This window comes from Carex rostrata, chromosome 16, assembly GCF_964058835.1.
Source record: "Carex rostrata chromosome 16, lpCarRost1.2, whole genome shotgun sequence".
Classification (NCBI taxonomy): Eukaryota; Viridiplantae; Streptophyta; class Magnoliopsida; order Poales; family Cyperaceae; genus Carex; species Carex rostrata.
In genome coordinates this window covers 5,432,098-5,504,186 of record NC_135933.1, presented here as the reverse complement: position 1 = coordinate 5,504,186, position 72,089 = coordinate 5,432,098, and the positions used below count along the sequence as shown (strand labels likewise).

General features: G+C 31.9%; 3 protein-coding genes across 4 annotated transcripts; 2 read left to right on the top strand and 1 right to left on the bottom strand.

Annotated features, from left to right (window-relative positions):
* Positions 1 to 15,233: 15,233 nt before the first annotated feature.
* LOC144567208 (polyadenylate-binding protein-interacting protein 11-like) lies at positions 15,234 to 23,677 on the bottom strand. 2 transcript variants are annotated; one of them, XM_078317288.1, is made up of 10 exons: positions 23,045 to 23,677; positions 22,553 to 22,660; positions 18,924 to 18,968; positions 18,764 to 18,836; positions 18,548 to 18,660; positions 18,301 to 18,360; positions 17,907 to 17,954; positions 17,741 to 17,809; positions 15,967 to 16,028; positions 15,234 to 15,606 (listed from the first exon to the last, which is right to left on the bottom strand). In XM_078317288.1, the coding sequence occupies exons 1-10, from the start codon at positions 23,333 to 23,335 to the stop codon at positions 15,558 to 15,560; spliced, it is 918 nt and encodes a 305-aa protein (XP_078173414.1). In that variant the 5' UTR covers positions 23,336 to 23,677; the 3' UTR covers positions 15,234 to 15,557. The 2 variants fall into 2 exon arrangements, with proteins under 2 accessions (XP_078173414.1, XP_078173415.1); XM_078317289.1 differs by having other exon boundaries at positions 22,553 to 22,657; positions 23,045 to 23,569.
* Positions 23,678 to 39,650: 15,973 nt separating this feature from the next.
* Positions 39,651 to 40,311, top strand: LOC144567389 (protein SMALL AUXIN UP-REGULATED RNA 12-like). Its single transcript, XM_078317515.1, has one exon. The coding sequence runs from the start codon at positions 39,740 to 39,742 to the stop codon at positions 40,064 to 40,066; it is 327 nt and encodes a 108-aa protein (XP_078173641.1). The 5' UTR covers positions 39,651 to 39,739; the 3' UTR covers positions 40,067 to 40,311.
* Positions 40,312 to 53,450: 13,139 nt separating this feature from the next.
* LOC144567552 (auxin-responsive protein SAUR50-like) lies at positions 53,451 to 54,258 on the top strand. Its single transcript, XM_078317717.1, has one exon. The coding sequence runs from the start codon at positions 53,529 to 53,531 to the stop codon at positions 53,844 to 53,846; it is 318 nt and encodes a 105-aa protein (XP_078173843.1). The 5' UTR covers positions 53,451 to 53,528; the 3' UTR covers positions 53,847 to 54,258.
* Positions 54,259 to 72,089: the final 17,831 nt, after the last annotated feature.

Sequence of the window (72,089 nt, the reverse complement as noted above, 5' to 3'; positions counted from 1 at the left end):
CGACGTGGTTAAGCAATTTTATCCTCGTGGATACTAACTGATTCTTGTAATACGGTAAGTACTGTGCATATAACATATTGCTCCGTGAGCCATACTATGAATCAATATATATCTTCATTTTCAAAGTCTAAACAATCAATCTGAACCATTTTGATCTAAAGATTCTAGACCATTCAAGAGTAGTGATTTTCTATCTATCTAAAATGATAGTTAAAAAAAGATTAATCTGAAAATACATTGTCATAATGAAAATCACATTGAATGGTTCAGATCGACTCTTTGGACTTTGAAAACAAAGATATAATCCGTAGTACGTATCAGTCCGCACTATGCATAGTACCATAGCCTTACTCATAATATAATATATAAACCAGCTGCAAATAGAATGAAAAAATGAAAACATCGGCGACTGTCTGTGAATCTCTTCTCTGCAATTAGTTTACTCCTCATCACTGCTGGTAAAACCCAAATATATAGCCATCAAAACGGTAAAAAAATGCTTTCGCATCAAATATATATTAATGATGATTTTGATTAGCATAACAATAATTCCACTACAGAGTAAAAGATGCTCCACTTTACCACCACGTATCTTTCTTTTGAAATTTTGGAGCCAAAGGAATCAGATCTCAGCTGATCCTCTCTACTAATAAACAAAAGCTATACTACATTGTGCTTTTCTCATGCTGTCACTTTTACCTTTCCTGAATAAAACCAAAAGCTATCTCAGGTGTCATTACCTTCTCATGCTCTTATTTCCTTCCCCGTGTACTTTAGGGTATAAAGCATACTCCTAAGAATATTAGATATGAGGTATTTGACAATCCAGACTTATCACTTGTAAAAGTACTCTATTCAAAATGTCAAATCAATTATATTAAATTAGGTCAACCATAGTGGTTCATAATGTTAAATTATGCTTTCTTGGTTGTATATAGTAGATGGAGCTCATGTTATTCAACACTTTTTGTTTGTGCAAATGATAAATATGAGGACTCTATGTGTACTAGATTTTTTTTAATAATTGATCCTAGATACAGTTACTGTCACCATTTTACTTCTTCTCTGCCTAATTTTAATATTTTAAAATAGTTGGCATGCTATATTATCATTAAGAAAAATTAAATAATTATATGAGTTTAGAAGTTATTTGAGAAAAAGGAAGGAAATAAGAGAGCACTACAATTTACAAATAGATAGCAAAACCTAATGTTTTTTTTAAAGGTTGGCGGTAAGTGCCGAAAACAATTGTAAAAACCTAATGTTATCTCCTTGTTTTTTTAAATGATAAACTAGTTATATGTACATTATTTTCATTTGTTGAAATTTAAAGCAGCAGATTAGACGACAAGACATGTACATAATATGGAGACAAGAAACAGTCTATCATATTAATTTTGCAACTTTACCTTCAGGTCCACTTAATGTCATGAAGTCATATATGGAAGGGGATGCATGCTTGCTAACAAATGGTCTAGAAAAAGTAAAAATTCCACTAGAACTAATTAGTATATATATGTATATCCATGTACTCACGTAAAGACTAAGATATGCATATTAAGTGGCTTCTATTTTTCCATGTATTGGTAGTCATGTCATGCTCATGATAAGCAATTGACATGCATGTTTATAGTGTTTGGAGTATAGTTCATTAATTTATTTATTACAAGGCATCGTAACTTGTCGGCAGAATCATTCCCCTATTCTCTTTCTCATATATCTCTTTGTTTTATTTTTTATTTTTTTATTTACTTTTTACTTTTCAACTTGAGATGATGGCGCACTAAGTGATCTATGTTTCAATTTACGCAAGTCACCATATTGTACTTACTCCCTCTCTTCCTGCAGCAATAACGGCTATATATGGTCATGCTTTGTTGTGGAATAAGAACGTGGTGGTCCTAGTGGAGTAAACTTTTTATCCCATACTTAAGTTGTGGAACGAATTATAAAATATGAGGACTAAAATGGAGTTAGAGAGCTAATTAGTATATAAGTTAAATCATTTCTTGATACGAATTAACTTCGCATTTGTTATAGACAGAATTGTTTTTCAATTTTTCTCTCCTCCAGGTATTAAATTATGATCAAACGAAGTGTAAAACAGAAGATGTAAGAGCACTGAAGAATTTACTTAATTGAAATAATTTTACCAGCATAAATTAAATTCTCCTTTTGTTTTTCAGCAGCAAAAGTAGGCCAATTTTTCTGTTCATTCCATTATTGAGATGTATATTTTTTAGATGTTTCATTTTTTTTTGTGTGGGATTTTGTTGTAGGAGCACTGAGTGCTACATGAGACCATATTGAGAAATTTAACCTTACACAGATCGAACCTGAGCATTCAAATTTGTATTTCTCACAGACGTTTCTCCTACCTTAAAAGTTGACTAAGTTCACAAATGAGATACATAACCAACCTCTTTTTGAAAATTTTGTTGAATTGTCCCCTGTAGATCCCATATGATGTGACAAAGAACCTTTCATACTAGGTATATATAGCACGAAATGATTTTATACAAATAAGAAGTGCTTAGAAACAAAACTAAACAGATATATATAAAATTGCAAAGTGATCTTGATATATATATATTTTTTTTTTGAAGAAGTAGTGATCTTGATATATATATAAAAAGCCAATTCGCCTTGTACGATGCATGCTTTCTCATGGTTAGTATTGTTTTACCATTTTTGAACTTCAATCATGGTAAGAAAAAGTCTAATAACGTGAGCTCCTTTTCTAGAAGTCAAATTGATAGATATATATCCACTTCACAATTGACGTGGGAATATTGGACCTTAATTTTATTTTCATACTATAATTGTAGCATGGAATGATTTATTACAATGAAACCAAATCAATAAAACAAAAGTGCTGATATTATTCAAAATTTAATGCTGCGTTGTTGCTCTCAATAAGTAGCTCCTTCACGGTATGCTATGCATTTCTTTCTCAGGTAATTAGTACTAGATTTCAAATTTGTAATCTCTCAAATGGAGAATACCACAATTAAGAAATAAAGAACTCTTGCTGTCAAGCTTTTTCAAAAAAAAAAAAAAAAATACAGCGTGTATTAACATGCACGGGAGAGGATCAATACCGATTCCTTTGCTGCTACCAATTTTAGCTTCTAAAATTGGTAACATAGTTGGAGGAAATCATTTGTTGTATTACAAGGATATTAAATAGTTTGGTATCTTGACCTCTGAACTTTACTTGAAAAAAAAAAAAAATGGTAATATAGTGGCTCCCATTTCAAAAGGATGAGTTATATATTTCATTTTATTATTTTTGTCTTCCTTCTAGCCAATATGATAGCAAAACTTTTAAAGTTTTAACTAAGATAAATGAACCGATTCAATTTAGCCTACTGAATTTCACAAATAGGCCCAATTGTTGTTCTTATTAAGTAAAAATTCAGGACCATCAAACTAAGCTCACTAAAGAAATTAAGCCCGTTGAAAAGTATACATTCTCCATGTACCACAGCCTAGGTTACATAACTTGAAAAGCCCATTCGTTAGGAGCAAATGAACAACCGTTATCCTTTAATCCGGATTGCAAGGCCCGCTAAAATAAAAATTCCTTAAATTGACCGGTCAATTATATTAAAGATGAATTTCATGTATACCCTTCAAAAACTTCGAAATTGCGTATTTTTACCTCTAAAATTCATAATATCATATTTACCCTTCTTGAGTTCCAAAAACTCACAAATGTATCGAATTGCTTTCCTTAATATTAAAACTCATTTTAAATTTATAAAGAGGTTATTTTACCCTTTATTAAAAAATATGTAGTATGTTTAAGAAAAATATTTGTCTTCTAATTAGCCAATTGTGAGTATAAATGATTCATTTTTTAACAAAGTAGAAAAATAATCATTTTAACTCTAAAATCGACAAATTAAATTAAATAGTGAATATTTTTCTTACACAGATTACTTATTTTTATTTTTCAACAAAGAGTACAATAAGACCTTAATAATTTAACATGAGAATTAATTGAAAAGGCAATAAATTGAGTAAATTTGTATTTCTTTTTTAAATTTAGAAGATAACTATGATATTACGAATAATTGAGGGGAAAATTCATAATTTCGATAATCTTTAGGAGTATATATACAGAACTACCGTTAATTTAGTTACAAACCGGTCAAATTGATTACTGCCCAATTCATAAATAATAATTTGCACCAATTTTTCTATTTTTTTTTTCTCATTTATTAGATTGTGCAATCTACCGAGCCCATTCCAGTGTTACTTTGCCTTGGGGTCACGGGTAAAGAGACGTCTGGTCAAGAAGTTGCTCTTTAGTAAACATTATTACCGCTAGAGGTGCACAAAAAATTTGAGATTTGTGATTCAATTCAAGTTCGATTCGAAAGTAATTCGGTTCGAAATTAATTCAAACCAGTTCGATTCGAAATTAATTCAATTCGAATTCGAACCAGGGCATGTTCGAATCGGTTCGGTTCAAAAAAATATTTGGTTCGAACTTTAACGCTCCTAATAAACAGAAATATTCTGTTATCTCAGAGATATGGACTCCTCACACGAGAGTTACAAGATAACATTTATTTATTTTCCTATCGATAAAGCCCAAAACGGAGGCCCAAAACCATTTCAAACCATTTATTTATTTATTTCCCTCACACGAGGGATACAGCTGTATACAGGGTGGGCATATTCCGGATCTCAAACCATTTCAAATGAAAATATCAATAACTCCGGTACATTACTTTTTAGTCCCACGCCTCCAAATCAAAAAAGGAACATCCCTTGTGAGCCTATAAAAGAAGTTGGGAACCCCAAATCAAGTTACTTGACCGGACTATAATCTGGATGAGGCTTACTAATTTCGAACTGGCTTGTTAGGTTTGAAATTTATTTCAATTTCAAACTGGGTTTGATTCGAAATAATTTCGAATTCAAACTAGGTCCAATTTGATTCGGTTTGGTTCGTTTGCAGCCCTAATTACCGTGTATAAATTTAAATACGATATTTGATATGACATGTATGCATTTGCGGATCTATATTTAAATTGAGGTAGGCAAGTGTCTATTTCTAAATTTTAATTTTTTAATTTGATCCAGTACTAATTGTTCAATGTATCTATTCCTGATTCGATATAGTGTCTATCCTTGATTCGAGTTAGTTCGATTCTTGAGCCGATTTTTTTTTAGTTTTGATCGATTATGTGTATTTTATTTTTTTCAGATATACGATACTCCATTTCGTAAATAAAATGAAAGAAAATATGAGAACAAGAAAGATTTGATGGTTGAATCTATTATTACAATTCTAAAAAATGGATTGGCCAAATTTTTTGTGCCTTTTATTTTTCAACATTTATATTTCAGTTAAATTTTTATCTAAACTTTGACTTCAATTTGCTAATTTGCTAAGAACAAACCCACTTTAAATTGTGCCAACGAATTTTTAATTAGCTTACTAAAAATATTTCAATACTGTGTCACTCGATTTTATAATTATAACAGATTTTATAATAAATATAATTATCGGTATGGAGTTGTAATTGTGTACCCGACAAGTTAATGAATTTGAACCCAATTACTTATTTGAATCCGATTAATGTCCTACTTTGATAGAAATTCTAGATCCACCCATGCATGTATGTTGTGTCTCCCTTTCTCATTGTAATGTTTTCACCTGTCAAAAAATCATCTGATGATAAGTATATATACTTCTTGGCTTGTATTATCTTTGATATGACACCTACCTTTCTTCTTGACTTGTACGATATTTGTGGTTATATCTCTGCTCCCCCAATATATATTTTGCAGTGTAATATTTCTCCTTTCCGACTTGGTATGTTTTAATTTATTCTATTGAATTTCTGGTGCTTACGATATATATCTGGATATTATATATTTTTACTCTCAATGACAATATGTAGTGCAATCTCAATAAACGATAGAGTTAGCAATGAATCTAGTCGGATTAAGTGCAAATATGAATCAAATGAACAATTAATCTGTCAGTTATCAAAATACGGGCAAGACACATATTCTTCCTAAAAAAAAAAAGTTAATCGGTCAGTTAAAACTATAGTTTGATCTGATCCAAAAATCAGGCGGGTCATGATTGACCCGATCGAAGCCGTATAATTTGATACGTTATTGCTTATTTTGTTTTTTCAGAAATTAAAAGGAACATACAAAATTGAATATATATGCTGACATGCATGCAATTAGAAGACTGTAGTTCAAAACTAATCAAATGAATTTATTTTCGTTTCCGATTTCCAAATATATATATATATATATATATATATATATATAGTTTTTCGTTTCCATTTCAACTCATATATATCCAAACATAATATTTTTTTCCTACTATAACAACCCTCAAAAAAATTAAGACAAAAAATTGGTTTCTAGCTTCCCGTCATATAACTCACAAATATCGATCGGATGCATTCGGTGCATACAAACATATCTACACAACAATATATTAAACTAATTAATTAATTCACTAAGCAAAATAATAAAAATTAATAACTAGTATTCGTTTATGACAAATCATTAATGTTTTTTTTTTTTGGAAATTCGCAAGTACAAAATTCAAATTTCACAATTTCCTAATAGGCCCTCTAATAGGAAATTCCATATTTTTTGTCCGTATATATGTAGAGTATGGCTAATATAACATCAGTGTCATTTTAGTGTATATAACACCAACTCCAAAATTTATCAAATCGAGTTCAAATGGTGAATCCAAACCGTTCAAACCGATCTACTTCATTAGTTGTGCATTACATGTAAAATTCCTAAGTCTTTGAGTTTACTTGGTATCAAGTCAAGTGGTCAAATGTTTGAGTTTTTAAGTTAATTTTAATATATTCATTTTTCAATTTTTTTGCCGCTTGATTTGATACTAAAATAATTCAAAAATATAAAAAAGTTTGCATGTAAACACATCACTCATAAAGTAAATTGGTTTGAATTCACCATTTGAACTCAATTTGATAGATTTTAGAGTTGATGTTATATAGACTGAAATGACACTGATGTTATATTAGCCATACTCTATAGTATTATAGTATAGTGTATATGCATGCATCCATCAACGCCATTCATGAAAATTTTGTTATTTTTTTGTAAAATAACATGAACCTGAAGATTAAAGTAATTAACTTCTCAAATTATATACTGAATTCAAACATACGTGACCTTGACTGCCAAAAAAAGCTATCTTAAACACTATGCGCTAAGTGTAGTTCTCATTAAGAAATTAAAATAGTAACTTGTTCAAAAATAATATTAAATATTTAACATAATCCTGTAGGGCCGGGTGTTGGATTTGATATCGACTGATAATATATATAACAAAGTCGTATTCGCTCTTAATCTTTTTAAACAAATAGTTTCAGGTACATGTGCAGATAGGGGTGCAAACGGATCGGATAGTGGTAAAACTATATCCGTATTCGTTTTTATTTTTTAGATACGGATACAGATCGGATATTAGACGGATACGGATACGAATCGGATATTAACCGAATACGGATACGGATATCCTTTTTTTATAATAGTGAATGACATAATTTTTTTCAAAATACATATTAAATTATATAATATATATCTACTATTCGGATACGGATAATTAAAATTCAAAACCATATCCGTATCCGTATCCGCACGGATATTCAAATATCGGATATCCGTATTAAATTTTTGGATATGGAATCGGATACAATCAAGTAATATCCAACCCGTTTGCACCCCTATGTGCAGATCAGTTAATCTTTTAAACAGATACGTAATATTGAATATTAAAATGAATACATATACAAATAGATGTGAAAACAAAATCATCATATATTTCACAAAAATAATGCATGATATATGTATGTTTACAATACTTTTTTTATAACAAATTTCTTAGTTAAAAAGTTATCCATTAGCTAACAAAAATTATTCATTAATTAATTATAGCGTATTATAAGTAAATTATACTAGGAAATATAATTCTAAAAAAATGAAATATAAGAAGATGCAGTTCACTTATTAGATCTAAAATTAATAAGGTTGGTAATAAATTATATATTAAACTTTAAAGGCCAAACTAAAGTAACATATGGACCTCCGAAGCGTATATATATACGAAAAATAAGAAAAAAAATCTGAAACCACAAAATTATCCATGTTTGTATTCACTAGAAGAAAAAAAAAATCCGTTTCACTATCTATATTCCTCAAATATATATATATATATATATATATATATATATATATATATATATATATATTTCCGTAAAATCTGGAACGAATCCGAGCACAAACTAATAAAATCCAATCCATTTACACCCACAAAATGTTATAAGCACGTACTAGACTTGTTAAAAAATATATAAACACCAACAAAATGTTATAAGCACGTACTAGACTTGTTAAAAAATATATAAACACTCACAAAATGTTAAATTGTATTGACATATAATTCAAATTAATGTACACAGAGATCTTGTTTCGTTTCATATTGAACCATTAACCATGAGGTTGCAAGTTTGAAAAAAAAAAAAAAAAAAAAAAACGAATGATATACATCTTAATGTACAATGAAAAATACACTGATTATATAAACATTATGATTACTAAAAACCTATAAAAAATATTAAAAAAAAAAAAAGTTAATAAAGCTATAAGAAATCAACAAGCCGTTACTCTTCTAGTATAGTCTGTAACCTGTTCAAAGCGCTTGCGCTTCTAAATTCCCACCTCCCTTGGATGCATCCTTCAAGGATAAGCTTTCCGACCTTGCCATCAGTTGCCTGGCTAAAGAGTTGCTCGAGCTCGGTCACTGTCATGCGTACCTTGATCAAAGCTTGCCTTGATGGAAGCTCTGGATGAATTGATGCAGTAGTCTTTCTGAAACAATTTCCCATGTTCTTTTGGAGGATTTTTTTTTTTGAGGAAAATATTCTGTTTTCTTTTCTTTTTTGTGGGGAGGGGGCATGGTACCGTTGGTTAAGGTAGTTATATAAGTAGAGAGACAGAGAAAGAGAGAGAAGCAATATAGAGATGGACTAGTGTTGTTAGACAAAGCGTCTAGGAATTGTCAAGGATAGAGACGCCAAGGAATTTATTACTATTGTACAAGGTTAATTGGAAATATGTGTATGTTTTATTATGCATGATATATATATATATATATATATATATATATATATATTGTATTATAGTAAGCTAGTGTGTTTTGCCTAGAGACACTATGCTAGTCTCTATAATGTTTTCTTTGTTTGTTATTCTATATATGTCAAATAAATTTGTTACTTTTTAGTGACTTTATAAATGTCCTGGTTTTGAATCATGTATTCTCAGTACCACGTGAATTTAAAAAGGAAAATTACTCTTTTTTTCTTTAATAAAAAAATTAACTTTTTTAGTACACCAAAAATAAATCTATCTAGAATATATTGAAAAAATGAATTATACAAAGGCATTTTGTCAATATCAAAATTACAAAAATTATATGTTAGTTCAAGTTGACCAGAAAATGGCATACAGTTGAGTCAAACAACAATACTAACAGTTGAGTTTTTTTTATGGAAATAAACTTCTCTAGAAAATGAATTTCGATGTATATTTAGGTTTAAAAAATGACTCTTAAATTTTTAAAATTCTAGAATTAAAAGCTTTCCTTTACCTGGGGGGGAACAGGTGGTGTGCAAGCAAACATCCAAAAATTAAAGAAAAGAAAACGAGAGACCCCATCAGTTGCTTTTGTGGATAACGTCACAAGGCCATTTCTCAGGACAACTTTCCTCCCAGGTACAGTAAAAGATTTCCCCGTTGATTTTATTCTCATCTGCTTTGAGATTCGTGCAAAGTTAAAAACCACGGTCCGGATTCACTAATTGTAAAATATTCTCTTTTCAGGCTGGGAGGATACGGATTCCGATTTGTCTTTTCCTTTTCTTTGGATAATTCCCACTCTGGGTTTATAGAGGAATTCATATTGTCTATACTAATTTAAATTTTAAGCTTATATAGAATAAATTCGGACCGTTTGGTCAGTATTGGCATGAATATTAAGGCATGTTCGATAACATAGGAATTTTATGAAAATGTGAATTTTAATTTGTCAAAATAATCAAAGTCATTTAAGTCATGGAAAATTTTAGAATATAGGTGTTCGGCAAATACATGGAAAATTTATTAAGATGCTGGTTTGTAAAGAACCTCTCTATTGTTAAGATTTTATGGTTGTAAAGAACCTCTCTATTGTTTTCATTAATGTTAAATTATTTACAAAATTAAACCGAATTCAAAAGATTAATGCAAGTTTGGTGCAAATTCACAAAATTAAAACAAATTTATAAAATTAAATCTAATCGGATACTAATTAACAAAACTAAACCTAATCGTGTGTGCTAATTTACAAAATTAAACTTAATCGGATGTAATTTCACAAAATTAAACCTGATTAGCCAGAGAATACATGCCTCTCTGGCCGTGATAGTCTATGAAGTCCAGAATTCTTTTTTCCCACAGTTTAATTAGAAAGTAATTAGAATAGTTTAACCAGGCCGTGATTGTTTATAACGTCCTCTTGGACGTTATAAACTGTCATGTTTTTCCTATATCACAATTTTTTCTCAAAACTTGATGGGTTTTGCACTGTTTATTCAGTGTTGTCTCATTCTGAACCTTCAAATTTAGATCCAATGGATTGTAATAGATTTATTCTTCTACATTGCCGCGTGTCTAAACCCTCCGCCATGAATCATTTGGCCTAAGAACTTCCGCCTCCCTTCTTTCGTCCGCCTATATATTCCTGTCTGCTGTCTTTTTTTAAAAAACATTCTAGTAATATATATAACGGGTCATTATTATCCATGAACTCAGGAATTAATGGTACTTGCCACTATAGTTCAAAAAAAATTTCAAAAATATGCTTTTGATACTATACTTTTTTTAGAAAAAAATTATAAGAATATGTTTTTTGTTCAAATAATTATAAGAGTAAAGCTAGGGTGTGATGTGCTCACCAAGAGAGTTTGGTGAGTACAACTCCAAAAGTATATCGGATCGATGTTAAATGCCGAATTCAAATCGTTGAAATCCATGTACTTCATGAGTGATGCATATACATGCAAAATTTTGAAAGTTTCGAGTTTATTTGCTACAAGATCAAGCGGTCAAATAAATAATAAAAATTGAATATATAAAATAACTTATAAAATGTTCATTTCTTTGACCGCTTGACCGTATAGCAAATACACTTGAAACTTTCAAAATTTTGCATGTATATGCATCACTTATGAAGTACATGGATTTCAATGGTTTGAATTCGGCATATAAAGTCGATCCGATAAACTTTTGAAGTTGCGCTCACCAAATCCTCTTAGTGAGCACATCACACACCCTAGGCTTACTCTAATTATAAAACTATGTTCCACTCTATCATGTTTTCTAATTCCGTTCTCGATTATTATTGAATATTAATTCTGACCATTTAACATGAAGTGAAAAGTATTCTAATAATAATCATCTCTTTATTCTACCTAACTCTTTTCCGTTACAACAGACATTCCAACTAGAAATATAAGTCAGGAGAAATTTTGATTTAAAAAAAAAAAAATCTGGTGTCAGTGTCATTGGACACCTGTTTGGCGATTGTTAGAAAATTCACGTTTATCTTTTTCCTATTTCAATTTCTTCTGGAACGATTTGATTAGTAACTCAAACAGTGAGATACTGTATTTAATTATTGTTTTCAAAGATTATTTCAAACTTGTATAGGCTAAATAATGAATATATTGATAGACATAAATTATGTAGACATTCGATCTGGTTTTCATCATGTAACAACATCAAATATCTTGTATTTTGCACATAAAAAAATTAGAATATACCTAAAATTAAGTTATTGTATTTGTTTGGTTTTAATTTGCAGGAAATGAAGAAAAACGATGAAAAATGCCCAGTGTAGAATTTCAATACGGCCGCACTAAATACTTAAAAGGGTTTCTGGACATGCTCCAATACGAAAAAGGTATAATGAGCTGTGCATCAAAATTCGTGTGGACGCACGAATTTCGATGCGTCCGCACTCTGGTCGCACAGAAAAAGTCCGAGCACAGTGCGGACGCATTGAAGCCGCACGCAGACTGACACCTGAACTTAAAACAGTCTAGATTTTGACTCGTAACTCCGTTTTGGACATATGACCACTTTTCGGAAAGCTAGCGAGAAGATCTACAACCTGAGAATCTAAAAAAGGAAATTTGGGAGCCAGTGCGGACCCACTAAGGTCGCAGACAGCCAAAAAATGCATTTTCGACAGTTTTCTATTTCTGACACATCCAGGACGCGTTTCAAGGGCTCAAATTAGACCACGCCAGTTTGAAAAATCTGTATGGCATGCATCTAATAACCTCCACACATTCTAGACTCTAAATTGGACAGAACTTCAGCTATAAAAGGAGGAGAACTTTCCATTAAAAGCATATTTTGGTGTATCACATACTTAGCGTAAAATTCTGCAGCCAAGGAAGAAAAAGAAGATTCAAGTAATAAGTCGGCAAGATTGAGGTTTTTAATTTAGAAAAGGGAGTAACTACTACTTTATTTCACTTCTCTTTGTTTATGCTAATTTTTGTGATGGATCTCTCCATGAGGTGCTAGTTCTCTCTCTAAGAGTTTAGGTCAATGCATGAACTTGTTTAATTCTATCATATTCGGTTATTTATTTTTATTATGATTGTTTGATTTGATTGTTAATTTTTGTGATTTATAATTTGTGTTGATTACATAATTAGTACTTGACTTGGACAACTCCCACTTTAGATTTGAAAGAACCAAAGAAGTTAGGATCGAATAGGATAGTACCAAATTATGAACACAAATACCTTAGGTTTTGGATTAGGATCTAACCAATTTGTAATCTAAACCGAAACTATAGAAATTAGGGTTAGGGTTTGGGGAAGGACTTAATCGTGAAGTCAACCCCAAATTAGGACATCTTGAATTGAATTGAATATTGGCATGAAGAATTTAATCGTGAAGTACCGATATTTAAGGAGATGATAGACTAACAAGAGCTTCATGGTCTAAATAGTTGGGGTAAAGGACCTAATCGTGAAATCTGAACTATTTAGACACGTTATTAATTCACGAAAGTGACCCTTTTAACATCTTAGGTTATAAACCTCATCATATCAAACATGAATATAAACAAACCGAATAGTTAGAATTAACAAGGAATTGTAAACTGAATGCCCCTAGATCTTCCTAAACTTGAAAGCAACCAAATCTTACTTTTAAATTTTGTTATTTACTTTCATTGTTTAAAACCTTCTATTCGGATATTGAACCCAACCTTAGAATTGTTAGAACAAAGCTTTCCAATTCAACTTTACTTTCCTTTATTTTCTGAAATTATTTGATAAAATCAAAAACTAGTCTTTAACCATACTCTCTGTGGTTCGACACCTCAAATACTACATTGATAGGTTATGCACTAACAATCAACCCTTCATTTAGTATCAGGTTAATAAATTTACAAGATAAAAGAGTATAAAATCAAGCACAATTCTCTATTCATAAAATACTCAACATAAACGTGGCGTATCACTTACAACTAGCGAATTTTACCCCTCCAGATTCCTGAAACTAAAAAACTAAATTGAATTGAATTCATAATAATTATTTCATACTCCTGTATACGTAAAACATTTCATACCAAACAGCTTCTTTGGTTTGGTAAAGATTAGAGCAAATGTAGTTATATTCATGAGTATGGCTGGTATAATATTAGTGTCATTTCAGTCTATATAACAGCAATTTCAAAACTTATAGAATCGACTTCAAACGGTGAATTCAAACCGTTCAAACCGATCTACTTTATTAGTTGTGCGTTTACATGTAAAATTTATAACTTTTTGAATTTATTTGATATCAAGTCAAGCGGTTAAATGTGTGAATTTTTAAGTTAGTTTTAATACATTCATTTTTCAATATTTTTACCGCTTGATTTGATACTAAAATAACTCGAAAATATAAAAAAATTGTATGTAAAAACATCACTCATAAAGTAAATTGGTTTGAACAGTTTAAATTAGTCGTTTGAAGTTTATTCAATTAATTTTAAAGTTAGTGTCATGTGATACTGATATCATACTAGCCGGATTCTATGAATATAGTATGCGTCGAGTTGGCATCAGAAATGAACAGAAGAAAGTAGGTTTCACTTGTACTGATAAATATCAGGCTTGGGATTCCCTAGTCTATTAATCATTTTTCCCATGAATGTCTGTTGCTATAATTGGGTTAGCGGGTCAAAGATGCAACTTCACAAAATGACTGCATGGAGCGGCCTAGAATGTGAAAGAGAAACAGATTAAGGAATTTGCTATGTTAACTTTGACTGGGAACTTAATCGTGATAGCGATTATTGATATATTAACACGAGGGTCAATCCAGTGACCTCAGAAAAGATATATATACCGTATACCGTGGTGCATTGTGCATATTAGGGATTGAGAATGTGCACTTAGCAACAGATTTGACAAATTGACATAAAACCATGGATAAATATGGAGAATTAGCAGGAGACACGAGCGATATTGACTCTTTAATAATGCCACATCATAATTCCATGAATGTGTTGAATCTTTTTAATGTCGTGTAGCGATAATATAAAAATAAATTAATAATGCAATACTGATCTGTTTTGCTTGGTACATAACTCAGTAGAAAATATCGGAAGATTTAGGTTTTGAATTTTGTTTCCAATGACGTGACGAGCAGACAGATATCTTCTGAAAATTTTCTTTCAGCACTATTCTAAGGTCAAATTTCCTGCAATCACTCCGTTAATTACTTATGAAATTCCTTGGATATAATTTAAAATATTGTTTTTCTTAAGTCGTATTTAAAACAAAATTGCATGTCTGGCGTCTGGTTTACTATACTCGCACTCCAGGGAAAATACAAAATTACTTGTGAACAAAATACGAGTCCGGCAGAGTTGTGCTTGGGCTTTTATTAATTTGCATTGTTGTCTTACTGTTGTGCTAATTGCAAAATATATACGAGCACAAAAAGCAAAATTGTTCTCTACAAATGGAAAGGGGCAGCAAAAACGTGGCCCCAATTAATGGCTGATCTAGTTGGTCGCGACACTCTTTTGCAAAAGACAACTAAAAGACGAAAACCTAAAAATTATGGAATAACACACACGGAAAACACGAAGGAATATATAACAAAAAAGTTACGCCATTTGCATTAGGTCTTTAGATCAAAAGTTTACTCGAACAGTTTGGCAGCACCACACATTTCATACCAAGTTTGCATGAATTTTAAGTTGATGCCTCAAATTTCTAAACTCAACTCTTATGTGCAAAAAAGCCAAAGAACAAACCCTTTACCCCCGCCTATCACATGTATGAGATGGTAAAACTACAACATATTACTCGATACTTTGTTCTTTGTATCCCCATATAATTATGTAAATATAGGCTTTATATATGGAAGTGCTATATATCAGCACCTCATATACCTACAAAAGAAATGGGTCAATGCATCTACTGACGAGGCGCGCGTGGGCGCACCGGAGTCTTTGAAGGGCTGACCCTATAAAAAAACAAACAATTGTTTGTGAGAAAAATATTTTAAATATGCATGACACAAAAATATTATACAAATAGGATGAACCAACGGTCATAAATATGTACCTAAGCTCCAAACATATAACAGTAAAGTTAATCAGGGAAGACATTTTGTAGGAATAAAAATGCAGGAACCCAACTTGTTTGGGAATAAAGGCTTTGAAGAAGAAGAAGAGTTTAAATTGTCTCAACCCAATGTTTCAAAAGCATTTCAAGTACAAAACATCAATGCAGTAAAAATACTGCTCATTAGAAACTGTAAATGAAAGAACCTATGCCAGAGTTTGGATATAACACGAAACAATAGATACATAAAACAATTTACCTGATTGGCAAGGTTCCAAGGATGGCACCACTACAATTGAGAGCCGCAGTTGCACTCTCAGCCTGAAAATAAAAAACGAAAACAACAACATTATTAGAGGATTAAGTTATTGATATAACAAAACTGCACTGATTTCATGCAAATGCTTATATAGTAAAAGAAGAGTGAGCGAGACTATATATGCATATTACGGATCAACCCATGCTATGGATCCATATCTCTATTTTCAAAGTGCAAACGGACGATCTGGACCTTCAAAAAAAAATTTACATTTTTTGAATTTTTTTTTGCTATTTTTTAGATAGGTAAAGAATCACTACTTTCAAATGGTTCAGAATTTTTAAATCAAGTGATATTCCACCTATTTAAAAAAATAGTAAAAAATTCTAAAAATTCTAAAATATGATCTGCAAGTACATTTGTATATGGAGATTATGTTGAGCAGTTCAGTTTGATTATTTGAAGTTTGAAAAAAAGATATGAGTCCGTAGCATGGGCCGCTCTATAATATCCATATTAACATAGCCTCACTCGAGTTATTTGAACAATTTTTCATCAGCAACAATAGCAAGTACAGGAGACTTAATGCAAAGAACAGTAACACTTAAAAAAATTAATACTTCAACTCCTGGCTGAGCCAGGAAAGGTGCTCAAAGGAAAAGGTAACTTACATTTAGATGATCCTGTTTTACCTGAATTATAGCTATACATGTTCTCTAAATAAAGTGACAAAATTTTATCCTATCTGCTTTATAATGATATCAAAATACAATTTATAATCAGAAATATCCTAGTGAAAAAGTCAGGAGATATGAGTATATTCAATAGTTTCAGTTCTCGAAAATATTTAGAAATCACAGCTTATGTCTGAATACAAAATCCCGTCACCCAATTATGAAACCAAAAAAAGGTTAGCTATATTGATGCAACACGAGATCAAATTGTTTATTTTTGGGTAAATTTCGCAGGAGGTCACTAAACTTTGTCCTTTGTCACGAATTGGTCACTCAAGTTTGATTAATTTGTTCCAATCAAGTCACTCAACTTTTCATTTGTCCCAATCAAGTCACTCTATAACTTTTTCGTCCAAAGTACTAACGGAATATGCTCATTCCATTAGTATTTTGGACGGAATATGCTCATTTTGTTAGTATTTTGGATGGAATGAGAATATTTCATTAGCATTTTTTACGGAAAAGTTATAGAGTGACTTGATTGGGACAAATGAAAAGTTCAATGACTTATTGGGACAAATCAAACTTGAGTGACCAATTTATGACAAAAGACAATTTCCTGGCCTCCGGCAAAATTTACCCTTTATTTTTCTGTTTACAAAAGATTCTTCACTAACAAAGAAAAAAGGGTAGAAGAAGAAATTGGGTAGTCAATAAGTGCCAAGCAAGAGAGATATAGGTGCAGAGAATTAGATGGTCTTGAACTTAACAGGATGAATCATTTTTTATCCGCATCAATGGTATAGAAATTGCAAGTCAAAACTCAAAAGACACGTATCAATAGAAACTGAGTTGCAGAATTAAGGGATGATACAAAGATCAACGGTTGGTCAGAGATCTCGGTCAAAGGACTAAAAAAAGTCCCAATACTTGTGCCTAAGATTCATGCATTATACAACCTATATCCCCTTGAGGAGGGGTGGGGTAATCCTCCCAAATTATATCAGCTCATCCTTGAGTACGACCACGGTAAGCATATTTTAAAGTTCTAAACAAGTAATTTTTTTTTAACCAGAGATGAGAGATGTAAAAGAACTAACTCTAATAAACTCGACAAAGGCAATTCGAGTTGAATGGTGGTAATCCCCAAGCAACCTCAGCCGGTAAACCTGAATAAAAGTTGGTCAGAAACAAGGTTTACGGGTGCATAAAAAACTTATTCCTGGTTTAATAAGAGTAAGATCTAGCCAGAGAAAAAGAGAGAACCTCTCCACATATGGACTCGAAAAAGAGCTTCACGTCAGCCTGAGAAACCTGAACCACAAAACAAAGAATAACAAGTGAGCGCTGGATTATGCTACTTATTAAAACAGTGCATATTGCATTGTAAGTGTTTTCTCGTTCTAACTATAAGGATTACTCATAGCAGCCTTCGTACCCATATGAGTTTATACTAACAAGTTGGATGGGGTTGCAAAGCACAAAAACAACTACAAAAAATAAAAACAAAACAAAGAGAAAAAAGAAAACAGAACAGTTTGGAATGCAATAACTAGTGTAATTTGTAGTGACTAATACATCTGGTGAGAACTGTTCTAGTCCAGTGCCTATTTACTGACTATCAAAAGGTAAGAAAAGGAGACATTGTCTGTAGAAATACCTTTTTGTCAATATTGGCACAGTACACTGTCCTTGCACACATTTCACGCTCATCTTCAGACTAAATACGCAAAAAGGAAACCACCATTAATACATCTGACTTGCAAAAAATTTGAAAACTACTAATACTTGCCCACCTGGCTAATACACACCAATTCCAGATCCGACATGCACACATCCAAACAGAATGGATCAAATATATAAAAATGTTAAAATTTTATTCAAAAATATGTAAATAACAGACTAACCCTAGGCAGAAAAGTTGGGTTAACAGGTGCAATTGCAGTCTTAGAAGGAAGAACCCGAACTGGGTAGTAACCAAGCACCGTGCCAGATAAATTAAGTGCAGCCCTTGCTCCCTCTATTGATGAAACAAAACGTGAGAAATTATTTTACTCTAGAGTACAGTATCTACAAATTTCTCCAGAAACTCAAAAGTACATGGAGTGAAGTCACAAAATTACCCTCATCAGTGAACTCTATGAAAGCGAATCGAAGGACGGAATTTGGGTCCCCACACATGCGACAATCCACAACCTTCCAAAGAGGAAAAAAATTAGTTACAGGCAAAAATGAACAGTAGACCAAAGAAATAATCCAACTGAGAAAAGGAAATAGACTGACCTGCCCACAGTTGATAAATAAAGCTGCCAGCTGCTCCTCTGTGACCTACGAGAGATAAAAAATAATCAATTTAACTTCATATCAACAATAATAGACATTTATTGTGGTAAAATTTGACATCACTTGACATTTTTGAATGCCATCGCAAAAACAGACCAAATTACCAATCAACTTTAATAAAAAGGAAAGTGCTGATCCATTAATCTACCTAGTACATCAGTACATTACTATGCAAATATCATCAGAGAAGGTTGGTATGAAATGGAGTGTTAGAACTTCATAGCAGGTGAAATAAACAAAAAATACAAAAAATAATTCAAAGCTAGTGTACACAACATGATAAATAAAAACCTCCCAGATCATACCTGATAAAATTATACTAAAAAAATGTATTAAATAGCGGGTTGTAACATAAGCTCTCCTACACAGCAGTTTATATCAAAACAACATAATATCACAAGTCTTAAAACAACTCATATTACATAATATACATAACAAAGTCATAGCTATATTTTGGTACAATTATAAAGTCATAACTAAAAATCTTAGGTTTGTCTTCTACATGATGAAGATGCTAAACATTGAAAGGTAAAAAGATAATTTTTGACATTCATTTTTCAACATCTTTACCTCTAATCTATAAAATGAAAAAAAAAATAAAGCATCTACAAATTTACTTCAATAAACACCACTCGTAAAGCAGATAATTTTCAGCAGTTCATTTGCCATATGAAAACAACCGACAGTTTATGAGGTTAAGGTCAAGAAAAAGTTTGGTTATTTTACATTTACGTTCAACTATTAATATTGTATTATATAGTGTTTTTTGTCAGTCCCTAGTTCAATTGAATCCACATCCCCTGAGATATCTCAACTTTAGAGTTGATACGTGTAAAAATCTGAACCGTTTAGCACGAATCTGGAATAAACCTATTTCCTATTAACAGACACCGTGTACATCTAAATAGACACCGTTTAAATCTGGCCCGTAAACATATCAACACAAAAGTTGAGATATCTCGGGGGATACGCATTCAGATTAATTGGGAACAGAAGAGAATAAAAGAGGGAGTCGAGTAAGAGCCAGAGAGGTATTAGAGATAGAGAAGGATTAAGCTAATTAATTATATTCATTTTCTTCAGCCTAATTAGGGATTTGGAGGGGGGGGGGGGGCAACGGCCACAGAAATATAGTGCCACCAAATGCCACATAATCTCAGCCTTTAGATGCAATACAGATCTATGGTGTGAATTAATTCCAATTACGAAAGAAACTAAATGCAGCCCGCTAATTGTCCGTCACTATTATTAGGTATCAGTGAAGAATATGAAGTACTTGGTATTTATTAGACAAGGAACGGAGGACAGCTATAATGAAAAGATGAGACGAAAAGAAATATTGTTCCTGCATTCTCTTTTTCTCCCACAATTACCGTTACCATGGATGAGGGCTAAAATGTGGGAACTCATGTTCTTTAAGAGGTCTCTGCACCAATATCAATTTTGATGCCTTTTTTATTTCCAAATATTTTTAGTTATGTTTTACTTCTATGCTAATTTTTTGGCTGAATTTTATCGAAGGTCACTAAACTGTCTATTGTAACTAATTGGTCACTTAAGTTTGATTTGTCCCTCTATAGCCATTGAGCTTTTTATTTTTTTTCCTATCAAGTCACTCCGTTATTTTTTTCCATCCAAGATACTAACGTAGTATGCTCATCCATATATCTAAGTCGCCTTATATTTTTTTTGTTAGCATTTTGGATGGAAAAAGTAAAGAGTGACTTGATAAGAACAAATGAGAAGTTCAATGGTTATAGAGGGACAAATCAAACTTCACCAATTCGAGACAAACGGATAAAGTTTAGTGACCTCCGGCGAAATTTACCCTAATTTTTTTTTTATCTAAGGTTTCCAGTATCCTTTTAACTAACTAATTTTAGACTAAAAAAAGTATTTAGATAATTGATGTTCTTTACCACAAATGTAATTGTGATTGTTGACAAATTTCAAATTTAATTATTTTGGTTAATCACTGTGATAAAGGTATCAAAAGATAAACATTGTGAGCTGCGAGCAGGGAGATAGACTTTCCTTTCTTAATTGTATCAGGTAGATTTGGTCAGGCAGCATTTAATTTTTTCTGGCCGCAAAGTTAATCCACATCACAAATCTGAGATTGTGTGGCATTGGATGGCACAAAATTGTTTCTATAAATAGACAGAACACTGCATTTTTTTTTAAAAAGTTCAAGAAAAAACAATAATAAACTCAAAAATTGAATTGCAAAAAAATTAAGTCCCATATTTTCCAAAAAAAAATTATGGCAGCCTACTATTTCAGATATCCACCGCAGCAGTTCCAAAACAAACTATTATATAATTTCTCTATATCTTTTATAGCTGTTGGATGGTGGGGGAGGGGGTGAGCGCAGTGGTGTCAATGGGTACGATACGGGTAGGGTGGAACCATGTTCATACCCATACCCACTAAGAGTTGATCTTACCCATACCCATTAAGAATTTGCCTTATCCTACCCTACCCATACCCGTTAAAATTAGCGGGTCACGAAATGGTAGTGGGCGAATAACGAATAATACAAATATAATAGTTTTATTATTTTTACAAATAAACCATCAAAACTTATCATGTCATACATATGCAATCACAAATTACTAATATAAAATTAAAATATAAATATGCAATTAATTCTAAGTAATAATTTTTTATTAAGCAAAAAAAATCACAATCACAAATATCTCTTCTAACAAATTCAATTCCTTAACTAAATAATAAAACATTCAAATAAAAAAGTAAAATGTTTGGCATAATATTCTTCTTATGATATAATTTATTTATATAACTACTCGTTACCCAACGGATACGAAATAACCTTTACTCATACCCATATCCGTTTATTTAACGAAAAAAAATCCCTACCCATACACATACCCAATAAGTTAACGAAAAAAAAATCTTACCCATACCCGTCTTATCGAATACGATACAGGTAGGGTAAACGGGTGTCATTGACACCCCTAGATGAGCGGGGCACTATAGCTCACCAGCCCTATATTTAAAACAAGGAATTAAAATCATGATGCTAAAGATAGTATGCCCTAAAACTCCTAAATTTAAAAATTTGGAAAGAAAAATCATACTCATTTTTTACTATGCTAAAGAAAGAAAAGTATATATTTACGTGTACGAGAAAAGAAACCGTTTAAATACAGTAAGAGTACAGACAGTGATAAGGATAGCAAACCTATTAGTGTGAGAATGTCGCTTAAGATATTTTTTTTATCAAAAGCACCTTTACGGAAGAAAATCCAAACGGCCTCACAGCTCACGTCCACTTAATTCATAATGTTATAATATTAGCAAATATAACGGTAAACTTAAGCGTATCTAGAATACTTGGCATCAAAAAGCAAACTTGCCAAAAGAGGAAATGTAATGTCATAACAGAAAACGAACGCAGGCAAAAAAAGATAAGGTTTAAATACACATTTGTTTTCCCATTTTTAAGTGTAAATACAAGGACAGTCTAAGTATTCCTAGTCATTTTGGTACAAGCATCGAAACAGAAAACAAGGTAAACCCAAATATAACAATTGCAAAATGCTCACCTGATGGTCAATATCAGAGACATAAACAGTTCTGCGAATGATATCTTCTCTTTGTGCCATGCTAGTTCGAGTGTTCATGCGCCTTCTCCCTTGAGCAAATCCGTTCTTCTTCAAGCCAAAAACATTAATAAAATAAACTTATAGGAACACAGAATCAGAGAGAGATACGTTCACTGGAACAGTGGTTATTTGCTCCCCTATATATTTTTTTTGCTTTTCACAGAGGATAGTGAAAATTTAGCCTCGAAGAAAACCATGATTATGGCAATACTAACATAGTAACATCACTGAAGTAAAACCAGCTCTGGCTCCCTTAAGATCCATATTTTTTTCTCACCCAAATCACATAAATGCTCATAAAAACAAACAATAACAGAACTGGTACTATCTGTTCTTTTTTTCTGGGCAAGTTTCTTCATGTATCGCCTTCAAGAAAATCATCAGTAAAACTACTTTTCAACAATTGAGAGAGAGAGAGAGAGAGATACTAACCCTCCTAGCACCGCCACCAGCTCCAAAACCTAGCGCACCTCCATTCTCCATAAAGAACCCGTTCGGATAAAACCCTAACGCTTGCCCTCCGTCGCCAGCGCCTACACCGACGCCACCGCCATACATCCCGGCGGAGAGGGACGGCGGCACGAACTCCTCCGCCATCGGATTGAGCTTAGACAAAAGCTCCTGCAGATCTCTGATCTCCCTCTTCAGCCCCTCTTCTCGCTCCTCCGCATCGCCTTCACCGTTCCTCATCCCCGCCATGGAGTTGCTCTCGACCACTGCCATGATCGTCGGAGAGATCGACCGGACTGCCGCGGGATCTCTTTCAGGCTCACGCAATTTTACACGAGAGGAAAATGCAAACTACAAGTAAAAACAAACAGTACTAGTTTGCTCTTGACAGTTTGTTGAGTTGTTTGTGTTGTTCAGCAAAGATGTGTTGTTTTTGTTGTCTAATTGTAAGTTATAAAATAGTGAGAGAGGAGAGAGATGATCGGAGAAAAGAGTCAGAGAAGGGGTAGGAGAGACGTGTAATTTGGTAGAGAAAAGATAGCGAGAAAAGTTGAAACATGCACCGAATCACTGAAAATGGGTCCCAAGTGTGACCTTTTCCTTTGTGGGGACAATGATGCAGTTGAATGTATGTTAACCGGGGTATCAGAACAAGTTTAAACTATAAATAATGGAAGTTCCGAATGGCGAGTTCGAGTTATGATATGAACCAGTTCCAATGACAGGTGAGATTATGTTGTTCCTCCGTTTGCGTATTTGCTATTTGGTGATTGGCATATTTCATCAAACTGCTGTTACTACAAGTCTACTAAATAAATAAGGACCCGAGAGGCAAATAATGGGGACCATTTCGAATCTATGGGTCCCGCTTGTCATTATGATGTCCATCCTGTTTCCTTAGTCCGTATCAAACAGTACCACTTCTCGATAAGAAACGAGCTTACAGTAGACCATACCATTGACATGTGGACCTGAACTGAATTTCATATTCAGACCAGGTCCATGTATAGCTTGTTGGGTTATTGGATCACTATCTGTAGCCTGTTACTGTGTTGCATAAGCAAATGAGACCTTTCTCTGGGTACGGAGACTCCCAACCAGTCCAGCACCACCACCAGCCTCTGGCTTGTGCCTCTCTTTTGTCTTTTCTTTATATTTCTTTCTTTTCTTCTTTTAGCATTACTTCTCTTTGTTTTCACCTTTCGACGGTGTACTCCAGAAAACGTAATTTGCCGGTTTAAATTTTGAAATCTTTTGCACTTTTACGTGCTAAACTTTTTGAATACGTTGGAAATTGTTATATTCTAAAATTGGCCGGACCGCATCGAGCATATCCAGATCTCTTGATATCACATCCGAAATTTTTTTATCTAACACCCCAATGAATCAAAATTAAATTATTACCACCCGTTTATTCGAATTTGAGATTCTACAACGAACGCATACCCAGTATGCAGACAGATCCCAGTCGGAACACATATCCAGTACGCAAACAGATAGGTGCATGGACTGGGTATGCGTACTGATATTGATTTTTTTAATATATTTTTTCGAATTTTTTATTAATCCATCCGCAAACCTAGTTCGAACACGGATTTTTTTTTTTTTAGTTCTGTTATGAATTGTTTGAAATTTTTGACTAATTTTTTTTTCTGTTATGCGTATATAATTTGTAGTATAAAACATTTACTGAATTGTGCGTGTAATTTGTAGCAATTTGTGCACCAACTTAGTACAAAATGCTGATCATATTGTGTGTATAATTTGTTGTAGTAATTTTTAGTTCAAATTTAGTCAAAAAATTATTTGTTAAATAAGTGTGTTTTATTTTCTACAATTTCACCGTCAAATTTTATGTGCACATATAATTCTAAATACCACAGAACGAAACATAATAGAGCAGAAAAAAAAATTGGTCAAAAAATTTCAAACAATTCATAACAGAACTAAAAAAAAAAAATCCATGCTCAGACTAGGTATGCGGACGGATTAATAAAAAATTAAAAAATATATATTAAAAAAATTAATTTCAATACGCATACCCAGTCCGCGCACCGATCCGTTCACGTACTGGGTATGTGTTCTGATTGGGATCCGCCCACATACTGGGTATGCGTTCGTGGTGGAATCTTAAATCTGATTAATCGGATGGTAATGGTTTAATTCTAATTTATTAGGGTGGTAAGAAAAAAAAATTCGGCACATTTACCTTTCAAAGGCACTAAGGCCGGCCTATTCGGCCATCTAAAGGAACAGAAAAGGGAAAAGGAATGGGAATGGAAATTTTTGAATGGCCAAAATATTGTTTGCATGGGCTAATTTTCACAAAGTCCGAGTGAATTTTTCTTTCCTACACACAGTGATTAGTTGAACAGACCCTAAAAGAATATATACAAAAAAAGAGAACTATCAGCGAAGAACTATCAGCCAACATCGTGCTGTTTAGCAATTAATTAGGTCACAGTAATAAAAAATAATATTATTATTTGGTCTATTTGATGAAATACTTTTTTCTCATAAAACATTAAATATTTACTTGTTATTTAGTGATTAAAGCTAGATTTTATTGTACAAAAAAATAAATTACAATTTACATAATTAAAACTTTAAAGTCGTAAGAATGATTAAGCACCTTATGAGTAAATGTAGATATGCTCATGCCAGTCAGCGTATATTCTTTTAGAGTTAGAAGCTATTATCAACATATTGACTTCATAATATTAATAATCCTAAAAAAAATGCTTTCTAAAATTGTTCTTTAAAGTATAATGTATACGACATTTATATCGCATGTGTAAAAAATAATTATAATTGGTCCACATCGTTGAAAATGTTTTGGAAAAAAGGAGCCTAAGTAAATTACCCAACCCCAACCTTGGTCATAATACAACAGAGTATTTTTCTGGTGCAACAAGTGTTAGATATCTCTCCAAGAAATCAATTTAATTATTTCCTGCAAGAGACATGTCGACCGAAGGAAAGAATCAAAGACTTACTTTTTTCTTCCAATAATTTTTTTAATTTTGTATGGAATTTGGTATTTATAATTTCATTAGAGGTGGCAAAATCTAACTTGATATGAAATATTCATCCAATTTAATTTAATTTAAATTTGATTTTGTCTGGATTTAATCAAACAAATTTGAATCTAATTCGACCTTCTTTTTTAAAAACATTTTTTTTTGTTTCAATGGCTGTAGGCTATAGACTTTTCTTTTTTTGCGGAGAAATGGCCGTAGGCTTGCATTGCATTGCATCAGAAGTGTTTCATTACATCCTTGACAGGTATCGTTCTATAGTTTTAAAACCTACCAATTCCTAACAGAGAATCAACTAGCTGATCAGCCAAAGCGTTTTGGCTTCGATCAATGTAAGAACACTTGTAACCACTAACCAGGATTGTGAATTAAGTCAATTAACGTTGTTAGGCAAAAAGAAAAAAGAAAAAAATGACGAGTGATGGGATAAGGCGAGCATCACGAGGGTAACCGGAGAAACTGACACGTGTTAGGCGGTTTATTGGCTTATTCTGAAACGTAAAAAAGGGAGAAAGCGACAACGTTGCGTTCTCTGTCAGTTCCCAGTGCTGAGATGAACAGAACAGGCGGCGAACACAGTGTCCTTGTGCTTACATAATTACATAATTACATTTTATTTTTCATTTTTCTTTTCTGAAAACAATCGAGCATTCGAGTAAGAACTAGTAAGAAATTAACAAGTCCGGTTTTCTTACGTGGCAGAGCTCGTTTGCTTCTCCGTTTGAAAGTTTTGTACGCATGGACGATTAACCTGAGAGTGAGGGCTTTGTAAAAGGGCTTTGGAATTTTTTTTATTTAAAATCAGATCTAAGCTGTCTATAATCTGTGTTTAAATTTACACAAACAATTTAGATTTAGATAAAAACGGAGTCAAGGCTTTCGAACTATAGCGGTCAAACACAAAATAAAGGTTAATTATATAAAAAAATTTATAAAAAATAAGTGTCAATTTTACAATACTATAACATTTTAAAATATATCATAAAGAAAATTATATCTAAATATAAATTTTAAAAAAAAAATCAGTTGACCTCCATTCCCTTCACTTGAGTCCGCCTTCGAATTTAGAGACCGTTTAAAGTTATTAAGTCTAAAATTCATTCATATAAATATTCAGATAAATTAAACAGTTTAGTTCCCTTCACTTGGATCCGCCTATGAATTTAGAGACTGCTTAAAGTTATTAAGTCTAAAATTCGTTCGTATAAATATTTATATAAATTAAACGGTTTAGTTCTGAATTGAATAAAATCTGTTCAAAATTCTATGAACAAAATTCAATTGCTTCGCATGATTATCGTTCGTATTTGGCAACAATTAAAGCATCCGAAGTTGTCATATGTATATATATCAAGGTTCTAAATAGCGTTTATCGCGTCATAGAAGAAAGCCTACAAAAAAAAGCTATAGCGAATAGCGTCGCTATAGAGCAGTGTTGTAAAAAACACTCGTGACGCCCGGCATGTTTGCAGTGGAAAATGTTTAATTGGCCATTTTACCGATTAATCGGCCGATTATTTTCGTTTATTCCCGTTTATTTCCGTTTATTTCAATATATTTCAGTAAAAAAAAAATTCTACATTGACTTTTTTTTATGTGATAGCGTGTGATAATAAGTTTTATAAATCATGTAATGCAGTTTTGTTTGTGCTTGAACATATATTCAATATTTTCTATATATATTTTTTCTTCTTACTTACTTTAAAATTGATTAATTATTCTTCTATTTATTTATCATATATTTTTCTTACTAATTACTGATGTAATTTTTTCAATTAATACGACATATTCATTTATGAAACTAAGTTGTTATTATAAACTAAATTTAGTGATTTTATGCTGAAATGTTTCATTTATTTCACATAATATATTATTAGTATGGCATCAAAACACGCTATTTGCACTACAAGCTATGCGTTATAGCGGACCGCTAATACCGCTATAGCGTATGTAGCTCAAATAGCGTGTTTTGATGCCATAACTTGTCCAAAAACGCTATAGCGCCACTATAGCGAACTATTTAGAACATTGATATATACAATTTATAATTAAAGCATCCGAACTTCTCATTACTCCTTTCCAACAATTTTCTTCAACTGTTTGATTTGCATCGAGATCTACGTGTGGTATTAATTGAATAAATAAATTTTATTTTCATTTACCCGACAATGTTGATAACAAATATTATGTCGTCTTCATTAATTGTGACAAATAGTAATATATGATAAATAATAAAGAAAATAAGTTGTAGTATTTTACTACATTAGCTGATAGCCACTATCAGTTTTTCAAAAAAAGTATTTTACTCCATAAAAAATATCACAAAAAACAACATACAAGTTCCTCCAATCCCCATAAGCGTGTATATCATGATTATAATATCTTTGTACATTCCTGAAAAATTAATTATAGTCACATTTATCAATTGATTTTGGTTGTTTTCTCTCTCTCACTCTTCTTTGTCGTCTTCATCAATTGATTTTGGATTGTTTTATAGTCACATTCCATCACAAAAAGACATCTAATGTTTATTACAACTCTCAACTATCTTCTTGATACCAAAACACAATTAATAGCCTCCTAGTTACTCTAAAATATTTTCCCTAAAATCCAAAAAAATAGAATCCAAATAGAATTCTTTTATTTTGAAAAAAGAAACACTCTTCTATTTTCCTTCTCTATCTTCTTCTCTCTCTAAAACCTTGTTTGGATGGAGAATAGAGGAATGGAGGGAATGGAAAGAAAATAAAATTTTTCGTCGAATCGTGTTTAGTTGACAAAAATATATCAGAAATGAAGAATACATGAGGTAAAATATTTAACCTTGATTTTCCTCTCAATTTGGAGTGTAATGGATGAAAACAAATTTTGTTACAAACAATTTTAGAAAAAATAACACAAATGTCAAACTCTATATTATACCTATATAATTCTCATACAAGCTTTTTGTCACAATCCTACAACAGCTACCAAATTTCTCATTAATCTTCTAAATTTTAATCAATCAAACAAAAAATAAGATAGAAATGAAATATAAATTTATTTTTCTTCATTAATTATTCAAACACGAAAAAATTAAATACGTTAATATTCCTTTCTATTCCATTCCACACCTCCCCTTCCGTTCTCTACTCTCCATCCAAAACATGGTGTAAGAGGAGAGAGAGAGAGAAAAGTAGGATAAGAGGGTGTTTATTTAAAAAAAAACAATGAAGAGATTTGAGTTTTACAAAATAAAACTTGAAACAACATAATACAAATTACATTTATTCTTCCCATATTGACCAAATAAAACTCCCACCTAATTTATTAATGACATACAAACTTTAACAAATCAGTCATCTTGAAACATCATTTTCACCGTGCCAACTTGTGTTTCTAAGAAAACTCCAAAGATGGAAGTTGTACAAATTTTTATCACCTTTTCATAGATATTTTGAATTACCTTAATCGAACATCATCGTATGAAGAAGTTATGGGTAAATTACAAAAGGGGAGTGCTATTCTACACGCACAAATTGAACTTTTGAGAGCTAAGCATCTTTTATTTCCATCTACCCTTTCTCTCTTTTTTGACTTAATTAGAAAGCATAGAAGACAGCTAATAAAACAAGCGGGCCCAATTCACCTTCTTTTTCTAAGCCTATAAATAAAATAATCAATAAAGGAAAGGAAAAGAACTAAGAATTTTTACTTTTTTTTTATGAAAAGCCCCAAAACTTGCATTGAAAGTATGAAAAGTAGTATCATTACATAAAATTGTTCACTGCTAAATAAAAATAAACTAAAAACTAAATAACAACCCTTAGTTGCTGGTATCGTTTTACTGGCACGAAGCACTAGTACCTAAACTAGCCTACTTCATTGTGAAATCTACAATTAACCTATTACAATTCTAACAACTTTGAGCAATACATCGGCTAAATTATCTGAAAAACTATGGATTTAAAATTGCATCTAATTTTAAGTGTGCCAATGTATTCAAGAGGTATGTACCACCCCCTGTTTGTCCCTGCTTCCTTGCCCAGTTCACAATCAGATTCACTTGTTATATCTTGATTTTGTGCTTGTCATCCTTATAATTTTCCCCACATAGGCTAATTGTCTCAGCCACTCTCCATGAAGGTAATTCCAGCTTTTAGTTCTCATGTATTACTTCCACAAAATATGAGGCAGTCATTTATTACCAAGTATTAAAGAATAAAAAATGTTTTCAACATCCATTCAAAACTTGTAAACAACTAGATAATTAACACAATAAACTTTGGGTCTTTATATTTTAAAATTGTCTTTTTGCTTATGAATTTGCAATTAACATAAAAATTTTCTGAAGAGGCATCTAATAAAAGTCATTTTGTTAATTTTTAACTTTATCACCAGTGTTAATAAAATATGAGATATGGGTCAGAATACATTGACTATTCTCTTTGACGTCAACTATATTCAATCAATATTTAGTTTTAGTTCAGTTTAATTAGGGCACCATAACTCATATTACAACCAAAACTTGAACGCAGCTTCTAGAGCAAGAGTTAGACAAAGAAATCCATTGGCACCATCGTACCTTCGTGTAGATCATTGTAAAATATTGGATTTCAGATTGAAACTTTATTTTGATGATTTGCAAAATTTTCAAGATTAATAATCAAGAAACGGTCCGTCCTCTTTTCTAAAATTCTGCTACTCCCTAACAAAATAAACCCGCGCAGTGGACGGTTAATTATACCATAAATACAAGAACCAGCTTTTAATTCAGAAATAAATTATAACATTATTCGTGTGGGAGATCATGAGTTTGAAACTCATAGAAGTTCTTTGTAGACAATTGAATAGAAATTGGTAGACTAAACCTCTGTCTTTTTATCTCGAAAAATTATATCAAAAATACACCAAATAACATGTTCCAAATTTCAGAGAAAAGATACAGGCAACAGACATAAACTCCATTAATTGTTATATTTTTTTTTTTATGATTTAAGGTCTCCACACACTAATAATATTTAAAAAAAATAAACATGTCTCTCTACACAGTAGAAAAAACTCGTACCAATACCTAAGCTTAGGGATCTATCTCCATGAATTATTTAGTCAACTACAAGTACTTGAATAATTTAAAGGGCCAACGTTGTGGGTTGCTTGTTTACATTGCCAGAACTGTTTTAGGCTTTAAACTACAGTGCTTTAGGTATCTTTAGTTGTAGTTACTATATTTTCAGATATGAGATGTTTGATACCGCTTTTTGCAAGAATCTTATGATTTTTTTTATGATAAAACAGTAGATATATCCACTTTTATGAAAAATAAAACAACAACAAAAAAAATAAAAACAACAGGCCCACTAGCCTAAAATATTACCGAGCTGAAACATCACCATTGTCAGCATGTTAGATAATTGAATTCAGAACGGGCTTAGGCCTCATTCAAAAATTAATTTTCCAAATATAGTTGGATCAAAATTTAGACCGGGCTTGAATTCGTAAGTTTTAGTCCAACCCAATAAATAAAAGGCCATTTTTCTGAATGTAGTTACTAAAATACCTTATTATGATCTGTTTGTTTCTATGCACAATTTTCTACTGCTATTTCATTATAATAAACTTTCGCAGAATAAGATATGAAGAAAGAAACGTGAAAAGGAGAACAATTGCAGAATATAACACAGGCCTCGATCCATAAACGAACGGGAATAGTGAAGAACATATCTCTATTCCAGTCGTGCCTAGTTCCTTACAAATGCATTCAATTTATGTATCATAAAATGAGATATGAAAAACAGAAACATAAAATGAGACAAATTACATAATAGAATACAGGCCTCGATCCAGAGATGGAAGTAGAAAATTTAGATAAGAGTAGCTGAGAAATAAAATATAAAAATATATAATGTGAGAAGGTGAAATTTGAACTCAAAATCTCTTAGAATTCAATGAGCAACTTTAATCGATCACTAGACTATAAGTAAATATTTATTATTTTATGAGAGAAGCTAAGTTATATAACAACTTAAAAGAACAAAAAATTCAATTAAATTTTAATATACATAATTAAAAACATTAGAATAGTCAATCCATAACCAAACTGGAAAAATATAGAACAAATCCTTCCATGACAGATATATTCAATCTATGTATCCAACCTAAAAAAAAAAAAAAAAAATCTATGCATCATTTTTCTATGAAAATATGTGCACTTTAAATACACGGCGCATGAAAGCTTTCAATGTGTTATTTAAAATTTAGTTTTTTACTAATTTACATATGATTTATCATAATATAAACTATAAATTACGTATTTGAGATCTTTCCTATTTCATACCTCAATCCCCACAACCCCCCCCCCCCCCCCCCCCCCCCCCCCCCCCCCCCCCCGCCCCAAACACCTTATTCATTGTAAACAGTTGATCAAATTATTCTGGTGGGTTCAATACTTCAATTCATTATTGGGTCTTTTTGAAAACAATATATACTTTTGAAAAGACAAGAGCTTAATTAGAGCACTGTTACCAGTCCCACGCCATATAAGGTGTTTGGGCAAAACAGTGCACTACAAAAGAGAAAATAAGGAGATACACATACAGACCAGTACATGTCTCTCTCATGACATGTCAATATGTCACACAGCTATATATACATGAGTAACCTCTTGCTTTAATTAAACCTTCTAGTAAAACAGCATGAGAGCTGAAGGACCACAGACAGAGCAGTTCCAAAAGTGCATGCTTTCACCATCAATATAAATGCCTCAAAATTTGCACTTGTACAAAATTAGACAGATATATATATATACTACCTAATATTGGTGGCCTTTATTTCATGGAGGGCTGTTGAGACTTGAGAGGAAGCTTCATAATTTCATATGTCCTCTCATTGGACAAGTAAAACTGTAGAAGTGAATATCAATGCCTCAATGGTAATGTGAAATATTGTTGAGTTAAACTATAAAAAAAATGTTTTGTCAAAAGTTGAATTCTCACGAGGATAAAAAGGTCGAAAAAAATTAGACATGTAATGCCTTAAGTTTAATTAACTATCGAGTTGCTCTAACTTTGCTACAAAGCAAGCGTTTAAGAAATGTTTAACGGCATTTAACAATGAGGTGGTCATTTAACGGTTTAACATATATTTAAGCTGGATAACACGGTCGTTCAATATTAAAATATTTTTTTTCTTGTTTTAATTACAAAGGCCATATAATTTATTTCTATACTTGACAATCAGCAAATAAAAATAATAGATTGATAATAATAACAATTATGATAGAAGTTCTAACCAAAATAACACAATAAACTAGTAACTTAAAGTCTTGAATTGTTTAATGTTACTGGCAAGATCTCAAACGTAAATACTACATAGTTCAACACTATGTTTCTACATTATAAGAGATCAATATAAACATAAATTTTAGATTTTTAGAGACATGGTAAAGTTAACATTCTTTTTTTTTTTAATATAAGAAGAACACTAGATTAATCACCAGAATCAGAAAAGTTTAGGCATGTTTGCCTATTTGGACCTGTCTGAACTGCTATTGGCACAAATAAAATATCAAATTCACTCTTATACACTCAGTTTTATCATGTTAAAATAAAAGGGAATTAAACGTATTTACGACGTTAAATCCGTTTTCTAAAAGCATATTAGAAAGAGAATGTATAACTTAGTTTTTTTTATTTGAAAAATGCTACATGTGCCGACTCTATGATGAAATGTGAAGATGGTGATAGTGCTGACGGTAACAAATTAATGAATCAACATACGAATCCTAGAATATATTTGATAGTTTAATGAACCCGCATATGAATATTGAAAAATAATTCATCCATATATTAGATTCAATTTGAATCTTGCATGATCCGAATCCGAAGTCGTTTAAAGATTCTATAAACTGTATAGGAAGCGGGAGAGTAACGAAAAATGATTGTATTGATCACGTGTAAATCTTTAGTACATATACATTATGTATTTATAACCATGCATGATTTACAAGTATAACAACTCTATAACAAACTAACTAATCTAACTAACTATTGTTAATAGTCTGAATCAATCTTTCTGCTTCAGTTAAACTTGGTCAAAGTCAAATCTTGTTTGGTCCTGTTGACTTAGTCAACATTGTGATCCTATTTCTCTATTAGATTTGATAAGTTGTTTCAAGCTATATGTAATACGCACGTTAAAAGAAATTAAATCATAATGAATCATACAATTAATTTGATTAAAGTCATTTTTTATTATGTATATATAATATAAAATGATACATTAGCTTGTATTATACATCTATTTTATATATTTTGGACATTTAACTAAAATATTTAATATGATCAGAATCTTAGCTATCTGAAGTCCGCCACAATAATAGATAGCATGTGGATTTTATATAAATTATAATTTCACATTTAGACTATATTTCAATACCACCCGAATCTGAATCATTGACAATCCTGTCTGGAGATAAGTGTAATAAAATTATTATGTTCCTTCTCTGTATGAGATCAAATTGAAAAAGGAATTTAAAATCGTTTTTATTTCAAAATCTCATTAAAAACAACAACCACATTACACCCAATACCATGAGTCCATGCTACTAAAATGTGATATTCATAAAATTTAATCTAACGCCTTAGGAGGTGCTACATGCTGCTCAGCATGGGAGATGGAATGGACTTGCTTGTTCACTACATATTCCCCTGTTTTTTTTTCCTTTTATTCTCCTATTTTTATCTATGTATACTTGAATCAATGACATGTTAGAAAACTATAATTCACAATGATCAATGGTATATCATCACTTGAGATACCAAGCAAATTGCGAGGGAATCATTTTTTTCTCGGAAGAACAAAAAATAATAGCAAAAATAATCTTCAAAACATGCTAAATGTAGCTATGAAAAAACTACTTTGTGATATTTTACTTCCAGAAAAAAAAGAAGAAAAAGCAGCTTCATGTGAGAGACACAAGTTCGAAACCGATTGGATGGTCTTTATCGGATATTAAAATAGAAATCTTTGAACTTTTTTTTATTAAATAATAAACTAATTATTGGAGAACCAATCTTTAGTCTATAACTCTATATGCAAAATGCAATGTTCTCCTATAAGGAAGTCAGTCTTAATACAATAAAAATAAATAAAGTAAATTTGACCCCCTAACTACTATTCTAATTCAAAAACTAAATTTCAATAATTCTAAAAAGGAAATAAAGTAAATTCTAATATCGTGTGGATATTAGAAGGTATTAGGTGACTTTGACCCGCAACAACTAATTCCAAAAAAATAGGTAAATTAAAAAAAAATACACATTATCTTGTAGAATTTATTCAATAGGGGAATTGAAAAAGGAAAAATAGGAGAAGTAGAAACAGGAGGGAGAAGAGGAGCTTTCATGTTGGGTGGTTAATATGTCCAGCATTGGTAGACTTGAAAATGGAAATGATTCAGTTTGTTCTGTTTTTAATTTTGGACCATTGCAATTTGCTTGATAGATAGTACCTAGTGTACTATATTTGACAAGTACTTTTGCATAATTAGGCCTCAAACAGAGCTGTGGCATCTCTTTCTATCTTTTGAAAAATGGTCCTGTTGGGTTGTCAGTTGATGTCTTTTTCCTTTCTCCTTTTTGTTTTTCCTGTTTTGACCTAATAGTGTGCAATCTGCTAATTGAACTTGCACGTATATATATAATATTGCTTTCTGAAGGTGTTGGTGACTGCCTGACTGGTGAGTTATTAATTGTTGTTATCATAAATTCAGTGCCAAAATAGAGTTGAGAATTTGATATTATCATTCGGTCATTTTCTGACTATTGCCCCACAAATAATTATGTTTTTATTATTATTGACAATTAGTTGAAGAAAACAAATTGTGTTTTTTTTTTTTTCAATGGTGAAAGTAGAAGAAGGTATGAGAAATATTTCATAGTACATTCCTACTTGCATATGATCTACATTTTTAGTGGATGAAGTCATTTTATTGGGTCAATCTTCACAAAGGGTTAATAATAATCTATTGCATGCACTTGAAAATTGAGAATTTTGACCGTCTCTTATTCAAATTGTTAGAAAACAAAAAAATTAACAAGGTATTTGTGTGATAGTTTTATTGACTCCATGTGAAATATTGCTGCATCTTTATTTTTTTCAGTTGATGTGTCGGCAAATCAATAAAATGATTATAAAAAAGTAAAAACTTTTTTAAGTGCAAAACAAAAAATATATTAGCTGACAAACTTATCTTCTTTTAAATTAATAACACATTTCCATCCAAAATACATATTCTGATAAAGCTTCAAAAATATTCAAAAGAATTACATTATATAATAGAGCATTACTAAATAAAATTTAAGCAAAACAAAACAGTAAATGGAATGGAAGAGTGTTATTTCCTTTTTTGTAAGAGAGAACTCAGAACAATGGAAATGTGTTATTTATTTTCATCATTGTTCCAATCAAAACTTTGCCATACACTTCAATATTCTTCAGGATTCTATATTTATTTTCCAATAGCATAATTTATAATATATTTTTATCCTCTTTATTACAAATATATATTTTTAAAATATATTATTTTTAACACTATTTCGTAAGAAAAAAATTGGAGGAAAAATATTAAAAACCCTTAGGGTTAGCTTCAAAACACGATTATTAAAAAATAAAGGAGATGGAAGGATACAAACGGCAAGACTAATTCTGACCAGATTCGCTCACCTATTTCAGAAGAGAAAAATTAGAGAAAAAACAGAAAAGGGAGAGAGGAATGAAGAAGAGGTAAAATCGTGCACAAATTCAATTATTTTTTAGTGACTTTCATTATCTGACATCTCCGAATCAAGATGTAAAAAGAGTAAATCTCACATTAACCATTCATTTTGTTTTCTCTTGTGTCGATCTGTACGGTGAGTTATGGAGCCAAGTCTTAACAACTTTTGTTTTCCTTTCTAGTCAACAACCCTACACTTGTCCACTTTCTCTTTACCATAGTCAAATAAAGGTGAGGCGAGAAGCTTTGGGAACCAAGTGCTCCATTAAACTATAAATAACCATATCTTTGAACAATTTATACAGCTTGCTTCCCATCCCCTCATTATGGGGAACAACTAGCTAGTGCTTCACTACCTTGTAAAGAGTAAAGACCATAACATATAATTATTACACTCTTACTTCCTTTCTTTCTTTTTTTAAGTAAAGTAATTAGTACTTAAATTCCACCGCAAGGATTCTCCTAATTAATACATTTGTTGTGCCCTTTGATTGACACTATGTAAGGCTCTTAGGGGTGTCAATGGTACCTTTTTGGCTGTTTATCCGACCCGTATCGTATTCGATAAGACGGGTATGGGTAAGATTTTTTTTTCGTTAGCTTATTGGGTATGGGTATGGGTAAGAATTTTTTTTCGTTAAATAAATGGGCAAGGGTATGGGTAATGACTATTTCGTACCCGTTACCCTATAGAGTAATTATAAAATCCAAATATATATTCAATTCAATTTCCAACCCACTTAAATGTATATTCGTGTTTTTGAATTTTTTTTCTTTATAAAAATTAATTTAGTTGGAATTGATTGCACATCTATTTTATTTTTTATTAGAAATGCACTTATATACGTGTTAAAATGAATGAGTTTTTGATGTTTAATTTGTAAAATATAATAAAACTAATTATTATACTAGTATTATCTGTTATTCACCCGCTACCGTTTCGTTACCCGATAGTATTAACGGGTAAGGGTAGGGTAGGGTAAGATCAATTTTTAATGGGTATGGATATGAAAATGTCTCTACCCGACCCGTACTGTACCCATTGACACCCCTAAAGGCTCTTAAGGGGTTTTCTTTCTTTTAGTTGTCTAGTCCATTTGAATAATAGATATTATTTTCAGGAGCTGATCTACAATCAAGACATGCATGTAGAGGTTTACATTCGGGTAGGGTACGGGTACCTCGGGTATACCCGGGACGGGTAGTCGGGTAGGGCGGGTACGGGTAGGACGGATAGTTGGGTAGAACGGGTACGGGTAGGTCGGGTAGGTTTTTAAAAGAGTGTACCCTACCCGTTTCAAACCCGTGCCCGTCTCGGGTAACGGGTACGGGTACCTCGGGTACGAGTAGTCGGGTAGGGCGGGTAGGGTACGGGTATTTTTTTTTTTTCGTTTTTTAATACTTTTTTTTTTTTTTCTGTTTTTTAGTTTTTTTTTCTTCTGTTTTTAATACTATTTTTTTTCGGCGGCAAAATAATTTTGAATTTTGAATTTAAAAAAAAACGGATAAACGGGTAAAGGTACACGGGTAAACGGGTAAAGTTGGTCGGGTAAACGGGTGTGGGTACGGATAAAACGGGTGCGGGTAGGCGGGTTTCGGGTATGGGTTGGACGGGTTTTTTTCCCGAATCATTGAGTCCGGTCCGTCTCAAACCCGTACCCGTGTACCCGTTTACCCGCCTATACCCAGGCACGGGTACGGGTACCTCGGGTAATGGGTACGGGTTGGGTAAAACGAGTAATACCCGAATGGGTATTAGCAAACCTCTACATGCATGATTACTTAGTTACATGATAAAAAAATGTCAAGGTATGCCTGAAATGAATCAGTTACATAATCTGAATCAGACAAAAAATACCTGAGAGAAATAAAATAAACCGTTGGACGGTGCATATTTTAAGTTAAGTTGCTTTTAATTACATATATATATACATATTATTATTATTGAATTTAATGAAGGATAACAAGTAGGTAAGGACTAAGGAGAGAAGGGGCCGGGTTGTACGAAGGCAATGAAAGCAGACCCACGAGAGGGAGAGGCTGAGCCCAACCTAGCACACATCCAATGGACCCCACCCACATGCTCTGGTTTCATTTTCTCTACTACTTCACCTCTCCATTTCTAACACAAACAGATGGTTCCTAACACACCACTACACCAGTGATTCTTCACCACCACCGGTGCTACTATTTACATATATATATCATTGTATAATTATGCTTGATTAAATTGTATTGTTCCTTTGATAAATAAAAAGAATTCAGAAATATAATTATTTTAATTTTAATTTGATAACAAATAAATTAGGTTTTCTATATAGAGCCCTTGAGTCAAAATGAATGGTGCATGCAAGAATTATAAAACATTTATAAAAAAATATTACAAAAATGAACAACTTTTTGTCAATTGGGAAGTGAAAGTTCAGTTAATCTTGAGATACATATTGGAGTATTGAGTAATCTACACTCTTATATTTTTGTTTTAAGTTGAGGTTATTAGTATTGGTGAGGGATCTTTTGATCCAACATTTTGTACATAATGTTTTGTTTTTCTTGTCAATTTCTTTGATTTGAATAGTTTATCATATAGTCCTAAATATTTATATTTTTCATATAAAAGAAAATATTAATAAATTTATTATTTTTTCATATCCATAACCATAACTGTCCATCACTGGATAATTAATAACATCTCCAATCTCCACAGCAAATGGAGAGGCATACAATTTAATGCTTCCATAATCACCACCACTCCCTCCCCAAATATATACCCCAGCAAGTGACCTCCAAATTCCATTCACAACAAATTCCTCTTTCTAAAACCTTTTCCACCATTGCTTCCACTTTCTCTTAAACTCAAAACACTCTTCAAAAGAAAAGTACATGGCTATAGGAATTAAACAAACTAAGATCACCCAATCCGGGGCGTTGAAGCAGATTCTGAAACGCTGCTCCAGCCTCGGCCGAAAACAACACGAGAACATTTACTATGGTGACGGGTTTCCATCCGACGTGCCAAAAGGACACTTTGCGGTCTATGTTGGCGGAAACCGAACCAGATATATCATTCCCATCTCCTATTTGTGCCACCCAAAATTCCAGTACCTGCTTCGACAAGCTGAGGAGGAGTTCGGGTTTGGCTACGATAACGGCCTTATGATACCATGCGAGGAGGTCGTCTTTCAGGCCTTGACCGCCTCACTGCGATGAAAAATTAGGATTATAAATTTTTTGTTTTTTTTTTTCTTCATCTAGGAGCCATTTTTTTGTTTGCAGTAGAGAAGGGTTTATGGAGATTTTTATTATTCTCATCAGAATTCTTATGGGGGTAACTAATTTGGGGTTGTATACTATAGTTAGCGGCGTGCTGTTTCTCGCCCAGGAATGGACTCGATGTGTTTGTAAAGAACTAAACAAGGGAAATAATAAATGATGTTGCTTCCTTTTTCATGAAATTGTTCTTCTTCTTTTTTCCAAAAGAAGCTTCCTTTTCATGAAGTTAATTATTTCCCTGTTAACTTATCATGTCATTTCCAGTTTTTTTTTTTTTCTGGTCAAGTTTAGGATCTTGAAGTCGGTTCAGTTGAAACGGAAATTAAAGAAGCAAACCGTTTAAATTTCGGTTTCAACCGAATTAAAATTACCAGAACCAAACCGTTTAAACTGAATTAAATTTTGGTTTGTTCAACCAAATAAGAGAGATCAAATTTTAAAATTTAATACATAAGTAATTTCATATAAATAAATATCAATATTTTTTTTGATAAAAGTGGACTAGGCCACCAGTTTCATTAAAAACTAGGAGTGTCTTACAAAAGGTGACTAAAAGTTACTAACCAAAATATGAACAAAAATTAGAAATCAGGGATTTCTCAAGTTGTAAGCAGCAAGAGGAATATCTAAAGTGCCAGAATTAAAGTGAGGGAATAAGTTATAATTTGCTTAGGACTAACAACAGACAAGCCAAAATTATGACAAACTAAATGCCATGATTATTAAGTTGCTACTGAAGAACTGGCATGAGAGGAGCTGGGGTCATTAGAGTCGACTGAATGATGGTTTGCTGCATCTATGGCATCAAATTTCGCCCGATCTCGGAGGTATTGAGACAGGTCTAAACCCTCTAACCCAAGAAAGGGTTCTTCCTCGGAATCCCAGCTGTACTCTTCCTCCTCTGCTGTATCGGTCTCCGACAGGATTATAATGCCTGACTGAGACAAGAATGAAGTCTCCATTGGTAAAACTAAAGTTAATTTAAAGAATGAATCATCAGAATTGATTTTGTACCAAAAGGTAGTTAGAGATATGATTTGAGAACCTAAGGAAGCTAATGTAGGTATGGCTGTATTATTAAAACATACTTTGTTCCTAGCTAACCATACAATCCAAATAGTTGCAGCTCTTATTAATTCTATTAAGAATTTGTCTTTGAGTGGTATCCATGCATCTAATAACCATAAATCAGTTAAGTGTTCACAATTGAAGGTAAAGTTATTATGCAGTGCAATCCAATACCATAATGCTGCTATAACAGGACATGTTACAAAATGGTGGTCTATTGTTTCTAAGTCATTACAAAAAGGGCAAGATTGGTCACCATTCCATCCCCTTTTGGCTAAGTTATCCTTAGTCAAAATTTTACCCTCCCTGACAAGCCAGATAAAATTTTTTATCTTAAGTGGAATTTTAGTTTTCCACAAGGTTGTGTAAGTAAAGTTCTTGATACCCCCAAATTCTAGCCACTTGTACAAAGAATGTACAGTGAATTGTCCATGGTGGTGCCAATTCCAAACAATTTGATCAGGATTAGTAGGATTAATAAAAATAGAAGAGTAAGAAAGAGAGGAGAGTAGTTGTTGCCAGTCAGTTAATAAGGTACCAGTAAGCATAATGTTCTAGAATAAACAAACAAAAATGGAAGGAGGAAAATGATGATCGAACTAAACACAACATAAATCATACTTGAATTATTATATTTCGGTCAGTTCGGTTTAGTTAGTTTTAAAAAGTCTAAACCGAACCGATCCATTTAAAACGAAATAATTTAAAAAATTCAACCAAACTGATCCATTTAAACCGAACAGCCAAACCATTTAAATATATTTTTTTTAAATCAAATAAACCGAGACGTCTGAACACCCTTAGATGTGAGTAATATATATAGTCAAGCCCAGATTTCTATTCCAAAATATTATGTGCTAATATTTAATTTTTGTTTTCATCAAAAATATTTAATTTTTGAGTTTCTCATGGTTCCAGTTTTGCTGGTCAGCCTTAATTTGAATGTTAAAAGTAAAAACAAAAAACAAATGCTGTGGTGAATTTTTCATTTAAAAACAATTGTCAAAAAATAAAGACGAAACAAACGCTACTTCATTTTATAAAAAAAAGCCATGAATATCTAACCTTGAATTTGGTAAATTAAACAAACTTATAGTGAAGTAGTGTATATTAAATTACATTAATTTATTAGTATCTGTTAGTATAAGGTAAACTGGTAAAGTATATGAAGTGAAATTAAATAAAAAGACTAAAAAAATTTCTCATGTAATATAGCAACAAAATTAATAGTAAGAATTAAATGTAAAAATATTAAGAACTTTGATATTTACTTTTACTTTATTTATATAAGTACTTTAATTAATTTAACCTTAAAGCACTTTTGTTTGATGCACTACCAGAAGCATATTGAAGTATCTAAACCATCACTACAATGATTAATTAACCTTAAAGCACTTTTACGTTATTTTTATGACATTATCTTGTTCAGACGTGGCCTAATACATTTTCATGTCCTTTCTATTAAAGGAGCATAAGATTAACTGAATCCACTAAATGCTTTTGTAGAGTGAATTTTCAATTTTTGTCCAAAAAAAAATCCACCTACGCTAGTAGATGCGTTTGTTTTCTCTCTTTTTTTTTGAAAATTTTGGCAGAAGCTACTAGTAGATGTTTCTTTTTTTGAAACCTTGACAGTGGCTGTCAAGTATAATTTTTATTAATTAAAACATAAAATATATTCATCGTTCTACATCCAAAACATCATTCAGACTACATCAACATCTAAAAAAAACATCCACATCTAAACATCACATCTAAACATCACATCTAACAACACAAACAACTAAAACAACAAAAGAAATAAATCATATCCTTTAGTGGTAGATACCGCTAACTTTCAGTATTGGCTGGCTAGCGACCAAAGGAAAGGAGACTTTTTTTTTTGGGTTACGGGCGGAGAAGACAGAGTGCCGCGGTGGTGCATGGGAGTGCAAAGAAAGAGGAGAGCCGACGACTAGGGCTATTATCGCCAACTGTCCTTAGTTCTCCCAACGATGGTGAAAAAATAGAAGGTGCCGATAGACAAGATAGATGACGACTAGAGCTATTATCGTCAACTTTCTCTTTTCCCGACGGATAGGTGCTGGGGTAGGGGGCAGGAACGAGTAGCGCTTGCTAGTGGCTATAATTTTTTTGAAGAGAAAACAGGATGGACGAGAGTAGAAGAGGGCGGACGAGGTAATGGAGAAGGCAGAGAAGAAGAGGAGGAAGAGGAGAGGGTTGTTAATGCGAATCTCCCGCTCCCCCCAAGGGGGAGCGGAAGGCGAGGATGGGAGGAAAGAGATGGACAGAACTGAGGAGGCTTGCGGCGCGAGATGGAAGAAAGGAGATGGCAGAGCTGGCTAGAGTTTTTGTACTAGTAGATGTTTCAAGTGGTATAATTTTGCAAAATTCAGTATAGTATCAGATATTGTTAACCAATTAATAATATGGAGAGAGAAAAAAAAACAGCACAAAGGTTGCAATCTCCATAATTTTTTTAATAATATAGTACAGTATCCTCCAAAACATATGTCAATTTTCCGTTATTCATTGAGTAATTAATTAAGATGATGGTTCAAATGCCTCCATGTTTTTGTGCCTCCATCATGCCTCCATCTCTCTCTATCATTTTCAAAGTTCAAACAGTCGATCCGAACCGCACGCTCAACATAATCTCCATACTAAAATATGTTTGGAGACCAAATTTTATATTTTTAGGAATTTTTTTACTATTTTTTTAGATAGGTACAAAATCAGTAAATTTGAACCATCTAAAAACAGTATTTTTGTACCTATCTAAAAAAATAGTAAAAAAATTCCTAAAAATATAAAATTTGGTCTCCAAACATATTTTAGTATGGAGGTTAGGTTGAGCGGTTCGGATCGACTGTTTGAACTTTGAAAATGATGGAGAGAGATGGAGGCACAAAAACATGGAGGCATTTGAACCCTCCTCATTAATTAATTACTTTGTTTGGTATAGTATTCTTTTATGAGAGTTTTTTTATTAAATATATAAATTTAATGATTGGGTAGATACGTCATTGATTAAGTAATTAATTATTTAATTTGTTTGAAATTTCTTAGTTTTAAGTTTTAACTAACAAATTGTAATAATTGAGTAGATAAGTTGTCAATTTTCTCTAGATTGTCAGTTCACGGGCGATTCCATTTCCATCATTTGATAACTATACTTTAAATTGGCATATTAGATGTCACTTACTAACATCCACAGTGCATTAATTAAAGAATTACCCTTAATTAATTAAGTGCCATTTCGGTGGATCTTTGGTCAGAGAAGGGTCCTATTCGAAAGTGAAAGAGTGGTACAACAAGTACAAATTAAGTTCAATTTAGCAATAGTTTCACAAGGTACGTTCTTATCAAATATTCAAATACGAAATATATATCTCCTGTTTCTATCACCGAATCAGCAAACAGACGAATTTTACACAGCTAAATCATATACATATATGCATGATACATCTCACACTAACACATATATGTACACTGCAAAGCTTAAGAAAAGTTCTAGAATTTAGACAATTTTAAATCAAACTGCTCAAATCGATCACATGTTGCTCAAATTTAACAACATTTTGGCTTGTTTGGATATTTAAATTTTTTTTAGTGTAGTACGTATATTTTAGATATAAATAGATTTATTTCTTATAAATTGAAAGGAAGCAGCTAACAGTCCCTGGTCCTTAGTCCTCCGAAAATCTTCGGACTTTTTACACTAATTCTATAAACAAGTTCATTAGATCCGGTAATACTATGAAAACAATCCTATAAACAAGTTCAATGTATATTCTGCAGATGAAACTGTGTGGTCCCAGATGAAAACGCGTGGTCAACGAAAAAAGTACAATTGAAGTACAATCGGTCGTTAAACTGGGGACCACCTTCTGTGAACATACACATATTATCCTGTGAACATACACATATTATTCTATTAACATACAAATATTATCCTGTGAACATACACATATTATCCTATGAACATACAAATATTATTCTATGAAGATACATATTGTACTTGAAATTATGGCAGTTGAAAGCGTGTCGTTGCCAGTTATGGCAGTTGAAAGCGCGTGGCCGAAAAAGTACTTCTTTCGTTACCGGTGGTTGAAAGCGCGTCGAAACTAAGCTAAAAAAGAAAAAGTTTTTATACGCGGGAATTTCCGAGGGACTGTAGCCCGGGGGACGTTACATTTTCTCAAATTGAAATATATAATTCTATTCTTCAACATTCTGGCTTCCTAATTAAAAACATTTATTTTAAATAAGTTTCTAATGATTTTATTTTTCAAATCGTAACTTCGATTTAATCTCTCGACTTGCATATTAATTACTTTAGATATTTTAGATACTTTCATTACTTTCATTACTTAATGTTATTACTTATTAACATCACTTTAATTTTTTATTTCAATTTTTTATAGTACGATGGTGGACGATCTGGACTACTAATTGGAAACAAATTAAGAGTTTATCTCCTTACTGTTTCACTTAACCATACACCTCCTTATCTGTTAACGAATACTTACCTATTTATTAAAAAAAATTATATAGTTGTTACTATTAGCTGTCAAAGTAAATCTAAATAGAAATACTATGTTACCTTAGGTGACATGAATTCTTACACACGGAATGATATGTTGAAGACATGTACATCATAGTAACCAGATACGTGATTAATTTGCGAATTATTTGTTTTTAATTCGTTTTTTCAATGTTTTCAAACCAAACATTGAATAAAACGCAAAAAATAAATGGCTTTTAATTTATTTATTTTTGCTTGCTTCCAATACCGAATCATTTCACAATTTTTTTACTCCGTCGAACTGAATCTAAAGTTCTAAACTATTCATTTGTCACTGTGTAAATGTGGAGTGCAGTACTAACCTCGTGCTTGACTACAGAGATTTGCGTCATAGAAAAACGACTTAACAGAGAAAGTGCAGAGGGGCATCACGGATTGTACAAATGGCGTCCTTGTGGGGATAATTAATCATGAATCTTATTCATTAATTGCGTGTCCCCTACTTGCACATGTATTGCTCTTTCTCTGTTACCCGGTCAATTCTCCATTGCTCCTAGTAGTCTTTTCTCAGTTTCAAAATAAATTAACATATCTTAGCTATATATAGTAGATTATACTATATTGTTTATAATTAATTCTTAGTAGTTATTAATAATTATTAAACATGGTTGTGTAATTATTGAAAAAAATCATCAAGTACAATTTGATTGAATATTAGATAATAAACAGTTAATTATATCTTTGTTATATGTCATTTGTCTTTTCAAAAGTGCAAGCGCCAACGAGACATCAATTTGAATTAGATATTAATTGCAATATAAAGATATTTTATTGGACGGGAGAGCAAAAGTGACCTGACAAAGTAAAGCCAGTAAGCCATACTGTTGCTTGTTTTTAAGAATTAAGACTGTCAAAGAATAGGATGTTTGAGTATAGATGTAGATATTTTAGTAGAGGGTTCAAATGCCTCCATTTTTTATGCTTCCGTTATGTCTTCATTTTTTTAAACTTTAATAACTCAAGATTTAAAATTTAAAAGTCAAAATAAAACCGTTAGATGTGATCTATGTTATTTTCTCTATGTGCTTATAAAAATTATCACGTTTCAATTTTGTTTTTATGTAAATCAATAAGTTCAAAAATCAACATCTAGAAATCATCCAAATTAGTGCATTTTTTACAAGCTCTTGATGACAATCAAACTAAAATTGAAATGTCATAATTTTTTAGATGTGCATAGATAAAATGATGTAGATCATATCCAACGGTTTTATTTTGATTTTTAAGTTTTAAATTTTGAATTATTAAAATTTTAAAAAATAGAGGCATGGTGGAGGCACAAAAAATGGAGGCATTTGAACCCTCCTCATTTTAGTATGAACCAAGAATACTGATAGATATAGATGTTTTAGTATAATGTAACTGCTAATGTGGATGCAACACTGGTAAATAACAGGATATTTACAAGTTTGTAGTTGTTGTTTCTTTAGATAATTGAGATAGTTTATTGTTGTAATCATGATTTCTCATGTTATTAAAATAAGAGCTCACATTAATTAAGCAAAATGTTCAAATCAGGTAGACAACACTCACTGATTACTGGTTTAGGTCCACCGTGCCTTGACGATACCACTATAACAAATTGTCATTATGCTGATGACACCATCTTATTTTTACAAGCATCTCCACATTGTGTTGTATCAGCATGGTGGGCTTTGATCATGTTTGAGGGGTTGTCCGGAATTCAAATGAATTTAGATAAATCTGAACTATATTCCCATTAACGTCTCTCCAGAGGTTGCTACTGACTTAGCTCAAATTTTTAGTTGTCAACTCTCTAAATTTCCTTTTAAATATCTTGGGGTACCTCTGCATAACAAAAAACTTTCAGTCTTAAACTGGAGATTTATTGTTGACAAAATTACTAATAAATTGCAAAATTGGAAAGGTCAGCTTTTATCTCTCGGGGGCAGATTGACACTGGTCAATGCTGTCCTGTCAGTAGTACCCCTGTATGTTATGTCCCTATACCAGATATCTAAAACTATTCTTAAACAATTAGATAAAATTAGAAGGTCTTTTGTGTGGCAAGGGACTAGCACCAAAAAAAAGTATGCACTGTGTAACTGGCCTACTATGTGCATGAAAAGGAAATTTGGGGGCATGGGAATTTTAAATATACAACAAATGAATTGGTCTTTGTTGATCAAATGGTTGTGGCGATTTAAAGATCCCACATATCATAGCTTGTGGAAGGATGTGGTTAAGACAAAATACTATGATTCCCCCCATCCAATGCCTTACTCCTCTTTTTGGCAAGCTATCACTCAGAAAGAATAGCTAAGTCAATTAAGCATTATGATAGAACCTGGTAGTCAGGGGCAGGTTAGTCTATGGCATGATGTTTGGCATGCCAACAGTGCACTGAAAAATACCTTCCCTTTTCTTTTTGAATTATGTGTTACCCCTATGATTACACTTCAAGAAACTGTCATGTCTCAAGGATCTCTTATCAGATTTAGACGAGAACTGGGAGGTGTTCTCTTACACGATTGGGCTCAATTGTTGCATATCGTCAGTAATGTATCCTTCACACATGAACATGATAGTATATCCTGGAGTTGGGAATCCAATGGTACATTTACAATTAGATCCATGTGCTATTTTCTCAATTTTCGAGGGGTGCTGCCACCTCATACTCTGACCTGGTGGAATCTCTCGGCCCCCCAAAAATTAAAGCATTCATGTGGTTAGTTACCAAACATAGAATTCTCACTAAAAAAACTTGCAAAACAAAGGGTGGACAGGAGATATTATATGCCAATTCTGTACTTGTAATGAGACATCTAATCATCTCTTCTTTAGATGTTTTTATGCCAAACAGGTGTGGACTTGGATGGGATCTTGCCGCCAGTTTTATCAGCAATGGAAATCAATAGAGGATCTCATAAACTTTGCATCTAATCTCCCCAAATGTTTGAAAATTGCATTTCTTATAATAGCTTGTGCAGTTGTTTGGAGTATTTGGAAACATCGTAATGATTTGTGTTTCAATAACACCAGAATTTACACATCACGCAATTTGATCTTACAAATTCTATCTCTTGTGAATTATTGGACAGGTAATGCTAAGGAAGAGATCGGAACAGCAGTGCAGGAATGGGTTCCCCAGGATATTGATACAATACCTTTGCAGGTGGTGGATCCAGATGATGTTTTGATGCTGGAATGGGTTACTGGCATTGAAGATGAAGTCTGAATGTTGTTTTACCTTTTATGTTCTTAGAAAACTTAATTATCTGCAAGCTTGCTTTTTGTTGTGATATATTAAGCTTGTTGCCTATTTCTACCTGGGTTATTTTGAGTGCCTGTGTGCACTATAATATTGCTTTTGTTAGTCCTTATTATCTGCTTAGTAGGGATGCTTCGCTGGGCACGCTTGAACATTGATCTTTGCTTGTAATGTACCAGTTTCATATATATGAAATGGGTATATGCCTTTTAAAAAAAAGAAAAAGAAAAAGAGCTCACATTAATTTCACCATTAATTTTTTCAGATATTTTTTACAAAAACTAACTATCATCGTGTGTTAGCCACACGATTCTCTCTCTGCTCTCTTTCTCTCTCTCTCCCCCTCTCTCTCTCTATGTGGTCCATAAAAAGGGAGAGAATATATATGTTGTTTGAACATAGTTAGGTTAGACAATGTTCTACAAACAAATGCGTTTGAGCTATATATGCCAGGGACAAGTTATACATGCCCTTTTCATGGAAATACGCTTGTCCATACTAATATTAATATCTCATGTTACTGTCATTTGGAAACATGGAGCTTTCTATATTATCTCTATATTAGACAGGATCATATATTATAATTTGCCTGTTTTTTATTATTTTTTAAATACATTTTATATTCCATATGGACCATATCTATATACAATTGGAGATGTATATAAAAACTCATTCTTATATCAATAGTTTAAGACAATAATAGATAAAGATTTGATGTGTTCATCTCCAAATTGTACTGCTTGGAACTCGGAGCAGACCAAATTTGGGGGGGGGGGGGGGGGGGGGGGGGGGGGGGATTTGGTTGATTTTCGTTTTACTTTTCAAAATTTAATTAGTAGCGTTCACTTTTCATATGTATAATTTTTAGAATTTGTTAAATTTAGTAGATTATAACTCCTAATTATGCGACAAAATTCTCCTCTGCCAACTTGTATTAACATAAAATGACAAGAATAATCACATTGATAGTTATATAATTTCATTTTAATTATGTAACAATAATTATCAATATTATTATAATCATTTTGAGAAAAAAGAATTCTTGGTTCGACAAAATTTCACTCAAACTTTGAGAACAAAAGAACAATCAGCCCCCAAAAGTTTGTAATGAAATACAGATGTGAAAGAGGGAGGCTATACATGGTAGTATGTATGGTGCACATTGGTTCATACTATGGGACAATATCTATATTTTCAAAGTACAAACATTCGATTTGAACGTTCAACAAAATCTCCTTATGAAAATGTACTTGTAGATAAAATTTTATATTTTTAATTTTTTTTACTTTTATTTAGATTGGTAGAAAATCAATTGATTTAAAAATTATGTACCATTCAAAAGTAGTGATTTTATAGCTATCTACAAAATAGTATTTTTTTTTTAATATATAAAATGTAGTCTACAAATACATTTACATTTATATATCATGTTGAATAGTTCATAACGATTATTTAGATTTTTTACTTTAAAAATGAAAATATTAATATATAGTACGGATCAATCTGCGCTATACATAGTACCATAGGCTCAATGTAAAAACGTTGATATTTGATGAGTATTTTGGAGATAGGGAATTGTGATTATTTTATACTCTTTATGCCTTTAAATTTATTAACCTTAACACTCAAAGAAATGTTAGTTGCAAGCGCACAACCTACCCTTGTAGTATCTAGGTGTCAAACCGCAAGGAGTATGGTAAATACTTAGCTTAGACTTTGTCAAATAAATTTTAGAAAATAAAAGAAAGTAAAGTGCAAATAAAGTAAATTGGGGGAGATTTGTTCTATCAATCCTAAAGTTGGGTTCAATACCCAAAGAAAGGAATTTAAAACAATGAAAACAAATAAAATAAATGTGGTTTGCTTTCTAGCTGAGGAGATCTAAGGGTATTCGGTCTACAATCCCTTGATAATTCCATCTATTCGGTATTTGTTTAAGTTCATGTATGATTTGATGAGGTTTCTAATCTAATATGTCATTAAGGGTCACTTGTGTGAATTAATAACGTGTCTAAGTAATTCGGACTTCACGATTAGGTCCTTCACCCTAGCTACCTAGACCATAAGCTCTTATTAGTTTCTCATCTCCTCAAATATTGATATTTCACGATTAAGTCCATCATACCAATATCCGATTCGATTTGAGATGTCATAATTAGGGTTTGACTTCATGGTTAGGTCCTTCATCAAGTTCCTAACCTAAATTTCTGTAGTTCCGGCTTAGATTACAAATTGGTTAGATCCTAATCCAAACCTAAGGTATTTGCATTCATAATTTGGTACTATCCTATTGATCCTAGTCAATTTTGGTTCTTTCGAATCCAAAACGGGATAACTACAATTCAAGCACTAATTATGTAATTAACACAAATGATAATTCACAAAAATTAACAATCAAATCTCATAAAACAATCATAACAAAAATAAATATCCAAATAAAATAGAATTAAACAAGTTCATGCATTGACTTAGACCCCTAGAGAGAGATCTACTCTCTCTTTGAGAGATCTATTACAAAAATTGGAAAAAATAAGAAGAAATAGAATAAAGAAATGATTACACCCTTTATCAAATTAAAAATCTCAATCTTGGACAGATCTTCTCCTTCTACTTCCTAAAAAAACTTATGGAACTCCGAGAATTGCCGCAGATTTATCCCTGTATTTTATGAAAATGGACATGCACCAAAGGTGAGAGAGTGCGATGAGAGTTGTGTTTTTGAATGGGAATGAACCTCATCTTTTATAGCCAAGGGTTATGCTCAATTAAGAGGCTAGAAAGTGGAGTTAGTGGGTGCTATATTTGGATTGTTTTCCAGATTGCCTTGTCCAAAGTCTTGAGTGCGGATGGATGACCCGCACTGGAGAATGAGTGCAGACGCATTACGCTCGGACTTTTTCTTTTGAGGCGCTGCGATGCTGGAAATTTGGCTAAGTGTTGAGTGCGTCCGCACTGGTAGTGAATGCGGATGGATGACCCGCATTGAGAGCCTTTTTCTTCATTTTTCATCTTTTCCTGCATTTTAAAGCCAGACAACTACAGTAACTTGATTCTAGATGTATTCTAATCACTTTTTATTCAAAATACATGATATTTGATATTGCTTTTATAATAAAATGTAGATGAAATGTGTATATATTTTATACTTATCAATATTCTGACTTCAACTCTTTAATTTGCAAAACTTATACATAACATAAGCATATGATCAGTTGACCCATCTAAATCCCAGAGCATTAATTTAAGATATATTACCAATTGGTGCACCGAAACAAAGTTGGTCCTTGTTTAAATCTGGACCACAGTGGACCTCATCCATGTTATGAGTACTCATTTATGGGCTGTGCAGTTATTGTGGTCCCTTCTATTTTTCACTCTGATGAAGTCTCCACCACATAATTTCCATGCAAATTCCAGTGTTTAAACTTAATGATTTAACATCAATCCAACATTTAACAAAATATCAATCTATCCAACTGGAATATTAATTTATAGTTATAGATAAATAAAGTATAGAATAGATAAGTTGGTATGTATAGAAAGGGGATCGGGGCCCCTCTGTGTCGTGTGTCCATCTAAGAGAGAACAGAGCCATGGGGAGGTATAACCCCTGTGTTATTTTTTAAAGTTACCTCTTAAATTTCACAAATAACACTCTCACACACATAGGGGTGAGTAAATCGCTCATAACTCGTGAGCCGCTCATAACTCGCTCATTAAAAGCTCGTCTAAACTCGCTCATTTATCCGCTCATTTAAACTCGCTCATTAACAACTCGCTCATTTACTTAATGAGCGAGCATGAGCATGACCCAACTCACTCATTAAGCATTTGCCACATTTAATCCTTGTCACATTTAATCCTATGTAATTCTGTGTAACATCAACCTTGCCTCATTAAGATTGATAGATAGTAAGCATAGTTTCATATTTGATCCTGTGTAATACAGTGAGCACAATGTAACATTTAATCGTGTGTAATATACTAATATTCATAGTTTCATATTCATTTTTTTTTGTAAATCGACAGAACCAAAACCTCCGCCTAAATCCCAAAACAAGTAATAGTCATAACAACTCGCTCATTTAAATGAATTATGACAATTTGTAGAATTTTGTTATGATGACTTTTAACAAATTTTGTTATGCGTGGGCACACTATATAATTTTATTATGAGTCATAAGTCATAACTCGTGAGCCGCTCATAACTCGCTCATTTATTCGCTCATTTAAACTCGCTCATTTACTTAATGAGCGAGCATGAGCATACCCTAACTCGCTCATGCTCACTCATTAATCACCCCTACACACACCCCACCACTAGTGTCCTCTATGTCCTTTGCTCCTCTACCCCACCCCACGTGGCCATGCTCTCTTATTTTCTCTGTACTTCCTTTATAAACCCCTTACAACCTCTCCAACTTCCTACCACCTCCAACAGAAATCACAACCCCCGATCTCTTTCTTTCTCTAAATATTATCTCTAAGACTAATTACACTCAGTGATTGAAATGGTGATGGGGAAGCAATGCAAGATCTCTCAACCAGCCGGGCTGAAGCAGATACTAAAACGCTGCTCCAGCCTCGGCAAAAAGCAAGGAATTGATTATAACGAGACATTTCCTTCTGACGTGCCAAAAGGTCACTTTGTCGTCTATGTCGGCAACAACAGAAGTAGATATGTTGTACCAATTGCATTCCTTTCTAACCCTATTTTTCAATCCTTGCTCCGACGAGCCGAAGAGGAATTTGATTTTGATTATGATATGGGCTTGATCATACCTTGTGAGGAGGTTGTGTTTTGTTCTCTTATTTCATCTCTTAGATGATAGAAAAGAATTCAAATTCAATTTTTTATTTATCAAAGGGCTCCCTGCATCTTTAGATGTTATTCTCAAGAATTGAGCATACGTCTTTTCATAGAGAGACAGAGCTCGTGTCACTTTGCTAGGCCCCCGGTTCTGAAATCAAATTCATATATTGAGGGTTCAATTATTAGTTAGCTACAATTGAATGATTGAAGAGAATGGCCAATTTGATTATTTCATTTTGGGGTTCCTATGGGCGTGATTCTTTTCATTAGACGAGCGTCTCTTAAATTTTTATTTGATTGGATTAGAGGTAAGACTGTAAAAATTGGTACTGTAAATGTGTAAATGAGGCGTGTGGTGAATCGCCCTGTGCAAAAGTAAGCAATTGTACTTGTAAAACTAATTAGTTAATTTTAAGGAGCTAGCTTAGTTTCTAGTGCACCATTTGAGTATGAAATTTTAAATTATTATGTTAGATGTGATCTACTATGCAAACAAAACTGATTAAGTCCGTATATATATTAAATTGTTTTATTGATATAATGTTTTATCGTTCAATAAATTCAATTTATATTTGTATGTTTTTTTTTATCATGAATGATATTTTATCACATATTAAATGATACTTAAGTACACAATATTAATGTGTATAACTAAACTTGTAGACGTGTTCTTAAATTTTTAATATAGTTCTAACGGTTTTACGATGGGCTAACTAATCAATTTTTTAATTGACTCAATCTGAGAAACATTATAGCTAAATAACTAAAAATATGTCAACAATTTTACTTTTTATATTTTAATAATTTTTTAAGATACTAAATTCATGTACCATAAAATTTATATGTATGCTAGAATTATCTAATTTTTATCTAAACGAGCACTCTACAAGAGTAAAACATAAAACCATTTTTTTTCATTTAGGACTTTTACTTGGTAAATAGGTTGTTAATTTTAAAAATAAATTCTCAAATGTACACCCCTTAGGCCCTTAATAAATTTGGGTAGTTAAGTTTTAGGCTATGAGGAACACTCAAATCATTAGCAAGTAAAGTTTATCACTTTCACAAAAAATAGCTTCCCCTTCACTCAAAACATTACCAAGTAAAATTTATCACTGTCACAAAAATTAACTTCAACTTCACTTTTTATGACTGAGATGTGTCAACTATTTTACCTGTCTAGCTATTCCATTAACTTTTTGTATAATCAAGATGCCATGCAATTGTTCAATGAAATTTCAATTTCTACAATTTGAACTATTTTAAGTAGCAACATGAGTATGACAATGGATCAAGCATGCGAATGGGCTTAATTAGTGATTGGGGAAAAAATTGATCATGAGTCATGAGTGCATGGGTTGGTAGCAAAAATAAATTTACGTGCGCATATATAATTTATATAGCACTCCGTGCATAAATGTGTACTGTCATGTACTACATGAAAAATGGTGGGTACCTTTGAAATTAAACGAGTCATCCAAGCAACTACCTAAACTTTTCGGCTAGCTTTAACTATGGAATAAAGAATGATTTATCAAGTAGTGTTCTTCTTTTCACGATGACAGCTCCCTTCTACAATGGGTGTGGCACCATGCACATGCTATGTTCCTCTGTATTACCACTGCATAACTTCATATTTTGGCTTTAGAATCTCAACCGTCTGATCAGAATACGAATTAACCCGAGTGAAACTTGTAGTTACGAAGAAGAAAAAGTGACGTGACTAACATACAATTTTTGTTAAATGACATGGATTCAAATCTGCTCCTTTAGAAGAACAGCATATTTAAATCTCATTTCTAAAGCAGATTTAAATTCCAATGACATGACGTGACTAAAAAGATAGACAGTCCACAGTGACGTGATTAACTATGATTGATTATATTTAATTATTATTTTTAAATTTTAAATTAGTTTTAACTAAAAAATTATGTTGAACAAATTAGTCATATAACTTGTCACGTAACGTGATTGGATCAATTTGTGTGACGTGACTAAAATAGTAAAGAACAGTCACATCACGCAATGTGATAGAATTGATTATCGTGTGATTAATTTCCTTCTCCATTTGTAGTAATGTATATTTTTTTTTTTAATATTTATGTCAATATGAATAAGATGAGTCCAAATTAGTTATGTAAAAATTCAAAATATTGATTTACAGCATATGATATGAATGACACCATGCACGTGCCATGTTACTAAATCTGTGCAACAATTCTCATCGTAATCCAGATTTTCACAAATGGAAGTTGATCAAGAAACCAAATTGCGAAAAATAATAATCTATTAAACTAATACACCGAATTAGGCATGGTTTTGCACAAATTAACCATCCCAAAAAATTTCTAATGGGATAGTGCACCGAAATCCAGAGTATAGCTTCGAGATCTGTTGTTATTTTTTATTTGACTGATTTCGAAAATAAAAAATTATAACCAGTATGAACGCTATTGCGTCTTCCAAACAGGAAAGGAGAAATTGTCTCATCATGTTACGCGTAGTGGTTTGCTAAAACCCGTAACGGGTTATCCGAACCCGGTCCGTCCATATCCGTTACCCGAAATATCTGTATTCGTGCCCGGATATAGGCAGATAAACGGGTACACGGGTACGGGTTTGTGATGGACCGGACACCATTATTTGAAAAAAAAAATTCACCCAACCCGTACCCGCCATATCCGGACTCGTGCCCGCACCCGTGGACCCGTACCTGAACTCGCACCCCTTTACCCATTGTACCGGCACCCCTTTACCCGTTTAACCCGTACCTGTTAACCCGTTTCAATTTGAAATTCAATTTTTTTTCAAAAATTCCCACCGGTTCAAACAAAAAAAACATAAAAAAAAAAAAAACTCGGACTCTACCCGAGGTACCCGTACCCGAAGTACCCATTACCCCTACCCGAGATACCCGTTATCCCTACCCGAGACGGGCACGGGTATAAAACGAGTAGGATAGAGTTTTTAAAAAAAGAAAAAACCACCTACCCGTTACCCGCCCTACCCGTTACCGTCCTAAATTTACCCAAGGTATCCATACCCTACCCAAGTGCAAATCACTATACGCAACACATCTGTTGCTTTGGGCCCAAATCCCAATAGCCTTTTAACGGGACCTACTCAGTTGTATGATATCGCAATTGTGCTCCGCATAGAAGTCTTTTATTCATTTTATCGTTATTATCCAATGTTATCATGCATGAGAAGATTGCTACAATATATATATAGAGTAGAACTAGGGTGTTCTTAAGTTAATCAAGCTTCTTTGGTGAACTCAAATCTAAAATCTGTCAAATCGATTTTAAATAATGAATCTGAACTGTTGAAACTCGTATACCTTACGAGTGATGCGTCTACATGTAAAAGCCGATTCGATGAGTTTTAGACTTGAGTTCACCAAGAAACTTGGTGAGCTTAAGAACACCCTAGTTCTACTCATATATATATATATATAGAGAGAGAGAGAGAGAGGAGGGTTCAAATGCACCCAAATTTTTGTGCACCCAAATGCATCCCAATTCTTTTTCTTCGTTTTCAAAGTCCGAATAGTCAATCCAAACCATTAGATGCGATCTATATATTAAGATGTGCTTGGAGACCAAATTTTACATTTTTTGAAATTTTTTTACTATTTATTAAGCCACTTTGAAAATCGCTGATTCAATGGTCCAGAAAATGTAAAATCAGAGATTTTCAAAGTGGTTTAATAAATAGTAAGAAAATTCCAAAAAATGTAAAATTTGGTCTCCAAGCACATGTTAATATATAGATCGCATCTAACAGTTCGGATTGACTATTCGGACTTTGAAAACGAAGAAAAAGGATCTGAAAGATAGGGTGCATTTGGGTGCACAAAAATTTGGGTGCATTTGAACCCGCCTCATATATATATATGAGTAGAACTAGGGTGCTCTTAAGCTCACCAAAGTTTTGGTGAGCTTAACTCTAAAACTCATCAAATCAATTTCAAATGACGAATCCGAACCGTTGAAACCCGCCTACCTTACGTGTGATGCATCTACATGTGAAATTTTTAAACATTCGAATTAATTTAGTATAAAGTCAAGCGTTCAAAATTAAATCTACATGTGAAAATTTTAAACATTCGAATTAGTTTAGTATAAAGTCAACCGGTCAAAATTGGAAGGTTAATAAATTAATTTTAGTGCATTCATTTTTTGAACGTTTTTTTACCACTCGACTTTATACTAAATTAATTTGAATGTTTAAAATTTTTACATGTAGACTCATCACTTGTAAGGTAGGCGGATTTCAACGGTTCGGATTCGTTATTTGAAATAGATTTGATGGGTTTTGGAGTTAAGCTCACCAAACACTTTGGTGAGCTTAAGAACACCCTAGTTCTACTCTATATATATCCTCCTCGTATATATATATATATATACACAGATGGACTTGGCTACGGTGCTATGGATAGCTAAGAGGCCACCCGTACTACGGCTCAATATTTGGCTTTTCAAAATCCTAACGGTCAATCCGAACCGTTCATTTTGTTCTCCATATTAATATGTGCTTGGAGACCAAATTTTACATTTTTTGGAAATTTTTTACTATTTTTTTAGATTTATTGAAAATCGCTGTTTTTCAGACAAATCTGGACCATAAAAAACAGCGATATTCAATAAATCTAAAAAAATAGTAAAATTTTTCCAAAAAATGTAAAATTTGGTCTCCAAACACATATTAATATGGAGAACAAGATGAACGGTTTGGATCGACTGTTAGAATTTTGAAAAGTCGAATATTGAGCCGTAGCACGGGAGGCCTCTTAGCTACTCATAGCATATTAGCCAAATCCTATATATATATGAGCAAAACTAGGGTGTGATGTACTCACCAAGAGGGATTGGTGAGCACACCTCCAAATGGCTATCAGATTGATTTCGAACTACGAATCTAAACCATTGAAATCCAAGTATTTCATAAGTGATGTATGTGCATGTAATTTTTTTAAAGTTTCGAATTCATTTTGTATATGGTCAAGCAGTCAACAAATTGATGAAAAAATAATACATAAAATAATTAAAAAGTTAACTTATAAATTTTTTATTATTTTGACCGCTTGACCATGTACTAAATGAATTCGAAACTTTAAAAAATTTACATGCACATACATCACTCATGAAGTACTTGAATTTCAACGGTTTAGATTCGTAGTTCAAAGTCAATCCGATAGTCTTTTTGGAGATGTGCTCAACAATCCCTCTTGGTGAGCACATCACACCCTAGTTTTGCTCTATATATATATATATATATATATATGGGTTGCATAGAGGGCTACGGTGCTACGGCTTAATATTCGAGTTTTCAAAATCTTAACGTTCGATCCAAACCGTTCATCTTGTTCTTCATATTAATATGTGTTTGGAGAGAAAATTTTACATTTTTTGAAAAAAAATTATTATTTTTTTAGATAGGTAGAAAATCACTTGATCTAAAAAATTATGCACCATTTAGATATTTGATTTTCTACCTATCTAAAAAATAGTAAAAACAATTCAAAAAATATAAAATTTGGTCTCCAAACACATTAATATGGATAATAAGATGAACGGTTTGGATCGACCATTAAGATTTTGAAAACTCGAATATTGAGCCGTAGCAAATACTGTAGCCCTCTATGCAATCCATAGCACCGTAGCCTTACTCTCTCTCTCTCCCTCTATCTATCTATCTATATAGGATTTGGCTAATGTGTTATGGGTAGCTAAGAGGCCTCCCGTGCTACGGCTCAATATTCGACTTTTTAAAATCCTAACAGTCGATCCAAACCGTTCATCTTGTTCTCCATATTAATATGTGTTTGGAGACCAAATTTTACATTTTTTGGAAAAAATTTTTACTATTTTTTTAGATTTATTGAATATCGTTGTTATATATATATATATATATATATATATGAGGAGGGATCCACTTACACCATTTTTTGGCGACACCGGATTATACCCTATATTTTTAAAGTCCAAACAGTCGATTCAAACCGTTCAACACGATGGATATGTTAAAATGTACTTGCATATCAAATTTTACATTTTTTTGAATTTTTTTACTATTTATTAAGATGAGTACAAAAATTCAATGGTCTGAAAACAACGATTTTGTAAACTATTTAATAAAAAGTAAAAAAATTCAAAAAAATATAAAATCGATTTGCAAACACATTTTAATATATCCATCATGTTGAACGATTTAGATTGACTGTTTGAAATTTAAAAAATTTTAAAATAAAGAATGTAATTCTATGTCACAAAAAAAATATAATTGAATCCCTCCTCTCTCTTGGTAGTGCTACCAAGTCTTTCAGGAAAAAAAAAATCCCTCATCTATATATATATATATATATTCGGTCTTATTTTAGATAAGAAAAATTAAGAAATGATCTTCCTCCCTTTGAACAAAACTGTCCGGTTGCTCAAAAACAGTCACATGTGACATGTGTGAACTTCCTACTAAAAGTGTAGAAGAAAAAAATACAATATCTTGTTTAATATTATTAAAAGTTTTCATACATGATTTGCGTATGGGGTGGAAGGATATATAGGGCAAGTAACTAAGAACTCCGTAAAATATTTTTTTTTATTTTTGTTCTTTAAAATTTTTATTTTCTACAAAAAAAAAAAATGTTACTATTAGTTTAGTAAGTTTTCTAGTTCTGTTTTTATTTGTGTTTGTGTACGTAATTTTATTATGAACTACATACATATAGATGAGGGTTAAAATGTCTCATGTCTTTCACGTCTTGTTGTGCCTCATATTTTCTTTTTCGTCTTCAAAGTTCAAACTGAAAGGTTTTGAATAGGTTATAGTGCAACAATTCGATTCAGTTCATCAGTTTATTCACTATCCGAATATCAAAATCCATGTGTAAATTAAATTCCAAGAAAAACATATTTTACCACTAGACAAGCAGCAGAGAATTTGAGTCCTAGCAGTTATCTTCTTCTTTTTTTGATCTTGTGCCGATCCACGCAACAGCACAATAGCCACATCTCTATTAGTATCCACACGAACATGTTCAAAAATCAACAGCCAATCGATATGCCAGTACCTATCTGAAAGTCCCGTCTTTTACTCTTTCTTTCTCTCTTTAGTTTTCTAAAATGTAATGAACATAATAATGGATAACACAAAATGAACTATCCATGTATATTTATAAAACTATGTACCTGTTCAATTCGCACCACTTCATTGCACCTAATTATAAAACCTTATCCTGATCTGATCAGAGATCAGATAAGAAAACAGAAATTCGGGTCTATGCTATGATACAACCCATTAAGACTTAATCAATATTTATATTTCATAATAAAATATGTACAGCCCAAAATATTTTGGCCTGTTAATACATTTTTAACACAAACAGTCAATCCAACTGAAAATTTTCAAAAAGATTATAATTTGATCTCCAAGTATATTTTAATATGAAGATCATGTTGATCAACATCATTTCGAATTAACTGTTTGACTTTTGAAAACAAATTAAAAGATATAAGACATATGAAACATTTGAACCCTCCTCATATACCTTAAACCTTAAATATTATTGTATTTTATTAAATAGAGAAGTATCTGAAAAATGCTCTATTCCAGGATTTTGAGCATAAAAGATATAAAAGTTCCTTTACAGCATCATTGGATGAGACATTCCACCAATGACCGCTAACCCACGTATGGAGTCTATATATTGTAGGTTTTGGATTCATATATCATTTTGGTGAAAACGGTTTAGTATTTTCAGGGAGAATGATGTAAGCTCTTTCCATTAAGGAACCTTTTCCGTTGCTTGTCCAAAATAAGTATAGCAATCTCCTGTTTTTGAAGCATAAGCAATTTGTTTAATTAATTAAGGTGAGGTTTTGAAGCATAAGCAAGTAAATAAGTGCAGCAGATATGCTGATGAGTTTTAGACGAGCAGAACCAGCAAATTTAGAGGCTAAAACGTAAAATGCATGTGTGATAGTGGCAATTTGAAATGAAATCTATACAATTATAAAGTGGAATTGTAAATATTAAGTTACAAGTACATATTTAGTATGAGTTAGAGTGAACTGTACAAAATACTAAGAGTAAGAATAGATTTTATTCAAGACGTTGTTGTCCCAATTTATACTTATTTTAAATCGAAATATACACTTGAAAAATTATTTTATTTTAACATATTAATAGAAAATTGAAAAAAAAAAATGTATGGTTTCTCTATTGTTAATGCCACTGCTAATTTTGCAATTAACTGCTTTTAATTTAATTCAAAATATAATTAATACTATATTAATGAGTACTAATTAAATTACTGATTAATTTAATTACCAATTAGTGTTTACTATCTCTCTGATTCTCTGTTTTTTTTAATGTTTGGCAGTGGCTTCCAAGTAGTGTATTAATTATACCCTTAACGGGTATACCCGACCATACCCGCCCGTACCCGCCGCCCGGGGTACCCGTGCCTGAGCCCGGGTATGGGTCGGGTACTCGGGTACGCGGGTACGGGCAAAAACCAGACCGGACCCATTTTTTTGGACAAATACCCGACCATACCCTACCCGACCATACCCGTACCCGACTATACCCGTACCCGAGTACCCGACCACTGTTCATTGTAATTCAAAATTCAAAATTTCTGTTTCTCCCTCCAAACATCAAAAAAAAAAAAAATTCAAAATTTCAAAATTCATTGTAATTCAAAACTAGAAAAAAAAACAGCAAAAAAAAAATAAAAAAAATACCCGTACCCGTACCCGTACCCGCCCTACCCGTCAAGGGTACATGGGTACGGGTATAGGACGGGTAGGGTATGGTTTTTGAAAAATATACCCGACCATACCCGTACCCATATACCCTTGTACCCGTCCTACCCGTACCCGTACCCGCCCGCCCATTAAACCCCTACTTCCAAGTGCTCTCTCTCTCTAACGCTCCCTCTCCTGATTAAACTCTCTCTGTCTTATTCTCTCTCCTGGTTATACTCTCTCTCTCTATGTTCATTTATTTATTGAAAAATTAGTCTCTCTGTGTGACTGTGGTAGAGGATTAATTTTGCCCGCCTAGGGCATGCCCTGCCCTGCCCGCCCGTGTACCCGTGCCCGAGCCCGAGTATAGGTCGGGTACTCGGGTACACGGGTACAGGCAAAAAACGGGTCGGACTCGATTTTTTGGGCAAATACCCGACCATACCCGTACCCGTGTGCCCGTGCCCGTACCCCTATACCCGTGTACCTTTTTTTTTTTAAAAAAAATTCAAAATTCAAAAAAATTTCCCTCCAACCCCTACATTATATATATTGTATATGTATATGTATATGTATATGTATATGTATATGTATATGTATATGTATATGTATATGTATATGTATATGTATATGTATATGTATATGTATATGTATATGTATATGTATATGTATATGTATATATGTATATGTATATGTATATGTATATGTATATGTATATGTATATGTATATGTATATGTATATGTATATGTATATGTATATGTATATGTATATGTATATGTATATGTATATGTATATGTATATGTATATGTATATGTATATGTATATGTATATGTATATGTATATGTATATGTATATGTATATGTATATGTATATGTATATGTATATGTATATGTATATGTATATGTATATGTATACGTATATCAAATTTTAAAACACTTAATATATTGTACAAAAACCTAAGTTATATATAATTATATGTAACTATATTATATTATACATATATTAATTAAATTTATGCAATTAAAGTACTTGATTTAAGCAATTGATTTAAGTAACATTGTTTTAAAATAATTAGTAATTGATTTAACCTATTAAAAATAAAATGAACGTTTAGAAAATATATTATCAATTTAAAATGTAAACTAAAAATTTTGAGATATAAATAAATTATGAAACTATATAATTAGAAGGAGAATTTGAAAATAAAATCAAATGACTCGTGTAAAGAAATAAATAGATACATTTGTACTTAGCCGATTAAACATACAAATTTTCGTAAGAATAATTTTTACATATAAGTTACAAATTTTATTTATGTAGGAATTATAAAAATGTGACTTCCTAATTTTATGTGTGTATATATATATATACTATTTGATATTGAACTATTCAGATTTTAAAGGTCGAATTATAAACACGTAATAATATTTATACGACACTGTTAAAAAAAACAGAAAAAAAATTGGATGGAGTACATTTTAGAATTATTGATCAAGTACTGTATATTTGTGACAAAATTGAATTATTTAATATGGAGCCCATGGACTATATATCAACATGATATTATTTTTGTCAAAAATAAATTTTAACATATTTTTGGATAATTTTAGTAATATATATCTAAAAAATACCGTCAAACGATTACAAAATATTTTCACTCAATTTTATACTCCTAGAGACAAGTAAATTCAAATTATGGTTATGGTGTAAAATTTTGATACTTGCATTATTAATCCAATTAAAAAAAATGAAAGGATCGGATGCTGTCTTTGATGGCACTAGATAGTCTATATACCCTAATTAATCTTATTTCTTAAACTATGGTTATGATGTTTTTGAGAAAATTGACAAATTGCCTAGTTACATATCCCAATTATATTGGTCATACACGGTTTAAACTAACACATGCGTTTTGTTTCCTGCAAGTCTAATTTTTTGTTTTATTTTTTGGTAAAGATAATTAGGATACATCTTAATTGTAAGTACATCAACTAGTAGATATATTAGCACACATACACTAAGAATAATAGTCATTAATACATTTATAGCCATTCCTATCTACATTCTAATAAGTAAACTGATGAAAACATCATCCGATTTTTTTATTTATATCCAAAAAATAAATTAAATTTTAAAAAATAACCGAACCGGCTTTGAAATTTGAAATCTACCCAAACCGGTTAACCGTTAACCGGACCCTTTAAAAGAGTCCGGTTAACCGTTAACCGGACCCAAACCATGGGTCCGGTTAACGGTTAACCGGATTCGTTGGTTCGCTTAACCGTTAACCGAACCCAAATTTTTTTTTTTAACTTTTTTTACTTTATTTTAAAACAGAAAATTTTTTATTTTTTATTTTTTAATTTTTCTATTGAAAATATACATGAAAATTCGTATTTAGATTTATCAAATTTACACCAAAAAATTTTGTAAATCAAATATGAAATTTAAAATTATAGAAAAATACACATACACATACACATATACATATACATATACATATACATATACATAAATAATATACGGTTACCATTTTTTTTTTTTTACTTTTTTTTAATACAAAATATTTTAATTTTTTTTATTTTTCTATTGAAAATATACATGAAAATTCGTATTTAGATTTATCAAATTTACACCAAAAAAATTTGTAAATCAAATATGAAATTTAAAATTATAGAAAAATAAACATACACATACACATACACATACACATACACATACACATATACATATACATATACATAAATAATATACGGTTACCAATTTTTTTTTTTTTTTTTACTCTTTTTACTTTTTTTTAAAACAGAAAATTTTAATTTTTTTTTATTTTTCTATTGAAAATATACATGAAAATTCGTATTTAGATTTATCAAATTTACACCAAAAATTTTTGTAAATCAAATATGAAATTTAAAATTATAGAAAAATACACATACACATACACATACACATATACATATACATATACATATACATAAATAATATACGGTTACCAATTTTTTTTTTTTTTTTACTTTTTTTTAAAACAGAAAATTTTAATTTTTTTTATTTTTCTATTGAAAATATACATGAAAATTCATATTTAGATTTATCAAATTTACACCAAAAAAATTTGTAAATCAAATATGAAATTTAAAATTATAGAAAAATACACGTACACATACACATACACATATACATATTATATATGAAATTTAAAATAATATGTATATGCATATGTATATGTATATGTGTATGTGTATGTGTATGTGTATGTGTATGTGTATGTGTATGTGTATTTTTCTATAATTTTAAATTTCATATTTGATTTACAAATTTTTTTGGTGTAAATTTGATAAATCTAAATACGAATTTTCATGTATATTTTCAATAGAAAAATAAAAAAAATTAAAATTTTCTGTTTTAAAAAAAAGTAAAAAAAAAAAAAAAAATTGGTAACCGTATATTATTTATGTATATGTATATGTATATGTATATTTATATGTGTATGTGTATGTGTATTTTTCTATAATTTTAAATTTCATATTTGATTTACAAAAATTTTTGGTGTAAATTTGATAAATCTAAATACGAATTTTCATCTATATTTTCAATAGAAAAATAAAAAAAATTCAAATTTTCTGTTTTAAAAAAAAGTAAAAAGAGTAAAAAAAAAAAAAAATGGTAACCGTATATTATTTATGTGTATGTATATGTATATGTATATGTATATGTATATGTATATGTATATGTATATGTATATGTATATGTATATGTATATGTATATGTATATGTATATGTATATGTGTATGTGTATGTGTATGTGTATGTGTATGTGTATGTGTATGTGTATGTGTATGTGTATGTGTATGTGTATGTGTATGTGTATGTGTATGTGTATGTGTATGTGTATGTGTATTTTTCTATAATTTTAAATTTCATATTTGATTTACAAAATTTTTTGTTGTAAATTTGATAAATCTAAATACGAATTTTCATGTATATTTTCAATAGAAAAAATTAAAAAATTAAAAAATTTCTGTTTTAAAAAAAAGTAAAAACAAAAAAAATATATTCGGTTCGGTTAACGGTTAAGCGAACCAACGAATCCGGTTAACCGTTAACCGGACCCATGGTTTGGGTCCGGTTAACGGTTAACCGGACTCTTTTAAAGGATCCGGTTAACCGTTAACCGGAAATTTGGTCCGGTTAACGGTTAACCGGTTTGGGTAGATTTCAAATTCCAAAGCCGGTTCGGTTATTTTTTAAAATTTAATTTAGTTTTTGGATATAAATAAAAAAATCGGAAACATCATTATATATCCTAAATAGCAAAAACTAACATATAAAGATATACTTATCTTAAGTTGAAATTTTATTATTGAATATAATTTTACCACTAAAATCAATCCATTTATTTATCTTAAGTTGAAATTTTATTATTGAATAAGTAACTTTTATTTTTTAATCTATTGCTTTAAAATAATTCATAATTATTTTTAAAGTAATTGATTTAAGAAATTTTTTATTTATATTTTATTGTTTTAAAGTAATTGATTTAAGATATTTTTTATTTATATTTTATTTAACCTATTGAAAATAAATGAACGTTTACAAAATATATTATCAATTTAAAATGAACGTTTAGAAAATATATTATCAATTTAAAATGTAAACTTAAAGTTTTGAGATATATATAAATTATGAAACTATATAATTAGAATGAGAATTTGAAAATAAAATAAAATTACTCGTTTAAAAAAATAAATAAATACATTTGTACTTAGCCGAATAAACATACAAATTTTCGCACGAATAATTTTTATATATAAGTTACAAATTTTATTTATTTAGAAATTATATAGATGTGACTTGATAATTTTATGTATATATATTTACACTATTTGAATTTGATATTGAACTATTATGTCTATTCAGATTTTAAAAGTTGAATTATAAACACGTAATAATATTCGTACGACACCGTAAAAAAAAACAGAAAAAAAATGGACCGCCCTGCCCCCATGCGGGTACTACGGGCACGGCACGGTTTTTGGGAAAAAAAACCCGAGGATGCCCGGTCCGTGATACCCGTCTACCCGACATTGCCGTGCCCGAGACTTGCCCGTGCCCGTGCCCGTGCCCGTGCCCGGGTATGCCCGGTCCGCCCAGCTCGGCCCGAGTATTAAACCACTAGACTGTGGCCACCCTCTCTTGATCTACGCTCCATTCAATTTTATAGCTATGCGCATATCCAATCTAGTGTTTGGTAAACGGTCCGGGCCGGGCAGTCCGGGCAAAACCCGGGCACAGGCACGGGTAGACACGGTCGCGGGTATCACGGGCACACGGGTACAACAAGTCGGGCATCACGGGATTTTTTTTTCAAAAATCATGCCCTGCCCGTTTAATACCCGTGCCCGTCACGGATTCGGAGGCAGGACGGTCCGGGTAGGGGGGCCAGGCAGTCCGGTCCGTTTTTTTTTTTTTTTTTTTGAAAACCAATAAATTATAAATCCAAATTCATACCAATTAAAATTCATTTGACATGGTTATATATTTCAACTCAATAATTTTTGTTATAATCAAATATAAATAAAAAATTTCTTTTTTTATTGAAATATAAATAAATTATAAATCCAAATTTATTGAAACATATGTAAATTATAAATCCAAAAAAAAAAACAAAGCAATGTACTCATGCAATTAATTTTTTTTATTGCTTTTAGTGTTTAAAAATAAAGAAATATATATATGAAATTAATTTATGAGATGGATCAAATAAAAATTAATATTTTTGTCAATATGACGTTTTGAAAGTAATTTCATTAAAATATATAAAATTATCATATATCTATTAAATTGCAAATGAAATTGTCATTTAAATTATATATTTTAATCACTTTATATAAAATAAATTTATGCATGTTTAATATAATTAGTTTAAAATATTATTTTTTATGTGAAAATGTATTGGTTTGGAGGGAATTTTCAAAGAAATTGAAATTTGAAAAAAACGGGTACGGGTACACGGTCACGGGCACGCGTACACGGGTTCACGGTCACGGACTCATAGGTACGGCGGTCCGGATATACACGGGTTTTTTTTCAAAAAACTGGGTCCGGCCCGTTTAATACCTGTGCCCGTGTACCCGTGCATACCCCTGGCACGAGCACGGTCCGGTCCGGGCACGGACACGGGTTGAGCCCCCGGGAGCATTTACCAATGTCTAATCCAATCTGACATTTTTTTAATTTCTAATAGCCTTAAGCCCTTAAGAGTTAAGATATATAAATTATCTGGCGAGCAGCAGCAGAAGTACGCTTCACTAAATCGCCACATAAAATCCTATCCAGCGTCCTTGTGAGGCCCAAACGAGACCGATGCCACGGGAGACCGACAGACCGTGCAGTTAAGCAGTCTTCTCAGAAAACAACTTGCAGTCGAGTTCATGTGATCTCTGAGCTTTCACAAAATTCTGTTTACCGTGTACGGCGAGGTGGCTTTGCTCAGTTGCTCACAAGTGTCAATACATCCTTCTCCATTACAAAAAAACATTGATTTCCTCAAGCGGGATAAATCGTTGCAAAATATATGTCCAGTACCAAACTTCTAATTTAAGAGTTGCTATCTATTTGCAATAAATTAAGTCTTTTTCAAACTAAGCTAAAACAAAAATTATATGTCGTGACTCGTGACTATATAAAGCATGTCAACTTGATCCATTCATTATCCACAAATATTTTAAACGGCAGGAGAATGTGCAGTTTCAGAACAAATGGAGAAAGAGAGCGGCAAAGAACTTATTCAAATCTAGGTGGGGCCCAAGTTAAGATTGCTGGGGCGACATGCCATGGTGGCTCTAGGCAGCCTATTGGGCCAAGCTGGGCCCAATTTGCCTGTTGGTGCCATCTGATCATTAAATTTCTTGATAGTTGGTGAATATCTTCACCAATCACTATTCAACTATCCATCGCCACAGAAGGGGAAATTGTTTGGAGTGACCACTATGGAATCCAAAGGGGTATATCTCTCAGTTGCTGCATGTGCCATGCAATTATAGTGATTTGCTTAAATGAATCAGTGCAAACAAATAATTACGCAGATTTGAATTCAATCTGTCAATCTATACATATCCATCCTAGTTTCCAACTGCAATAATATCTGTCAATTATCAAGTGTTGCTGAAGAAAAATAACTTAAACATCGGAATATCGTTATCGCTGTCCCATGCACCCGATGATTAGCATTCATTGAGAAATATCTACAATATAAGCTCCTGCATTTGTACTAAGTATTGCTGTGCGGTTGTGCCTGCTTCTGGCAGGAAATGTACTGTAATAAATAGGAAATAACCGACTACGTAAATTGAATAAATTACATGATAGAATATATAACATAAATTCAATATATTATATGGAACCAGGCAAAAAGTGCATTTAACAAACAAGTAGTTCGTTAAAGATAATAATAATTATTATTATCATTATAATAGCAATAATGAACACCATTAAATTTTGTGATGAGTGCATCATCAATTAATACAACCAACTATAGACAAGTAGACTACTGAACTAATCTTGCAGCAATCCATCTCAGTTGCAAACATCAACTACTAACCGAATCGACATGCTTCGACTTCTAAACCATAGGTTCATAATTAATCATCAAGCTGCTCATTGGAGGCCATGAACTTGTGGTTGATCTTGGACGAGTCGACCCATGTCACGAAATCCTCCATATATCTTGTCATAAGAAAAGTACGGTCGGTTACAGTCTCGGGCCCACACACACATGCCCCTGTTCTATGTATGTCACTGGCTCACTGCCTCACTCAGGTGCTTGGCAAAATTAGTTTTACCATAACTGTCACAAATCTCCACCTAATTTAACATTAAAATAAAATAAAGAAAATGAAACACGCCACATATGGAATTATAATTAGTACTAGTAGCAGAGTAGCAAATTGTTACATACAGATTGTTACCCCCATGTTGTATCTGAAATCCAATATATTTGTGCAGCAAGTAGGTAATAATAATATGTGACAAACAGGAAGATTCATTCTAAGTTAAATCAACTTTAGCTCGATATGGGTCGAGAACAATTCATATCACAGGTCATATTGGGACATCAGGTCATTCAGGTTTCGAGGTTGGTAAAGTTCATTTCAGTGAAATCATATTAATTTCATAGGATGCTAACTCCAGTTTAAGTTGGATTTAATTAGCTTGCAGCGCATTCAGTCTCAAGTCTGTTTAATAAAACCCGTTTTTCCGTCTAAATAGAGTCATCGCCTGATTCGGGTTTGGGTAATTGACTTGTCCCGAAAATCAGTTCAGATACAATTCAGATGGGTTTCTATATATGTTTACTAATGACTATCTACAGTTTGTTCCAGGTGGCTCATGCTGTCTCATTAGACCAATTTAACACAGGAAAAATAATGAAAATTCAACTGCCAAACAATATTTGGTTTACAGACCAGTGTCGTACTAGTATTGATACCCCATACACATATTTTTTTTATATTTACAGCTTTTAAGCAATTAATTATGTCAGCTTACTCGTGATTTTTTTCCTAATAGAGATAAATCATCATAGAAAATTAACCAATTTCACCATGAAAGTTGATGAAAATCAAAATTAAAAGAGGAAGAACTCGGTAAATAGGCGAGAGTTGGGAATTAGGGTTCTTTGATCTGAGCCGTCTAATTAAGATCGAGCATGGGTTGAACTTGGGGCCCCCACAAGAACAGGTCTTTACGGTTTGAATAAAAGGCTCAACAGGCCCAAACTTGGGGCCCTCACCGACCGTCCGATCAGAATTGTGTCTCTAGACTTTTTCCGTAGAATTTTTTTTCACAAATTATAATAGTTATAAAAAAAAAATTATTAACAACAGTCAACAGATCAACTTGAGTATCTTTTATATAAAGAGGATTGCATCACAATCGTTGATCCATGAAGAGAGCCTAAAATTTTTTGAATGAGCGTCAAGCACCAATGGAATATTATTATTTATACAACGGTTAAATCAAAATCGTTAGATATTAATTATGAGGGTCATTAATAAAATGTGTTTGGAGACTAAATTTTACATTTTATGGTGACTATCTTGACACCATATGTTTATTATTTTTTCAATTTTAAAATTCAAACAGTCGATCTGAACTATTCAACATGATTTTCATATTAAAATGTGTTTGGAGACTAAATTTTACATTTTTAAAAAAAATTTGTTTAGACCATTGAAAAACAACGTTTTTTAAAAAATAAAAAATAATAGTAAACAATTTTCAATAAATCTAAAATTTGGTTTCCAAGGACATTTTAATATGAAAATCATGTTAAATAGTTCAAATCGACTGTTTGAATTTTAAAATTATAAAAATAATAAACATATGGTGTCAAGGTATATCACCATAAAATGATGTGATTGGATTGCTCGTTTTAATATATTTCAGTTCTAAATTATTGAAAGTCAAATACAAGCTTTATTAAACTATATATGCATATAATGCTAAA

Excerpts from the sequence above, each read along its gene's own strand:
- LOC144567208 (XM_078317288.1), bottom strand. The coding sequence starts at position 23,335 with ATGGCAGTGGTCGAGAGCAACTCCATGGCGGGGATGAGGAACGGTGAA. Across the intron at positions 18,661-18,763 it reads CATAGAGTTCACTGATGAGG|AGGGAGCAAGGGCTGCACTT; the intron begins GTAATTTTGTGA and ends TTTCATCAATAG. Across the intron at positions 15,607-15,966 it reads CTTGGAACCTTGCCAATCAG|GGTCAGCCCTTCAAAGACTC; the intron begins GTAAATTGTTTT and ends GTTTTTTTATAG.
- LOC144567389 (XM_078317515.1), top strand. The coding sequence starts at position 39,740 with ATGGCTATAGGAATTAAACAAACTAAGATCACCCAATCCGGGGCGTTG.
- LOC144567552 (XM_078317717.1), top strand. The coding sequence starts at position 53,529 with ATGGTGATGGGGAAGCAATGCAAGATCTCTCAACCAGCCGGGCTGAAG.